Genomic DNA, 71,282 nt, shown 5'->3' on the forward strand with positions numbered 1-71,282 from the left:
AAAGTGTGCCAAAGAAATAATCCCCTATACTGCAGGCCATATATTTCGATCCCTGTATCTTTAACCTCCTTGTTAAGTTTGTCTCTTCCAGAATCAAAGCTGTAAAACTACAAATTGTTCTTCAAATGGAGCCCCAGATGCAGCCCATGACTAAGATCTACTGCGGACCCCTGGACCAGCCTGCTAGCCCACGCTCCAATGTTGATGACATCAAAGGCACCCCTCCCAAGTAAATCTCATCTGCACGACCCCTACTCACCCCAATTCAGCAGGAAGCAGGTAGAGCAGTCATCGGCCAACCTCCCCAACAGCACTTGGGTTTTCCTGTTGAGGGGGGTACTGAGAGACAGAACTAGCTGGATTTCCTAGGCCAACTAAGAATCCCTAAGCCTAGCTGGGAAGGTGATCACATCCACCTTTAAACACGGGGTTTGCAACTTAGCTCACACCCAACCAATCAGGTAGTAAAGAGAGCTCACTAAAATGCTAATTAGGCAAAAACAGGAGGTAAAGAAATAGCAAATAATCTATCACCTGAGAGCACAGCGGGAGGGACAATGATTGGGATATAAACCCAGGCATTCGAGTCAGCAATGTCTACCCTCTTTGGGTCCCCTCCCTTTGTATGGGAGCTCTGTTTTCACTCTATTAAATCTTGCAACTGAAAAAAAAAAATGTGGGGGGGGCGCGGGTAGAATTTATGTAAAAAGAATGTTATATGGTAAATTCGTGTCCTAAAATAAATTAACTGGCTGTTTAAATAAAGGGATGTTGTCTCCCTCTCCCTCTCCCTCTCCCTCTCCCTCTCCCTCTCCCTCTCCCTCTCCCTCTCCCTCTCCCTCTCCGTCTCCCTCTCCCCTCTTTCCACGGTCTCCCTCTGATGCCGAGCCGAAGCTGGACGGTACTGCTGCCATCTCAGCTCACTGCAACCTCCCTGCCTGATTCTCCTGCCTCAGCCTGCCGAGTGCCTGCGATTGCAGGCGCGCACCGCCCCGCCTGACTGGTTTTCATATTTTTTTGGTGGAGACGGGGTTTCGCTGTGTTGGCTGGGCTGGTCTCCAGCTCCTAACCGCGAGTGATCAGCCAGCCTCGGCCTCCCGAGGTGCCGGGATTGCAGACAGAGTCTGGTTAACTCAGTGCTCAATGGTGCCCAGGCTGGAGTGCAGTGGCGTGATCTTGGCCCGCTACAACCACCTCCCAGCCGCCTGCCTTGGCCTCCCAAAGTGCCGAGATTGCAGCCTCTGCCCGGCCGCCACCCCGTCTGGGAAGTGAGGAGCGTCTCCGCCTGGCCGCCCATCGTCCGGGATGTGAGGAGCCCCTCTGCCTGGCTGCCCAGTCTGGAAAGTGAGGAGCGTCTCTGCCCGGCCGCCATCCCATCTAGGAAACAAGGAGCGCCTCTTCCCAGCCGCCATCACATCTGGGAAGTGAGGAGCCTCTCTGCCCGGCCGCCCATGGTCTGAGATGTGAGGAGCACCTCTGCCCTGCCGCCCAGTCCGGGATGTGAGGAGCGTCTCTGCCCGGCCGCCCCGTCTGAGAAGTGAGGAGACCCTCTGCCTGGCAACCGCCCCGTCTGAGAAGTGAGGAGCCCCTCCGCCCAGCAGCCACCCCGTCTGGGAAGTGAGGAGCGTCTCCGCCCGGCAGCCACCTCGTCCGGGAGGGAGGTGGGGGGGTCAGCCCCCCACCCGGCCAGCCACCCCGTCCGGGAGGGAGGTGGAGGGATCAGCCCCCTGCCCGGTCAGCCACCCTGTCCGGGAGGTGAGGGGCGCCTCTGCCCGGCCACCCCTAATGGGAAGTGAGGAGCCCCTCTGCCCGGCCAGCCGCTCCGTCGGGGAGGGAGGTGGGGGGGTCAGCCCCCCGCCCGGCCAGCCAACCCGTCCAGGAGGGAGGTGGGGGGGCCAGCCCCCCGCCCGGCGAGCCGCCCCGTCCGGAAGGGAGGTGGGGGGGTTAGCCCACCGCCCAGCCTGCCGCCCTGTCCAGGAGGGAGGTGGGGGTTCGGCCCCCCGCCTGGCCGGCCACCCGGTCCGAGAGGTGAGGGGCGCCTCTGCCCGGCCGCCCCTACTGGGAAGTGAGGAGCCCCTCTGCCCGGCCAGCCGCTCTGTCCGGGAGGGAGGTGGGGGGGTCAGCCCCCCGCCCGGCCAGCCACCCCGTCCGGAAGGGAGGTGGGGGGGTCAACCCCCCGCCTGGCCAGCCGCCCCGTCCGGGAGGTGAGGGGCACCTCTGCCCGGCCGCCCCTACTGGGAAGTGAGGAGCCCCCCCCCCGCCCGGCCAGCCGCCCCGTCCGGGAGGGAGGTGGGGGGGTCAGCCCCCCGCCAAGCAAGCCGCCCCGTCCGGGAGGTGAGGGGCGCCTCTGCCCGGCCGCCCCTACTGGGAAGTGAGGAGCCCCTCAGCCCGGCCAGCCGCCCCGTCCGGGAGGGAGGTGGGGGGGTCAGCCCACCGCCCAGCCTGCCACCCTGTCCGGGAGGGAGGTGGGGGGGTCAGCCCCCCGCCCGGCCAGCCAACCCATCCAGGAGGGAGGTGGGGGGGGGGTCAGTCCCCCGCCCGGCCAGCCGCCCCGTCCGCGGGGGAGGTGGGGGGGCCAGCCCCCCGCCCGGCGAGCCGCCCCGTCCGGAAGGGAGGTGGGGGGGTTAGCCCACCGCCCAGCCTGCCGCCCTGTCCGGGAGGGAGGTGGGGGTTCGGCCCCCCGCCTGGCCGGCCACCCGGTCCGAGAGGTGAGGGGCGCCTCTGCCCGGCCGCCCCTACTGGGAAGTGAGGAGCCCCTCTGCCCGGCCAGCCGCTCTGTCCGGGAGGGAGGTGGGGGGGTCAGCCCCCCGCCTGGCCAGCCACCCCGTCCGGAAGGGAGGTGGGGGTGTCAACCCCCCGCCTGGCCAGCCGCCCCGTCTGGGGGGTGACGGGCACCTCTGCCCGGCCGCCCCTACTGGGAAGTGAGGAGCCCCTCAGCCCGGCCAGCCGCCCCGTCCGGGAGGGAGGTGGGGGGGGTCAGCCCACCGCCCAGCCTGCCACCCTGTCCGGGAGGGAGGTGGGGGGTCAGCCCCCCGCCTGGCCAGCCGCCCCGTCCGGGAGGGAGGTGGGGGGGTCAGCCCACTGCCCAGCCTGCCGCCCTGTCCGGGAGGGAGGTGGGGGTTCGGCCCCCCGCCTGACCAGCCGCCCCATCCGGGAGGTGAGGGGCGCCTCTGCCCGGCCGCCCCTACTGGGAAGTGAGGAGCCCCTCTGCCCGGCCAGCCGCCCCGACCAGGAGGGAGGTGGGGGGGGGTCAGCCCCCTGCCTGGCCAGCCACCCCGTCCGGGAGGTGAGGGGCACCTCTGCCCGGCCGCCCCTACTGGGAAGTGAGGAGCCCCTCTGCCCGGCCACCACCCCGGCTTGGAGGTGTACCCAACAGCTCATTGAGAACGGGTCATGATGACAATGGCGGTTTTGTGGAATGGAAAGGGGGGAAAGGTGGGGAAAAGATTGAGAAATCGGATGGTTGCCGTGTCTGTGTAGAAAGAGGTAGACATGGGAGACTTTTCATTTTGTTCTGTACTAAGAAAAAATTCTTCTGCCTTGGGATCCTGTTGATCTGTGACCCTACCCCCAACCCTGTGCTCTCTGAAACATGTGCTGTATCCACTCAGGGTTGAATGGATTAAGGGCGGTGCAAGATGTGCTTTGTTAAACAGATGCTTGAAGGCAGCATGCTCGTTAAGAGCCATCACCACTCCCTAATCTCAAGTACCCAGGGACACAAACACTGTGGAAGGCCGCAGGGTCCTCTGCCTAGGGAAACCAGAGAACTTTGTTCACTTGCTTATCTGCTGACCTTCCCTCCACTATTGTCCTGTAACCCTACCAAATCCCCCTCTGCGAGAAACACCCAAGAATGATCAATAAAAAAAAAAAAAAAAAAGAAAAAAAAAAAAAATAAAGGGATGTTTGCAACAAGTCAGAAAGTTGAGGCATGTCAAAGAATTGTCTGTAAAAGTCATGGAAAAAAAGTTATAAAAGGGAATTTATGCAAGAAATGTTGTATAATTTAAAAGTAATTAGGCCTCCTGAATGTAAAACTATTGAAGAAACAGTTTATGTGCAAAGTGTGTAAGGAAAGTAAATTACACCTTGGTAAAAGGTTATAAGGAGGCATAAGAATGTGGATTTTTATCTACATTAAAAGGTTAAAAAATTGTTTTAAAGGTTTAAGCAAGTTTTGAAAACAATTATAAAGGAAATTCTGTGTGTAAACATTGGCTAAAGTTAAATGGGTATCATCCAGTTTTTCTGTGAACTTGACATTGAAATAAAACACAACAGGTTTTTCTTAAAGCACTAACCTGCTCTTTAACAAAAATTATAAAAGATTGAAAACAATCTATAAAAATCTTACCTTATGGTCAGGCATTAAAATTGGATAAATATGTCTACAAGATTTTATTAAAATTCAATTTAACATTAATAACACACTAATATAAAGGTGAAATTTAGTTTATCTGGTATAAAAATGATATAGGAAGCATTGTTAAATATAAAATGGATTTGGCTTTCTTTGGTCTAAAAACTAATAAAAATAGGTGCTAAAGAAAATTTCTCAGCAAGAAGGCACCGAGGACTATGAAGTCCACTGCTGATGTCCCCACATTTTAACCAAAAGATCAATTTCTTAGGAATTATACACTTGGTTTATCCTCCACCTTCTCTTCCCTTAAAACAAGAGGTCTTTTAGCACAGGGGCCACCTTTGGAGTTGCCAGGACATCAGCATCGGCCTGGGGATCATGTTCTCGTCAAAGGGTGAAAAGAAGGGAAACTCAAGCCAGCCTGGGAAGGACTCTACTTTGTGCTGCTAACCACCGAGACTGCTTTTGATACAGCGGAAAGGGATGGACACATCACACCTGAGTCAAGCAAGTGCCATTATCATCAGAATCATGGGCCATTGTTCCTGGATCAAGCCCTACCAAATTAAAGCTAAGAAAAGTTTAGTCTATCTATCTGTAACAAAGACATTGCAAGGTCTGACTGCTCTGTCCAGTAGTTAGCCAACAACTCAGGGGTAAATGATCCCTTTACAGCATGGCTAAAAAGTGGTTCGGTAAATGGAAAGGAATAATAGCCTCGATTCTAACTTCCCTCACAGCCGTAATGGGTGTACTTATTCTTATCGGGTGCTGTGTCATACATCCATCCGTGGGTTGGTGCAGAGGATCATAAAAACAGCACTTACTAAAACCTCCCTTAACTATCCTCCACCTTATCCAGAGACGCTTCTTCTTTTGGAAAATCAAGCAGAACAACTAAGCCAAGACATGTTAAAGAAGTTTGAAGAGAAAGAGCTGCAAGGAAATTCAAGAGGAGGGATTACTAGATGTGAGTTCTAAATTTCTCTTCAAAGAATCACTATGTCAGTATGTTCAATTCTTTGCCTTCTACTTTTAAACTTAACTTCCTTGTAAAGCAACCTTTTTTGATTACCTACTCCACCCCGACTCATTCCAATTACCTGCTCTTCCCTGACTCATTCTCCACCCTGACCCATTCCGATCTCCTGCTCTGCCATAACCATTTTTCCCGCCAAGCCACTCACCCCATCACTCTCTTTAAATTAGCCAATCGGAATTAGTTTAGCCTGTGCAGTCTAACCCTAGCCAATAGGGGAACGACACAGCAGCAGAGGCCACATGCATCAGGAATAAGAACCCCTTCCCCTCCCTTGTCCAGCCGTGCACTCACCATTGCTCCATCTGTGAGGGCACACCCTTCTATAGCGGTAAATTGCCTTGCTGAGAAGAAAAAAAAAGAAAATTTTATATTTGAGTGCTATTTCTTTTGTGGCACCAAAACTTTATTTATAACACCAGCCTGGCCGGGCGCGGTGGCTCACGCCTGTAATCCCAGCACTTTGGGAGGCACAGGCGGGCGGATCATGAGGTCAGGAGATCGAGACCATCCTGGCTAACACAGTGAAACCCCGCCTCTACTAAAAATACAAAAAATTAGCCAGGCGTGGTGGCAGGCACCTGTAGTCCCAGCTACTCGGGAGGCTGAGGCAGGAGAATGGTGTGAACCCGGGAGGTGGAGCTTGCAGTGAGCCGAGATTGCACCACTGCACTCCAGCCTGAGAGACAGAGCGAGACTCCGTCTCAAAAAAAAAAAAAAAAAAAAAACACCAGCCAACAAAATCAAGAGCAGTGACAGATTGGGTTCACAGACCTCTTTAACCTCCACAAACCCTGTAGCAGTATCTTTCCTGGAGAACCAGGAGGCTGGTCATGCACCACAGGGTACCCACCTCTCCCCAGCATGGGGCTTCCGGTGCGCCAGCCCAGGACAAACACTGGAAGAGTCTCTGGGGCGTCCACCCCCTGCCCCTCCTCTTTCCCAAACCCAGGACACCGGGTCTCTCACCCTGGGCTCTTCTTCATGGCCCAATCCACCCATTATTTGTCCTTTGGCTCAGCCACTTCCTGCAGACTGGCCTCCCCAGGGTCACCCTGTCCCAGTCCTGGGTACTTCTGGATTTTACATCCAAGAAGCAGAAGGAATGCCAGACCAGGGGGAGTCTGGGGACCTGGTCCGCTTCAGAGGGGGATGAATTACACGGATACAGACACACACACACAGGTTCCCTACTGCTGTCCTAGCCTCTCTCACAGAACTTTATGTGCTTTATCTCAGTTGTTCTCCCAACAACTTTAAGAGAAAAGCATTTTTGGCCCAGTGCAGTGCCTCACACCTTTAATTCCATTACTTTTGGAGGCCGAGGTGGGTGGATCACCTGAGGTTAGGAGTTCGAGACCAGCCTGACCAACATGGTGAAACCCTGTCTCTACAAAAAATGCAAAAATTAGCTGGGCGTTTTGGCTTGTGCCTGTAATCCCAGCTACTTGGGAGGCTGAGGCAGCAGAATTACTTAAACCTGGGAGGTGGAGGTTGCAGTGAGCCGAGATCATGCCACTGCACTCCAGCCTGGGCAACAGAGTGAGACTGTCTCAAAAAAAAAAAAGAAGCATTTTTATGCTCATATTACTGATGAAGTAACTGAAGACAAATGGCATTAAATAACTTGTGTCCCATAGAACTGATGTTTATAAATTAAGTATTTAAAAAATAAAAGTAACTTTTGTGGGTCACACAGGTGGCTGAGTGGATGGGGATTCCACTGGGAAGCCGGAAGCCAGAGCTCTTCCCTATCCGTCAGCACCACCATTACTGCCCCGGGAATGGGTCGTAAAAGTTTAGAATGTGTGTATCTTTGGGTTGACGTGTAGCTTTTTTCATTGCATAGTGGCCCTATTTGTCCCAACGACTTTTTTACTTAAAGTATGATGGGGCACAGGTAAGTGCTTTGTGCCGGGAAACCCTGTCTCCTGAAACATGGGGAGGGGCTCCCGGGTGGAGGTGCAGTCCTGGATCCTGGTTGTTTTTACGTCTCTGAATCTGTGCCTTTACTTTTCTAAGGGGGCTGGTTATGATGCCTACTTTGCAAGATTGTTAGCAACACTGCCTGGCACTTAGTAGGCCCTCCATAAATGATTATGAATGGAGTGAAAGGCCCACGTATGGAAAGACTTGGTTGGTAATGGAAGAATCCCAGCCTGAGGGCCTTGAGTCAGGCTCTTGAGTATGTTAAGCAAGGTCCCAAATCCTCGCGTTTCTGTCTTCAGTGAGGATTGAGTGCCTCTGTTCCTACTCAGCACTGATAACCCTTTACAAGTTTCAAGTCCTAGACCTCAGTTTCCCTAGAAAAAGGGAGCTGACAGGTGCTGATGACAGAAACAGCAATCCGAAGTGGTTCTTATGAGGTCACCTCACCCCATTTCCTGAGTAAAAGAATAGGATTCTAGCCCTCAACTCACCATTCATTTGTTGGATGACCTTGGGTAACTCAATTCTTCCTTTTGCAAAATGAGAAGCATTTTTCCAGACTCTCTCTCCTTCTCAAAGGGAAAATAATATATAGTTCTAGGGAAACACTGGTCATTCCTGAGGCTTAATCACCAAGTTTGTAACCTGTTGTGAGTAGGGCCAAGATTTGCTACTTTAGGGACTCCAGTTGCAAAGCATTCACTTGTGTTTGCTGAAATGATGGCTTCTCTAAACAGAAAGCTCCCTGGGTGCATATTAAATATAATTTAATTTACAAAAAGGGTCTAGGGGTTAGGAGTGGGTTTGGAGGCCAGTGCAGCAAGTCCTGGACTAACTCTAATGTTCAAGTCACAATGAGTGGCCACTTTGTTCCTGTGAGAGAGGATCCAGAAACCCTTCTGATATCCAGTGATTCAATTCAACAGACATCCACTGACACCTGCTACTATATGCTGTGCTCTAGGGAAACTTAAACGAATAGTAGACCAAAAATCTGGCCTGAATGGGAAGAAAAAAGATTGCATAGACCAAGACAGGCTTTGGTGGAAATGCAGAGATCGTGCTGCATAACCCAGAGGGCCTTGGATTCTGGGCCCTTGGACTGTGTTGGGGAGAGTCTTTGGGGGAAGCAAGATGGCACATGATTCAGAGCAAGTGTTTTAGAGCTTGGCTCTAGAGTAGAACTAGCTAGTAACCCATCCTTGTTGTGTGACTCTCTGTGTCCCCATTTCCTTACCTGTCAAATAATGGTAATAATAGTACCCCCCCACAGCAAATACTCTGGTACTATTATATGAATCAAATGAGTTAATGCATGTAACACAACCAGAACAGGGCCTAGCATATGTATAGTAAAAAATCCATGCATGTTAATCATTATTATTATTGCTGTTGTTATTACTTATTATTAGAAAAATAGAGGCCTACAGAGAGGGGTTTTATGGGCTGAGAATCCCAAGCTCAGGAACCAGACTGCCTGAGTTCAAATCCTAACTCTGCCACTTACTGTGTAACCTGGAGTAAGCCTCTTTAACCTCTTGTGCCTCAGTTTCCTTATCTGTAAAATGGGGATAACACTGGTGACTATCTCACAGAATTGATGTGAACATTAAGCAAGTTAATCCAAGCAAAGAGCTTGGAACAGCACCTCATCCACTGTAAGTGTTCAATAAATATTAGCTCACTTTATTTTAAGCAGAGATGTATGCAATCCAACCAGTATTTTGAGAAGGCAGTATGGAGGAGGGTTGGGAGAGGCAAGCTTGAAGCTAAGGTCATGGACTAGAAGAGCAGGTGGATGCAAAGATCCAATGGGGGTGGGTTTCCAGGGCTCCACCTGTGTTATCCAGAAGGTAACACCACACCATTCTGTGAGCCATAATCTGCTGTCAGGTCATTCATGCAAGAGTTACTCCTGCCCACAGCCCCTCTAGCAGACCCTGGTAAGTTTCCCTGTCAGCATCCGCAGTCAGCTGGTGATGGCAAGTTATTCTTATGTGTCTTCAGCTGTTGAGTGGGAAGACAGGTAATACCTTCCCTGGCACCCTCTGAGGTGGGGGCAGGGCTGTCCAAGGGAGAGAAGAAGGGAAGGGAGCTTCTCAGATTCCAGAGGGTGTGAAGTCTGTCTTTGTTCCAGGGATGGGAGCAGTAAATGCTCTGCTTCTTCATTTCCTTTCTCTTCTGTGAACCTTTCCCAGGGGCCTACTAAAGGGGAGGATGCAGTCCAGCTCTAAGGAACTGCTATGATTTGAGTGTATGTGTCCCTCAAAATTCATGCTGAAACCTGATCACCAAGGTAATGGTATTAGAAGGTGGAGCTTTTGGGGGAGGTGATTAAGTCAAAAGGGCCCTGGTCTCATAAATAGGATTAAAGACCTTATAAAAGAGGTATGGGGTAGCTGTTCACAGCCCCTTTTCCCTTCTGTTCTTCTGCCGTGGGAGGACTCAGTTATAAGACACCATCTATAAAGCAATGAGCAAGCCTTCCCCAGACACCAAATCTGCCAGTGCCTTGACCTTAGACCTCCCAGCCTCTAGAACTGTAAGAAATAAATGTTCCACTCTTTTATAAATTACCCATTCTCAAGTTGTTTTTGTTTGTTGTTTGGTTGGCTGGTTGGTTGGTTTTGAGACAGAGTCTCACTTGGTTGCCCAGGCTGGAGTGCAGTGGTGCGATCTCAGCTCACTGCAACTTCTGCCTCCCGAGTTCAAGCGATTCTCCTGCCTCAGCCACCCAAGTAGCTGGCACTATGGGCGCGCACCACCACGCCCAGCTAATTTTCATATTTTTAGTAGAGATGGGGTTTCACCATGTTGGCCAGGATGGTCTAGATCTCTTGACCTTGTGATCTGCCCACCTCGGCCTCCAAAAGTGCTGGGATTACAGGTGTGAGCCGCCCCACCTGGCCCTTCTCAAGTATTTTGGTATAGCCGCATGACTGGACTAAGACAGGAACTCACAGCCCCACATAGGAGGGAGGAATCCACACTCAGAAGCACTGCCTAGGGTGCTGACAATTTACAAAGCACTGTCAGGACTTTGAATGCAGATATCTGGGCCCCCTACCAACCTCTACACCCTCCTCTGAGTTTGGGGAGAGTTTGTCTCCTCTGCTAAGTTGATTACATAAATGACCCCAATAATCCAGGACCCCTTGTATCCGTGCTCTCTGCAAAGTGATTTTGCAACTCCTCTCCCCAGGAGTAGAGTCTATTTCCCTACCCATGTAAATCTTTGTGACTTGCTTTAACTAATGGAAAGTAGTGGAAGGAATTTTGTGCTACTTCTTAGCCCAGGCTGTAAGAGAACTGTTTTGTCTCTCTCTCCTGGAACCCTGCCACTGCCATAAGAACAAGCCCAAGCTAGCCTGCTGGAGGACTAGAAACCATGTGGAGAAAAGCCTGCTCAGCCCATTTGCCCTTGGTCAGGCCCTTACCCAGGCGAGACAGCCAAGATGAGCAGAGCCACCTGACTGCAGATACATGAGTGAGTCTTGCCAAGCCAACTAAGGTCAGCAGAACCACCCGCCAAACCATAGACTCAGAGAATAATAGATGGTTGTTTAAACCACCACTTTGAAGGTTGGTTCATTACAAAGCAATAGCTAACTGATACATCTCCTGATCTTCGTTGCCCAGATAAGTAACTGAGGCCTTACAGACAACCAGTCACTTGCTCAGTGCTACACAGTCAGTGGAGGGCCCAACTGTGAATCACACCTGGATCTTCAAGACTCAAAATCCCTTGGCCAGGCACAGTGGCTCATGCCTGTAATCCAAACATTTTGGGAGGCCAAGGCGGGAGGATCACTTGAGGTCTGGAGTTCAAGACCAGCCTGTTCAGCATGATGAAACCTCGTCTGTACTAAAAATGCAAAAATTAAGGGGTGTGGTGACACACACCTGTAGTCCCAGCTACTCAGGAGGCTGAGGCAGGAGGATCCCTTGAACCAGGGAGGCAGAGGTTGTGGTGAGCCAAGATTGCACCACTGAACTCCAGCCTGAACAGAGAGAAACTCCATCTCAAAAAAAAAAAAAAAAAAAAAAAAAAATCTCTGCTATGGCCAGGCATGGTAGCTCACACCTGTAATCCTAGCACTTTGGGAGGCCGAGGATCTACTGAGCCCAGGAGTTCGAGACCAGCCTGGGCAACACAGGGAGACCCTGTCTCTATTTAAAAAAATAAAAAATTTTAAAAAAGCCCTGATACCTCTGTAACATGGACACCTACAACTACACTGTAGAATTGTTATTAAAGGTTCCCAATCATTAACTTGGAAACCCATCAGCCATACATACCTCACCTTAAATTTGTTTTCCTCAACCTGTTTTCACCCATGCCTTCTTTGGATACATATGAAATACATGCTGTCTCCCACCTATAATTTGTTTGAAACTGTGGGGTTAGTTTCTTTACTCGGTACCTGAATTTCCTCATGTATAAAATGGGGATGTTGTACTACCCCATTGGCTGCCATGGGAATTAAATGACTTAATGTTCGGGAAATGCTTAGAACAGTGCCTGACATATAGCAAGGACTATATCATTAGATAAAATAAAAGTGTGACTAAAACTGATCCACAGCAATGGCAATTTTATTACGAAAACATTTTTATTTGGATCATGAGAGCTACATATTTTTCACTTTGATCTGGTGACATCAGTCTGAGTGTTGAGTCAGCTTGTCTGCCATAAGCTCTTCTATCCAAGTTGGTGTGGGAGAAAACATCTCATGGGTGGCAAACCAGTTTTTGAAAATCAGACATGCAGAAAAGCACATCTCTCATCTTGAGAAGCACTCTTGGGTCATTATCCCACATTTATGTCCTATTTCACAGAGAATATATTCTTGGTAGGTTGTAGGCAAATCAAATCCTAAGGTAAGTCTATTACTATTTAAAGAGCTCTGGTTGGGCATGGTGGCTCACGCCTGTAATCTCAACACTTCAGGAGGCCAAGGCGGGTGGATCACTTAAAGTCAGCAGTTTGAGACCAGCCTGGCCAACATGGTGAAACCCCGTCTCTACTAAAAATACAAAAATTAGTCGGGTGTGGTGGCACACACCTGTAATCCCAGCTACTCTGGAGGCTGAGGCATGAGAATTGCTTGAACCTGGGAGGCAGAAGTTGCAGTGAGCTGAGATCAGGCCACTACACTCCAGCCTGGGCAACAGAGCAAAACTTTGTCTTGAAAAAAAAAAAAAGGCCGGTGCAGTGGCTCGCACCTGTAACCCGAACGCTTTGGGAGGCTGAGGTGGGTGGATCACCTGAGATCAGGAGTTTGAGATCAGCATAGCCAACATGGTGAAACCCCTTCTCTACTAAAAATACAAAAATTAGCCAGGCATGGTGGTGCGCACCTGTAATCCCAGCTACTCGGGAGGCTGAGGCAGGAGAATTGCTGGAATCTGTGAGGTGGAGGTTGCAGCAAGCCAAGATCGTGCCACTGCACTCCAGCCTGGGCGACAGAGTAAGACTCCATCTCAAAAAAAAAAAAAAAAAAAAACCGGGCCGGGCGCGGTGGCTCACGCCTGTAATCCCAGCACTTTGGGAGGCAGAGGTGGGCGGATCACGAGGTCAGGAGATCGAGACCATCCTGGCTAACACAGTGAAACCCCGTCTCTACTAAAAACACAAAAAATTAGCCGGGCGTGGTGGCGGGCGCCTGTAGTCCCAGCTACTCAGGAGGCTGAGGCAGGAGAATGGCCTGAACCCAGGAGGCGGAGCTTGCAGTGAGCCGAGATTGTGCCACTGCACTCCAGCCTGAGCGACAGAGTGAGACTCCGTCTCAAAAAAAAAAAAAACCTAGTAAGTGTGTTTCTATACACACACACACACATGCTCTCTAAAGCAAATGCTTCATAATATAATGCTTACCTTTACTATGTGTGATGCACGTGTTTTCTATTCTATCCTTTCATTTAAAGGTGGCCATCTAATTTATTAACTTGCTTGTTGTGGTTCCTTTAATTTTTTTTTAGAGAGACAGACTAATCTATTATCTAAGGAGGTGCTATTAAATTTTATCTTACATCTTGAGTCAGTGAAAATTTTCAAGTAATTTGTCCATTTCATCTAAATTATAAATTCACTGGCAAAAACTTATTCATAATACATCTTTACTACTATTCTTTTTTTTTTTTTTTTTGATGCAGGGTCCTTCTCTGTCACCCAGACTAGAGTGCAGTGGTGTGATCTTGTCTTATGAAACCTCCAACTCCCAGGTTCAAGCAATTCCCCTGCCTCAGCCTCCCGAGTAGCTGGAATTACAGGTGCCCCACCACTACACCCGTTTATTTTTTTGTATTCTTAGTAGAGATGGAGTTTCGCCATGTTCACCAGGCTGATCTCAAACTCCTGACCTCAGGTGGTCCACCCGCCTCGGCCTCCCAAAGTGCTAGGATTACAGGCATGAGCCACCGCACCTGGCCTCTTTTTTTTTTTTTTTTTTTTTTAAGTTTCGCTCTTGTTGCCCAGGCTGGAGTGCAATGGCGCGATCTCGGCTCACTGCAACCTCCACCTCCTGGGTTCAAGCAATTCTGCCTCAGCCTCCCGAGTAGCTGGGATTACAGGCATGTGCCACCACCCCCGGCTAATTTTGTATTTTTAGTAGAGACAGGGTTTCTCCATGTTGGTTAGGTTGGTCTTGAACTCCCGACCTCAGGTGATCCACCTGCTTTGGCCTCTCAAAGTGCTGGGATTACAGGCGTGAGCCACCGCGCCCGGCCACGTACTGGCCTATTGCCTATTTACTACTATTCTTTTAATATAAATCAGACCTATTGTGAATATCATTCTTCCTTTTTTTTTTTTTTGAGACAGAGTCTCACTCTGTTGCCCAAGCTGGAGTGCAGTGGCATGATTTCAGCTCACTAGAACTTCTGCCTGCCGAGCTCAAGCCATCCTCCCACCTCAGCCTTCAGAGTAGCTGGGACTACAGGTGCATACCATCACGCCTGGCTAATTTTGTTTTTATTTTTTGTAAAGACAAGGACTCACTATGTTGCCCAGGCTGGTCTTGAACTCCTAGGCTCAAAAAAGACTCTCGCCTCCACCTCCCCAAATGCTGGGATTACAGACGTGAGCCATTGCACTCGGCTCTTTTTTTTTTTTTTTTTTTTTTTGAGAACGAGTTTTGCTCTTATTGCCCAGGCTGGAGTGCAATGGCGTGATCTTGGTTCATTGCAACCTCCGCCTCCTGAGTTCAAGCAATTCTCCTGCCTCAGCTTCCCGAGTAGCTGGTATTACAGGCATGTGCCACCATGCCTGGCTAGTTTTGTATTTTTAGCAGAGAATGAGTTCCTCCATGTTGGTCAGGCTGGTCTCAAACTCCCAGCCTCAGGTGATCCACCCACCTCTGCTACCCAAAGTGTTGGGATTACAGGCATGAGCCACCACGCCTGGCCTCATTCTTGATATTGGTAATTTGTTTTCTCTTTTCTTGATCAGTTTAGTCAGGGGTTTATCAATTATGTTGATTGTTCAAATAAACTATTACCCTTTTTAAAAATTTAATTTTAACTGACAAATAAAAATTGTATATCTTTATGGTGTGCAAATATTGTTTTGAAATACGAATAAATTGAGCTAATAACATATGCATTACTCATATACTTATTTTTTGTGTATGGTGGAAACACTTCAAATCTATTCTTTTTTTTTTCCCCAGAGACGGGGTCTCATGCTGTCACCCAGGCTGGAGTATAGTGGCATGATCATGGCTCACTATAGCTTAGACCTCCTGGGCTCAAGCAATCCTTCCACCTCATCCTCCCAAGTAGATGGGACTAAGTGCCCCAAGCCCACCGGCTCTTAAAATCTATTCTGTTAGTAATTTTCAAGAATACAATATTGTCATTAACTAGCCACCATGTTATACAATAGATCCCCTTTTATTTTATTTTATTATTTTTAATTTTTTTTGAGACGGAGTCTCCCTCTGTTGCCCAGGCTGGAGTGCAGTGGCGCCCTCTCAGCTCACTACAACCTCTGCCTCCTGGATTCAAGCAATTCTCCTGCCTCAGCCTCCTAAGTAGCTGGGATTACAAGAGCTCACCACCATGCCCAGCTAATTTTTTATGTTTTTGGTAGAGATGGGGTTTCATCATGTTGGCCAGGCTGGTCTCGAACTCCTGACCTCATGACCTGCCTGCCTCAGCCTCCCAAAATGCTGGGATTACAGGCATGAGCCACCATGCCTGGCCACAATAGATCTCTATTTTTTTTTTTTTTTTTTTTGGTGAGATGGAGATTTACTCTTGTTGCCCAGGTTGGAGTGCAATGGCGCGATCTCGGCTCACCACATCCTCCGCCTCCCAGGTTCAAGTGATTCTCCTGCCTCAGCCTCCCGAGTAGCTGGGATTATAGGCATGTGTTACCACGCCCGGCTATTTTTGTATTTTTAGTAGAGAAGGGGTTTCACCGTGTTGCGCAAGCTGATCTCAAACTCCTGATCTCAGGTAATCCACCCGCCTCGGCCTCCCAAAGTGCTGGGATTACAGACGTGAGCCACTGCCCCCGGCTAGATCTCTTAAAATTATTTCTAACGGTAATTTTGTATCCTTTGACCAACATCTCCCCACCCCCATCCGTCCCCATCCCCCAACGCCTTACCCCACACCTCTGGTAACCACCATTCTATTCTCTACTTCCACTTCCACTTTTTCAGATTCCTCATTGCTGTGTCCTGCGTGTTTGTTCCCTCTGAAACTCATGTTGAAACTTTATCCCCAATGTAACAGTATTAAGGGGTGGGGCCTTGAAGAGGAGATTAGGTCATAAGGAGTCTGCCCTCATGAGTGGATTAATTCATTCATGGATTAATTGGTTAATGGATTCATGGGTTATCATGGTAATGGATTATTGGTGATGGCCTCCTGGGCCTGATCTGAGGGCAGCCTCCAGCTTTTATCAAGTTATCCCAAGAGTGGGTGTTATAAAAGCCAGATTGGCTCATGCTCTAGCCCCCTTGCCATTTGATGTCCTGTACCACCTTGGGACTCTGCAGACAATCCCCACCAGCAAGAAGGCCCTCACTAGGTGGGACCCCTTAACCTTGCACTTCCCAGCCACCAGAACTGAAAGAAATAAATTTCTTTTCCTTATAAATTATCCAGCTTCAGGTAGTCACTCATAGCAACAGAAAACAGACTAAGACACAAGACTGGTGTTGAGGAGTGGGGTTGTTGCTAAAAATGAACACCTGAAAATGTGGAAGCAGCTTTGAAACTGGATAATGGGCAGAAGCTGGAAGAATTTGGAGGAGCAGGTTGGCTAGGAGCATGGTCTGTATTGACATGACTGGAGCATTAAGGGCAGTCCTGGTGAAGGATCAGAAGACAAAAAGAAGATTAGGGAAAGTCTGGAATTTCTCAGAGATTATTTAAGTGGTTGTGACCAGAATGCTGATAGAAATATGGACAGTAAAGGCCATTCTAATGAGGTCTCAGATGGACCTGAAGAACAAGGTAATGGAAGCTAAAGGCCATCCTTGTTAGAAATGGGCAAAGAGGCTGAATGCAGTGGCTCACACCTGTAATCCCAGCACTTTGGGAGGCCGAGGCAGGCGGATCACTTGAGGTCAGGAGTTCGAGACCAACCTGGCCAACATGGCGAAACCCTGTCTCTACTAAAAATACAAAAATTAACTGGGTGTGGTGGCACGCGCCTGAAGTCCCAGCTACTTGGGAGGCTGAGGTGGGAGAATTGCTTGAACCTGGGAGGCAGAGGTTGCATTGAACTGAGATCACGTCATTGCACTCCAGCCTGGCAACAGATTGAGATTCTGTCTCAAAACAACAACAACAAAACAAAACAAAACAAAAAACTGTCAAAGAACTTGATAGATTGTGTCCATGCCTCAGGGCTCTATGGAATGCAGAATTGAAGAGCAGTGAGTTAGGCTATGTGGTGGGAGAAATTAGGAATATCTAAGCAGCAAAGCATTCAGGTTGCTGCATGACTACTTTTAACTACCTATATTAAGCTGTGAGAAGGGGAAAATGACTTAAAGATGGAATTTATAATCAAAAGGGAAGTAAAGTGGAAAGATTTGGAAGACTCAGCCTGGCCATGTAAATAGTAAAAAGGCGGCCAGGTGCAGTGGCTCACGCCTGTAATCCCAGCATTTTGGGAGGCCGAGACGTGTGGATCACGAGGTCAGGAGATCAAGACCATCCTGGCTAACACAGTGAAACCCCGTCTCTACTAAAAATACAAAAAAAAACCAGCCGGGCATGGTGGTGGGCACCTGTAGTCCCAGCAACTTGGGAGGCTGAGGCAGGAGAATGGCGTGAACCCGGGAGGTGGAACTTACAGTGAGCCGAGATCGCGCCACTGCACTCCAGCCTGGGTGACAGAGCAAGACTCCGTCTCAAAAAAAAAAAAAAAAAAAAAAAACAGTAAAAAGGCATGTTTGGGAGAGGAAACCAAGGGTATGGCCCAGCAACCAGTTTGCTAAAGAGATTAGTACAGAGAGAAGGGATTATCAAGACAAGGAAAGAAGGACTCTGATAGAGTTTGGATATTTGTCCCCACCCAAATCTCATGTTGAGATGTAAACCCCACTACTGGAGGTGGGACCTGGCGGGAGGTGTTTGAATCATAGGGGCGGATCCCTCTTGGAATGGTTTGGGCCATCTCCTCAATGATAAGCATACCCTTGCTCTCTGAGTTCACATGAGATCTGGTCATTTCAAAGTGTGTGGCACCCCCCCACACCTCTACCCCCGCTTGCTTGCTCCTGCTTTTGCCATGTGACAAGCCTGTTCCCCCTTCACCTTCATCATGATTGAAAGCTCCCTGGTCAGGCGCGGTGGCTCACACCTGTAATCCCAGAGCGTTGGGAGGCCGAGGTGGGTGGATCATGAAGTCAGGAGTTTGAGACAAGCCTGACCAACATGGTGAAACCCCGTCTCTACTAAAAATACAAAAATTAGGCTGAGCACGGTGGCTCACACCCATAATCACAGAACTTTGGGAGGCCGAGGTGGGCGGATCACGAGGTCAGGAGATCAAGACCATCCTGGCTAACATGGTAAAACCCCATCTCTACTAAAAATACAAAAAAATTAGCCAGGCGTGGAGGCGGGCACCTGTAGTCCCAGCTACTCGGGAGGCTGAGGCAGGAGAATGGCGTGAACCCAGGAGGCGGAGCTTGCAGTGAGCCAAGATCGCACCACTGCACTCCAGCTTGGGTGACAGAGCAAGACTCCATCTCAAAAAAAAAAAAAAGTAAAAAAGAAAAATTAGCCAGGCGTGGTGACAGTCACCTGTAATCCCAGCTACTCGAAAGGCTGAGGCAGGATAATTGCTTGAACCTGGGAGTCAGTGAGCCAAGATCAGACCACTGCACTCCAGCCTGGGCAACAAAGCAAGACTCTGTCTCAAAAAAAAAAAAAAAATCAAGGTGGCAATGTTATGCTGGTGGTTAAGGACAGAGCCTCTCCTACCATAGTGCCACTGACTTGCTATGTGACCCTGGGCAAGTCACTTAACTGTAATATGCCTCAGTTTTCTTCTGTTAAAATGGGGATAATAATACTGAGCTACCTCAAAGGGCAGTTTTGAGGCATGACTAATGCTTTTTATAAAGCATTTTGGGACCCTTCAGCAAAGGAATTCTCAAGACCTGAGTATTTTTTATAATAACAATGTCCACCATGAACTTGATCTGTCTGTGTGTCCCGGAAGCTATCATTAGTCTATATGGTTCTCTAAGAGACTGAATGAATCCATTGGAGAAGTGGTGGATAACTAGCCGGAGAAAATTTGAGAATGCTTAAACTCATTCCCATGGAAACATACACAGGACACCTTTTCTTTGATGAGGTGGGATTTTTCCCTTTTTATGTGACATACTAGTAATTTGTGACCTAAGAATAATTTTGGAATAATTTCTATTAATATCAACTCTGAAGTTAGTTATACTGATCTGAGATTGTGTTTGTTCATAACAAAAGTGAAATGAATCTGAAAAAAAAAAAATGACAGCACCTCTGTGCACATTTCATTGGCTAAAGCAAGTCACGTGGCTATGCCTACCTGTAGAGGGAGTGGGGAAGGCAAGCCTACTACATGTCCAAGAGAAGGAGTAACTAAGTACTCCTTTGTGAGAAGTCCTAAGGCTTATCATACCCACAAATTGACTTCATGACCACTAATGATTCATGGTTGTGAGCGATAATTCAGAAAACACTCATTGAAAGGTTTCGTATGCTAACCTACAGTCTGGCTCACTACAACTTCCTTCTACTGGTCCCAGCTCTGCCCCTGGGGATACTCAAAACACATCTGCTTCCCCTGCCTCAGAACAGTCCTAGTTGGAGACAACATCTCTCTTCCCTAAGTCTGTCTTTCTCCTGGCGAAATACTCCCAATTCCCCCAGTTCTCCCCAGAATGAGACTTTCAGTTTCCTCTCCATCCTGGTCACCCTCTTCAGCCAGTACACCTCCTAAAGTGTCACCTCAAAATATGGTCTGAACAGCTTGAAGCTCAAGAGTTCCCATTTACCCAGAGAGATAAGGCTGAGTAAACTTAAGGACAGGACTGACTTTCAGAAGCAATTTCTGTAGAGCCAGCTATTTAACTTCCTCATTCAGTAAATTCTGATAATCATATTCCCACTGGGGGGCCCATGAAATCTGATCAGATCATTTTCCAGCTTAAAACCCCAACAATGGCTTCCAGTTACTCAGGATGGAATACCTATTCCTTCAAGTGGCCCAGAAGTCACTGTTGTAGGTTGGCTTCTGCCTGCTTCTCCAGCCTTGTGTTTCACAACCATTCCTTTCTCCTTACACTGCAGGATACTGGACCTCTTTCAGAATCTAGAATATCCTCTTTCCTGACTTCACATTCACACAAACTGTTCCCTCTGCTAGAGCACTCCCAACATCCTCCTCTGCCTCACTAATTTAACTCCTCTTTATCTTCAGCTCTGTTTAAACATCTCTTCCTCCAGGCGAGGTTAGGTCCCTCAGGTATATGCACTTTACATTTCTCTCAGTACTTGGCTCACTCATAATTTACTTATAACTAATTGTAATTGCTTGTAATTTACTTGTAATTACTTGTCTATCTTGCCCACTAGATTGTACATCCCATGAGAACAAGGACTTTTTTCTGCTCTGTTCACCACCGTAGCATCTACAGTTAAGCCTAGCACATAGGAGGTACTCAAATATATATTAACTACCACATAGGTACTAAGCATGTTGGTACTTGGGGGTTAGGGATGCAAAAATAAATACCAGCTTACTGTCCCTAACAATTCCTAGTTTGGGGATGGGTAAAGAAGAAAAAGTGGCCATGGAAAGTGCTATATTCATTGTATTATAGAGAAGGTTGGGGAGCACAGAAGAGGATCAACCCAGCTTTAGAAGGATTAGAGAAAGCTTCCAGAGGGGTGGACATTTGAGCTAGCAAGAAAGCACAAGGGAAAAGGCATTTAGACAGAGGAGACAATTTGTCCTGACCCAGAAGCATTGGGGTATGCTATGCATGGATAGACAAAGAATTTGTGCAAAAGGGGAGCAGCAAGGCATGACAGACACAGATAAAACAGCATCAACAACCAGGGATCAGGGCAAGAGTCTGGACTTGATCCTGCTGGCAATGTAGAGAGAACAAAGGATCTTTCTGTAAAAATGGGTTCTCGCTATGTTGCTCAGGCTGGTCTCAAACTTCTGGCCTCAAGCGACCCTCCTGCCTTGGCCTCCAAAAGTGCCGGGATTACAGGCATGAGCCACCATGCCCAGCCTAAAGAACAAAGAATTATAAGCAGATGAATGACACTCAGATTTGTGTTACTTACTAACACAAATGACATATGTTAAAATTTTATTTAAATTTACTTAACCATTTCCAAAACTTACTGGCTTAAAACAACCACTGCTTTATTTGTTCACGACTCTGGAGGTCAGCGATTTAGGTTGGTCTTGGCTGGGGTCACTCATGCTGTTTGGGTCACCTAACTGTTTAACTGAGCTTGGGAGGTCTAAGACAGCTTCCAGCACATGTCTCCAGCAGGTTGGTCCAGGCTTCTTCACAGAGCCGCAGAAGAGCTCCAAAATGAGCGTGGAAGTTGCGAGGCTTCTTGAGGCCTACATGCAGAAGTTGCACAGCATCCCTTCCACCAGACTTTACTGGTCAAAACAAATCATAAGATCAGCCCAGATTCAAGAGGTGGGGAAACAGACTCCATCTCTTAATGACAGAAGCAGCAAAGTCACATTGTACTGGGACAGGATGGGAGGAATTATTGTGATCGGCGATCACACAACAGATAAGGGGTGGCATGAGAGGATGGGGGAGAATGGAAGAATTTAGGGCTGATTAGAGTAATAGAAATGAGTTTTGAGGCTACTGCCTTTGATCAGTGAGAAATGATAAGGCCCTACCTAAGGTAGGAATGCTAGGAAGGAGAGAAACATAAGCGACATTTCAAGAAAGGAATTTCAGATTGTGGCTGGGCGCAGTGGCTCATGCCTGTAATCCTAGCACTTTGGGAGGCCAAGGCAGGCTGATCACTTGAGCTCAAGAGTTCAAGACCAGCCTGGGCAACATGGCGAAACCCCATCTCTACTAAAAATACAGAAATTAGCCAGGCGCGGTGGCATGTGACTGTAGTCCCAGCTACTCAGGAGGCTGAGGCAGGAGGATCACTTGAGCCTGGGAGGCGGAGGTTGCAGTGAGCCGAGATCACACCACGGCACTCCACCCTGGTGAGAGCCAGACCCCGTCTTAAAAAAAAAAAAAAAAAATTCAGATTGTAACTTTTTGAGTTACTTAAGCAATCTAAGCTTGTTTCCTTCTCTATAAAATGGGACTAAAAAGAGTATATCAGCTGACTCTGGATTTGCTGCCTATGATTTAGCCTTACTCTGCAAGGAGCAGTACTGTTCAATAAAAGATTGCTGTCTAACACCATCAGCTTGCCCTTGAATTCTTTCCTGGCTTTCTCCCAGGCTAAGCCCCAGTTTTGAGGCTTGCCTGCCCTGCAGTAAAAACACACCATAAAAATAGTGCAAAGAAAAGCCACAAAATGGATGAAAATGTTCAAATTAACAAATAACTCTTTCAAAGTTTTATAATAAATAGGCAACAACAAAAAAGAGCATATCCCAGGGTTTCCGTGAAAGTAAGAAACGATGTAAGTAAAACAATGCTTTTTTCACATGGGCCTGGCTCAGGTACGTTCGATATACAGTAGTGATTACTGTCACTGCATCAAGGATAGCTGCAGTTTCTGGCATGGGCAGCAGGGTAAAGGGTGGTGTTAAGTTTGGAGATGAAGAATGCAGATGGGAAGAAGGGCAGATTGGCAGGGGTGAGAGTGATGATTTGAGTTGTTACTGGGGTCTCTGCTTGACCCCCTTGCCTTCCACTAAAGACCCTCAAATCTGAGATCTTCTAATCCAAAGGTTCTTAACTTGGGGGAGATAGGCCTTAGGAAGTACCCAAGCCCCTGAAATTATATGTAAAATGCTATGGTGTTTTTTGTCTTTATTTTTCTGAGAACGGCCAAAGCTTTTACCAGTCTCTCAAACAGATTTGTGACTCCTTAAAGGTGAAAACCATAGATCCAAGCTATCAATCTATATTGACCCATAACTGCCCCAATACCTGACCCTCTGCTGTGGTTGAACTGTTGCAAGTCACAAGGAAAGAGGAGCTCATGAACAAGACTGAGGCAATACTGCTAAGCTTCCAGGTCTCTCAATATGATCCCTCCTACATTAAGCCATATTTTGCATTATTATTCTCTGTGGGCTTGGTTCTCTACCTGCTTCTCTTTTTTTTTTTTTTTTGTATTTTTAGTAGAGATGGGGTTTCACCATGTTGGCCAGCCTGGTCTCGAACTCCTGACCTCAGGTGATCCACCTGCCTTGGCCTCCCAAAGTACTGGGATTACAGGCATGAGCCACCATGCCACCATGCCCAGCCAACCCCCTTCTCTTTTTTTAGGGAGACCTCAGGTGTACAAAATTGAATTAATCATAATCTTTGTTTATAACATACTTTTATCACTTTTGTCATGAATAACAAATTTTTATGTATAACTTTTTATTAACTTAGCTGCTTTTAATAATTCAATAAGCACCAAACATAAAAGCTAGAGCCTTAACAATAATCTAACTTTATGTTCCCTCCAGCCCCATCCTATCCCCCTATCTGTAAGAACCATTATACTGAATTCCATAGTGAGAACCATTCTTTCCTTCTTACATGGTTTTACTGCATACATGTTCTTTTTACATGTTTTTAAATTCTTAGTTGTATTTAATTTTATAGCATCACTACTCATTAGAGAAATGCAAATTAGGACCACAACGAGGTATCAAGATACATCCACTAGAATGAAGTTTTTATTTATTATTTATTTTTGAGACAGAGTCTCCCTCTGTTGCCCAGGCTGGAGTACAGTGGTGCAATCCCAGCTCACTGCAACCTCTACCTCCTGGGTGCAAGCGATTCTCATGCCTTAGTCTCCCAAGTAGCTGGAATCACAGGTATGTGCCACCACACTCGGCTAATTTTTGCATTTTTAGAGACGGGGTTTTCCCACGTTAACCAGGCTGGTCTTGAACTCCTGACCTTAAGTGATCCGCCTGCCTCGGCCTCCCAAAGTACTGGGATTACAGACATCAGCCACCCTGCCCGGCCCACTACAATAAAGTTTAAGGTTGATAATCCTAAGTGTTAGTAAAGATGTGGAGCAAATGGACCTCTCATACATTGCTGATGGCCGTGCAAAATGGTAGATCCACTTTGGAAAACAGTATGGTGGTACCTTATAAAGTTAAACATACATTTACCATATGACCTAGCAATTCTATCCCTAAGTATTTACTCAGAAGAAAACATGGGCTGGGCACAGTGGTTCACACCTGTAATCCTAGCACTTTGGGAGGCCGAGGTAGGTGGATCATCTGAGGTCAGGAGTTCGAGACCAGCCTGGCCAACATGGCGAAACCCCGTTTCTACTAAAAATACAAAGAAATTAGCCAGGCATGGTGGTGGGTGCCTGTAATCCCAGCTACTCAGGAAGCTGCGGCAGAAGAATCGCTTGAACCTGGGAGGCGGGGGTTGCAGTGAGCTGAGATTGCACCATTGCACTCCAGCCTGGGCAAAAGAGTGAGACTCCATCTCAAAAAATAAAAAAAGAAAAGAAAACACGTACTCACAAAATTATATACCCAAAAGGTATTGGCAGCATTACTAATAATAGCCCCAAACTGGAAGCAACTCAAATGTCCATCAACTGGTGAACAGATAAACAACATGGTGGTATGTCTGCACCATGGAATACAATTCAGCAATAAAAAGGAACAAAACATTAATACTCACAACAAACTGAATCTCAAAAACATTACACTAAGTCAAAGAAGTCAAACGCCAAAGACTACATATTGTATGATTCCATGTATATATGCAAAAATTTTCCAAGACCAAATATTTGAAAGGATTATCCAGGCTTCACAGAGCATAATCACTTAAGATTTTTATTTAAAGGCAAAGGATACAGGGCAGCAAGAGAAAGACTAGGTAGGTAAACATCAGGAATCTCAGAATTCCCAAATACAAGCTCCCCATGGTCCTTATGCACATGTGGACTGCACTGCAACGTGCCTTTGGATTGAATCATCATGATCTATATGAGGCATCCATCCTGGTTTTGGAAGAGCTCAAATCAGAAGTTCCCAGCAGGGCTTTTATGTTGCTCTGGCCATGTAATCAAGCCAGACATATGTAACTGGTTAGACCAGCTGCAAATAATCAATAAAAGGAGTGACCAGTGGAGCTTCAGACTTTTATTTATTTATTTATTTACTTACTTATTTATCGAAATGAAGTCTCTCGCTGTCGCCCACGCTGGAGTGCAATGGCGCTATCTTGGCTCACTGAAACCTCCACCTCCCAGGTTCAAGCGATTCTCCCGCCCCAGCCTACTGAGTAGCTGAGATTACAGGCACCTGCCATCATGCCCTTTTGTATTTTTATAGAGATGGGGTTTCACCACATTGGCCAGGCTGGTCTTGAACTCCTCCTGACCTCAGGTGATCCACCTGCCTCAGCCTTCCAAAGTTTTGGGATTACAGGCGTGAGCCACCGCACCTGGCCAAGCTTCAGACTTTAAACAGCACATTATAAATCCCAATGCCTTTTTTTTTTTTTTTTTTTTGAGACAGAATCTCACTCTGTCACCCTGGCTGGAGTGCAGTGGCACAAAACGGAGTCTCACTCTCTTGCCCAGGCTGCTCACTGCAGCCTCAAACTCCTGTGCTCAAGTGATCCTCCTGCCTCAGCCTCCTGAGTAGCTGGGACCACAGGCACATGCCAGCGCACCCAGCTAAATTTTTTTTTTTTTTTTTGGTAAAGACCAGGTCTCACTATATTGTCCAAGCTGATCTAGAATTCCTGGGATCAAGTGATCTTCCCACCTCGGCCTCCCAAAGTGTTGAGATTATAGGCGTGAGCCACTGTGCCTAGCCTATTTTCTATTTTCTACATCTTGATGGTGATGGTGACTATACTATTATATACAATTATCAAAATTTATTAAACAATATATTTAAAATTTATGAACTATATTGTATGTAAAGAATAACTCCATAGAAAAGAAAAAACCTTTCATTTAGAAAGGGCATCATGCTACATTTACTCTTCTGGGATTAAACTTTTTTCACTTAATTATTTTATTGCTCAGATTCATCCATATGGTTAGGTATCACTATAGTTCATTTGACAATTGTATAATGTTCTATTATGTGAATATTCCAGTTTACTTGTCCACTCTCTTGCTCATGGGCATCTGGGTTATTTCTAGGCTTTTGCTTTTGTGAATAGCGTTGCTGTGAATATTCTTGTACACATCTCCTGGTGTACATGTATGAGTTTCTCTAGGATTTATCCCCAGTATTGGATTAACTGGGTTATAGGGTAGCTGAATGTTCAATTACAGCAGATAAACTGTTTTCCAAAGTAGTTCTCTGCTTTTCTTATCTAGGTCTGCCTGTCCCCAATTAGATGATGACTCTAGAGGCAGGGGACCCTCTCATTTTGAATTACCACTGCTTAGCATTCAATTAGCACCAGGCTGGATATCCAGGAGTCCAAGGGCAGAAGCCCAGGCACCTGAGGCCTCTTAGCCTCAGCAAATACTAAGTACTATACAGAGCGAACAGCATGCAGGGACCATATGCCACGCACGGAGGCTGGTTAGGGTCCTACTCAGAGCACTAGCCATGCTCCTTAAAGCTCCATCTTCCTAGCTTCACCTGATTTTGAGTCTCAGAGATCTTCCAGGGCCCTCAATTACAATGCAAATCCCAAAAGAAGGCTTAACCTCAGCTAAAGTCCCTCCTCAACTGACACCTCTAATACCCAAATAAGGATGAGCAGGAAAGACAGAAGGGACAAAAAGAGTGGCAGGAAGAGGAGGAATAAGGAAAGTGGAAGAGCCAAGAAGCCTTCAGGTATTCTAAAGTTATATACCCTTTTCTGCACAGGATGTTTTCCAGGAAAAAAAAAAAAATGTTTAAAAAGAAAATATCTACAAGTGACCCTGAGCAATTTTTTATATCCCTGCCACTAAAGGTTACTTTCTTTTGGCTAAAGTTACAAAAACAACATATCGAGTATGCAGTTAGTAAATGATGAAATCTTGCCCTGAACACAGTGTGTGCAGTGAAGCCTTGTGATGCTGAGGGAAGAGTTAGGGATTAGGGGGTGGGCCAAAGAACAGGCACCAGAGCTCAGCTGCAGACTAGAAACAACAAAAAGTCTGGAATCCAACAAAACAAAACATCAGGAAATTCCTAGGTGTTCAGAAAGCAAAAGGAGAGTTACCATTCTAAAGGATGAGGAAGCCCAGTAATCTCCCACAATCCCAACTGCTACATCTCCAAGAGCTCCCTAGCTACCTGTCATACACGAGGTCTGGGAATACCTGCTAGATGAATGAACAAAGAACAAGGCATGCACAAGAGTATGACGGTTTTGTGGCAGAAGCAGCCTCCTAAGCCACATTTGGGCAGCAGTATTGTTGACAGCAGGAATGGCCAGAATTATTCAGCTCAGAGGGCTTTTCCAATGTGAGTAGGTAAGCAGATTATTTTGCACTGGCTTAACATTTTTAGTTACTTGTTCCTTAAATTAGATCATGGGCCATATGGAAAAACCAGGTGGGCTTAATTGAGCCTGTTGGCTGCTCAAGACTGGTCAGGTGGAACTCACTTCAAGGGTGACAGGGGCTCAGTAACTGGCTGGTACAAATGGAACTAATGGCATTTGCACTGACATGAAGTCCCCAACTGCAGCCCCAGGTCTATAGAGTTTCAACAACTTTATTGGCCAAATGCTTCTCCTATGTTTACAACTTAGCGTGAGCCTGCTCACTGGCTTCTCCTTCTAAGCCCCTTAAGCGGGCAGCAAACTTTAGTACAGGCCTGGAGATGGGGTAGGGGGTAATGAGTGAGTTAGAAACCTGCTGATGCTCCACAATTGGACAGCAGGACAGAAATTCTTCTACTTCTTATTGCCGAAAACTGCAGAAAGACACAAACAGGATGGAGACAGGACCCAGAGTGCATCTCTGCCACTGGTCCCAGTTTCCAGTTTCTGGTGCATCCAACAGAGTATACCCTTTGTATTCTTGCTTCAGGGATTGGGTGATACTATGTCAGCCTACGCATTTTGCAGAAGTACATAGGGCCAAAATTGGCCATGAGGTTTGGTATTACCAGCTCCCCGACCTGACAGGATGAGAAGAAACAAAATGTGTCCATGAAAAGCCTTCGGAAGTGAGTCAGATCTTCCACCTGTACCTGGATGCTGTATTGATTGGCCAGGAGCTCAATGGCACCTTGCACCACATACTCATTCTGTAAGTGTGAGAGTGAGCAGGTGGAATAGACAACGTGGCCTCCTGGTTTGGTGGCAAGGAGTCCAGCCCTGAAACCAGAAAGAGACAGAAGCAGTGACTAGTGAGCTTCCCAGCAGTAGAAGAACAACATAAGGAGCTGGAAACATGGATAAGGGAAGGCTACTACAGGATGGGTAGCTGGTTAGACTGCCTCTCAAGTCCCTTCCACAATGACACTGTCTGAAAAGTCATTCTCAAGGCAGACAGCAACCCAACGTTACTCCATGAGCTCTTCACTAGGAAGTCTCCTTACAATGACCCCCTGAGCTCTTGTTTATGGACCAAATTGCTATGCTGGCTATAGAATGAGTCCTTACTCTAGCAGCTATTTTTCAAACATGTGCTACTCACTGGTACTGAGGATGAAATAGCATGAGTCAATCTGTGCAGCCCACTCTAGTATATATGTCCTACTAGATAGGGTTGCTTTTTTGTTTTTGTTTTTTGAGACAGAGTCTTGCTCTGTTACCCAGGCTGGAGTGCAGTGGCACGATCTCAGCTCACTGCAGCCTCCACCTCCTAGGTTCAAGTGATTCTCCTCCCTCAGCCCCCTGAGTAGCTGGGACTACAGGTGTGCATCTCCACACCCAGCTAATTCAAATAGGGTTTTTATGTTCCAGAGATGATCCCATTTCTGTCTCCTCTAGGCAGATCTCCAGCCATAAGATTCTTGTGTGGGTTATGGTCTTGGTAAGAGCTTCCAGTCTCCCAGTCTCCCAGAGCACTCTGGCACAAAGTCCTGAGTTTAAAAATCTGTCACTCACGCAAGAAGCTGCACTTGCAGCACAGGCAATATCTGTCGCTCCTTCTTCCTTGACCGCTTAAAGATGTTGTTCTCCTCCTCATGAAGGGAGTGGCGGTCTGTGGTACAGGGCACATCCACCAGCACCTACCCAGAGTGTTAAAGGGTAAAGTATTAAAGATCCTTATAGGCTTCTCTTCCTTAGGCCAGAGATGTTTTAGGCCCCTGGCCTAAGTTTGTGAAATATTCCCTCTGCCCATCCCTCCTTTGCAGAGTACCTGACAAAGTTCTTCATTTTAACTTGGTAGACAATTGTGAAATAATGAGTGGAAAATAGTATATTTGGGAATATTCATGGCTGGTCAAAAACCCAAAACTAACACACAAATAACTATAATTTTTTTTTTTTTTAAATTTTTAGAGACAAATCTTGCTCTGTTGCCCAGACTGGAGTACAGTGATGTGATCATAGGTCATTGCAGCCTCAAACTCCCTGGGATCAAGCAATCCTCCCACCTCAGCCTCCTGAGTAGCTGGGGCCATAGATGCAAACCACCACTCCAGACTAATTTTTATATATATATATATATATATATATATATATATATATATATATATATTTTTTTTTTTTTTTTTTTTTTTTTGAGATGGAGTCTTGCTTTGTCACCCAGGCTGGAGTGCAGTGGTGCAATCTCGGCTCACTGCAAGCTCCACCTCCCGGGTTTACGCCATTCTCCTGCCTCAGCCTCCCGAGTAGCTGGGACTACAGGCGCCTGCCACCATGCCCGGCTAATTTTTTGTATTTTTAGTAGAGCCGGGGTTTCATCGTGCTAGCCAGGATGGTCTCGATCTCCTGACCTCATGATCCGCCCACCTTGGCCTCCTGAAATGCTAGGATTACAGGCATGAGCCACCATGCCCGGCCTAATTTTTGTATTTTTGTAGGGACAGCATTTTGCTATGTTGCCCAGGCTAACTATAAGATAATTCTTTAAACAGTACACTTATGATTTGGTCACTTCTGTATTATACTCCAATAGGAAAGTTATTACAGTCTGGACAACATAGTGAGACCCCACCTGCACAAAAAAAATTTTTTAATTAGCTGGGCATGGTGGCATGCACCTGTAGTCCCAGCTACAAAAAATTTAAAAACTAGCCAGGCATGGTGGCACACACCTGTAATCCCAGCTACTCGGGAGGCTAAGGCAGGATAATCACTTGAACTTGGGAGGCACAGGTTGCAGTGAGCCAAGATCGCGCCATTGCACTCCAGCCTGGGCGCCAGAGCAAGACGCCATCTCAAAAAAAAAAAAAAATTAGCCGGGCGTGGTGGCAGCGTTCTTGTAGTCCCAGCTACTACTCAGGAGGCTGAGGTGGGAGAATTGCTTGAACCTGGGAGGCGGAGGTAGCAGTAAGCCAAGACCGCGCCACTGCACTCCAGTCTTGGCAACAAAGTGAGACTTCGCCTCGAAAAAAAAAAAAAACTTACTACAGGACACAAAAATAACCACAAAACTTAAAAGGAAACACGACTCCTTGAGCAAGTCAGCAGAAACAGCAACCAGTAAAACTAAATTCCCAGTTTATTTGTTTGTTTGTTTTTGGGATGGAGTCTCGCTGTCACCCAGGCTGGAGCACAATGGCACGATCTCGGCTCACTGCAACCTCCTCCTCCCAGGTTCAAGCGATTCTCCCACCTCAGCCTCCTAAGTAGCTGGGACTACAGGCGCACAATACCATGCTCAGCTAATTTTTGTATTTTTTTAGTAGAGACGGGGTTTCGCCCTATTGGCCAGGTTGGTCTCGAAATCTTAACCTCAGGTGATTTACCCGCCTCAGCCTCCTAAAGTGCTGGGATTACAGGCATGAGCCATCATGCCTGGCCGGCCCCAATTTGTTTTTTCAATGAGACTAGTCAACTGCTGGAGTGAGAAAGGGAGAAAGAGCAGGAGTGAGAAGGGGAGAAAGAGTAGACGAAGATCCATCTGTAACTGATTGTTAACAATAGTTTTGATATAGGAATTATCCAATGTAGAATTAAAATATTAATATAAACCTTCCTAAATAACAAAAGAAGTTAAAAGAAAAACAAAACAGCAAGGACAGAGACCCCACAGTGAAAGAAACATGGTAAATAAACACAGTAAAATAATTTGACAGGGGTCAGGCGCAGCGGCTCACACCTGTAATTCCAGCACTTTGGGAGGCCAAGGCAGGCAGATCACAAGGTCAAGAGATCGAGACCATCCTGACCAACATGGTGAAACCCCATCTCTACTAAAAAGACAAAAATTAGTTGGCTGTGGTGGCATGCACCTGTAGTCCCAGCTACCCGGGAGGCTGAGGCAGGACAATCGCTTAAATCCAGGAGGCACAGGTTGCAGTGAGCAGAGATCGTACCACTGCACTCCAGCCTGGCAACAGAGTGAGACTCCATCTCAAAAAAAAAAAAAAAAAAAAAATTAGGCCAGGAGCAGTAGCTCACGCCTATAATCCCAGCACTTTGGGAGGCCGAGGCGGGCGGATCACCTGAGGTAAGGAGTTAGAGACCAGCCTGGCCAACATGGCGAAACCCTGTCTCTACTAAAAATACAAAAATTAGCCGGGCACGGTGGCGGGCACCTGTAATCCCAGCTACTCAGGAGGCTGAGGCAGAAGAATCGCTTGAACCCAGGAGGCGGAGGTTGCAGTGAGCCAAGATTGCGCCACTGCACTCCAGCCTGGGTGACAGAGCGAGACTCCGTCTCAAAATAAATAAATAAATAAATAAATACAAAAATTAGCCAGGCATGGTGGCGGGCGCCTGTAATCCCAGCTATTTGGGAGGCTGAGGCACAAGAATTGCTTGAACCCGGAAGGTGGAGGTTGCAGTGAGCCAAGATGGCACCACTGTACTCCAACTTGGGCAACAGAGCGAGACTGTCTCAAAAAATAAATAAATAAAATGATAATAATTTGACAGAGCTGAGACCAAAATCATCAATGGCATCAATTGCTTAAGTCAGCAATGAAAAGAATAAAATTTATAGATTGGCTCACAAAGCAAAACCTGTCTATGCAGCATATAAGAGATACACCTAAAAGGAAATGGCCTAAATATAAAGGGATGAGCAAAGGTATAACTGCAATGCTTTAAAAAAAAAGCTGTAGGAGTTTCCCCAACCCAAAATGGAGGAAATGTCTATAGACTCCTTCCTTACTCCTTCTCAGTGTCCTGAGTCATGGCCAGAACTCTTAGGAAGATGGCTGCAAGGTATACTTAGGACCGCTGGACTCCTGAGCCCCTAATGCAGAGAAACAGCAGAGCTATGTAATTTCAAGGGGACTATAAATCGATGGCAATATATCTGAATATCTTGGTTCTAATATATTTCTAATATTGTTTCAGTAGTGTCAACTGTGGAAAATGTTCATGTTGAGAGGCCAAGGCGGGCAGATCACTTTAGCCCAGGATTTCGAGACCACCCTGGGCAATATGACAAAACCCCGTCTCTACAAAAAATACCAAAAAAATTAGCTGGACATGCTGGCACGTGCCTGTACTCCCAGCTACTTGGGAGGATGAGGCAGGAGAATTGCTTGAGCCCAGGAAGCAGAGGTTGCAGTGAGCCGAGATTGTGCCATTGCACTCCAGGCTGGGCGATGGGAGTGAAACCCTGTCTCAAAAATAAAAAAATATGTTGATCTCACTCAGTCACAGAAGAAAGAAAAGGAAGTTGTACTGTTGCACTACACTTAGGAAACATTTAGGGAGGGTAGTCAAACCACTCCACATCAGATATGGCACATGCATCTTCACATCAGGCACTGGCATGGATGTCAGTCATAAATAACCAGTCGTGCCAGGATAGTGCTCCCACTGAATCTCAGCCCTGGGCAAGTGTCTAACAAATATTATTTGTATTAATATCGATTTGTATAATATTGTATTATAAGGGAAGATAGAAACATGTTCAAATAAACATTGTATTATTTGAAATAAACTTGAGCTCACAAAAAAAAGAAAGTTGTGACGTGGAGGGAAGGGTTAGTGTCTTCCATGAACATGCAGAGCTCTGAGGTCCTGTCCCTTCTCCAGCTGATGGACAAGTGGAGCAGGAGAAGGATGGAGTTACCAAGAGTATGTAGAGCTCTGAAGTAGTATTCTTCTTCTTCTTTTTTTTTTTTTGAGACAGAAGCTCGCTGTCTCCCAGGCTGGAGTGCAGTGGCGCGATCTCGGCTCACTGCAGGCTCCGCCCCCCAGGGTTTACGCCATTCTCCTGCCTCAGCCTCCCGCATAGCTGGGATTCCAGGTGCCCACCATCTCGCCCGGCTAATTTTTTGTATTTTTAGTAGAGACGGGGTTTCACCGTGTTAGCCAGGATGGTCTCGATCTCCTGACCTCGTGATCCGCCCGCCTTGGCCTCCCAAAGTGCTGGGAATACAGGCGTGAGCCACCGCGCCCGGCCTTGAAGCAGTATTCTTCTTTGCATCTAAAGTGCTTAACACGGCTGGGCACGGTGGCTCACACCTGTAATCCTAATGCTTTGGGGGGCTGAGGCAGGAGGATCACTTGAGCTCAGGAATTCGAGACCAGCTTGGACAACATAGTGAGACCTCATCTCTACAAAAAGTTAAAAAATTAGCCAGGCATGGTGCACATGCCTGTAGTCTCAACTACTTGGGAGGTTGAGGTAGGAGGATCACTTAAGCCCAGAAAGTCAAGACTGCAGTGAGCCATGATTGCGCCACTGCATTCCAGCCTGGGCAACAGAGCAAGACCTTGTCTCAAATAAATAAATAAAAGTGCTTAACACTTGCCTACCACAGAGTATATTGTACACAACTAGTTTTTTTTTTTTTTTTGAGACAAAGTCTCACTCTTGTTCCCCAGGCTGGAATGCAATGGCACGATCTCAGCTCACTGCAACCTCTGCCTCCTGGGTTCAAGCAATTCTCCTGCCTCAGCCTCTCGAGTAGCTGGGATTACAGGTGCCTGCCACCACACCCGGCTAATTTTGTATTTTTAGTAGAGACGGGGTTTCACCACGTTGGCCAGGCTGGTCTCAAACTCCTGACCTCAGGTGATCCACCCACCTTGGCCTCCCAAAGTGCTGGGATTACAGTCGTTAGCCACCGTGCCCGGCCACAACTAGTTTTTCAACAAACAAGTTAACAAAGACATCTTCAAACATTAAAGCTGTCAAGTGAAATAGCAGGTCACTCATTCTATATTGTTCTAAAATAAGTAGCTAGGATCAATGAATGGAAATAATAATAATAATGGTAAGGATTGTGATGATTATAATACTACTGAATGTTTTCTATATTCCAGACATTGTGCCAAATGCATTCTTATTTAATTTTCACCTACGGGATAGGCACTATACTATTATCCTCATTTTACAGATGAAGAAGCTGAAGCTTAACTGAAAGTTAAGTAACTCACCGAAACTTCTCTGGCCGATAAGTAATGGAACCAGGACTAATCCAAGCAGTCTGACTCCAGAATCCTTGCCCTAACCCATATACCATGCTATCTACAGATTGCAGTAAGAGGCAGAACTTTCTAACATTATAAGTGTTCAACAACAGAATCTCAGTGTGCACCCATCAACGGATGTGTTTAAGCATAGGCTGAATAATGATAATGGGTCCTGCTTGCCGAATCTTCACCGCCAGGTACTATACTAAGTGCTTTCCCTGGATACTCTCACTGAATCCTCACAATAATCCTAAGTGGTAGGATTACCCTGTTTCACAAACGAAGAGGTTGAAGTTCAGCAAGATCAACAGTTTGCCTAAGGTTAGTAAGTAGCACCCCTGTAATGTAGAAACTGGTTAGGCTGACAGGAGAGGTCATGCTCTCTCCATCATGTTCCACTGCTCTCATATCAAGAAAAATGAATAGGCCGGGCACAGTGGCTCACGCCTATAATCCCAGCACTTTGGGAGGCTGAGGCGAATGGATCACTTGAGGTCAGGTGTTCGAGACCAGTCTGACCAACATGGTGAAACCCCGTCTCTACTAAAAAAATACAAAATTAGCCAGGCGTGGTGGCACACACCTGTAATCCCAGCTGCCTGGAAGGCTGAGGCAAGAGAATCGAACTTTGAACCCAGGCTTGAACCCGGGAGGCGGAGGCTGCAGTGAGCCAAGATTGCGCCACTGCACTCCAGCCTGGGCAACAAGAGCAAAACTGTCTCAAAAAAAAAAAAAGAAAAAAATGAGTAGGGGATTCCTACACAGGCAGAGAGCAAGTCTCAAGCCTATCTAAGATTCCATAAGCCTTGGTCTTTCTTTCAGTTTCTTAGAGTGGTTGAGGCAGAATGGTGAGAACTAGACAGATTAGGTAAATCAGGTGACAACACAGAGACAACAGCTATATATTTTATATATTTTTAGAAATATGTGTTCTAAACAAATATTTTTAGAGTATGCCATTTAAAATAAAATAAATAACTTAAAAACATGAAGAGACTGGCCCAGCACAGTGGCTTACACCTATAGTCCCAGCACTTTGGGAGGACAAGGTGGGAGGACTGCTCAAGCCCAGGAGTTCGAGGCCAGCCTGGGCAACATAGTGAGACCCCATCTCTACAAAAAATCATTTGCTGGGCATGGTGGCACACTCTAGTCCCAGCTACTCGGGAAACTGAGGCAGGAGGACCCCTTGAGCCCAGGAGGTTGAGGCTGCAGTGAGCTGTGTTCACACCACTGTACTCCAGCCTGGGTGACAAAGTGAAAACCTGCCACTCAAAAAAAAAAACTTTAAAAATAAATATGGAGATTTTCAACATGATTAATAAGAGATTGTAAATTAGATACTATCCATTTGGCAAAAAAGTTAAGTTTGATAGCACCAATATTGGCAGCATGTGGGAAATCAGTACTCATTCATTACCAGTAGGAGTGAAACTGGTTTAACCTCCACAGAGAAATTTAGCAATCGCTATCAAAATCTTAAATGGATGTAAACTGTTATTCAACAACTATACTTCCACAATGTCAACAAAATTTAAAAAGGATTTAACCCCAGGACACATTATTAAATAAAAAAATACAAAGTTCAGAATAGTGAGTATAATATAATATACTACCGGCTGGGCGCAGTGGCTCACGCCTGTAATCCTAGCACTTTGGGAGGCCGAGGCGGGTGGTCAAGACCAGCCTGGCCAAGATGGTGAAGCCCCGTCTCTACTAAAAAAAATACAAAATTAGCCGGGCGTGGTGGTGGGCGCTTGTAATCCCAGCTACTCGGGAGGCTGAGGCAGAGAATTGCCTGAACCCAGGAGGCGGAGGCTGCAGTGAGCAGAGATCGCGCCATTGCACTCCAGCCTGGGCAACAAAAGCGAAACTCCGTCTCAAAAGAAAAAAGAAACAATCATTACCTATAGGGTGGGGAAGTAGGGGGCTACAGGCCAGATGAGAAAAACTCACTTTTCATTGGATACTCTTTTGTGCCTTCTGAATTTTGTACCATGTGCTGTACTAACATTCAAAAATAAATAAATGAGCTTATTCATACTTACCTTCATGAGGCTTTCTGAGCAACCAAGTGACTTGAGAAATAAAGTAAGCCTAGTACATTTTTCCCCTACTCAAATAGGTTCAAATTCTTTTTTGCTGCCAACTGTCTTTAATAGAGATAATAACCAGTCATCTAAGCTGATTTTTCTTTTGGTCAAATCACCGATGTAGAACTGGCCAGTCCAAAAACAGCTCTACATGCTCAAACATAGGGGCTGGATCCTAACCCCTCAGGCCCTAGAACCAGGATGGGGAGGCCGCATTAAGCTGGATGCATGTCTTAAATCAAGAATCACTCACCCGGTCATAGGTGTCCCCTTCCAGTTCTCCCCATTTCCTGCCATCCCATGAGGTAACTCGAACTTGATTTCCATCCCTGATCTCTTCAGGCACATAGCTGTGAAGGATCTTCTGTAGTCTGGCTATTCGTGATGGGGAGAGATCATTGGCAGCAAGATTGCCTATGGAAATAAAGATACTTCAGAGGCCATGGCCCAGTGAAACATTCCACCAACAATGGCACTGATGGAGTCAGACCAATTATCAGGCAGTCCCAGCCAATGCAAACCCCAGCATCAGGAACGTTTATTATGTGCATGGCACAGCATCAGTCATTCTGAGTGGGGTTACAATGGCAAACACCTAAATGGGCCAGAAAGTATCAAAGTTATTTAAGTCAATGAATAAAGCAGACCAAGTAAGACTCCTTTCCTTTCTCCTTTCCTGTCCCCTCTCCCCTTTCTCCCCTTTCCCCTTTTCCTTTCCCCATTCCTTTCCCCTTTCTTCTCTCCTTTCCCTCTCCCCTTTCCTCCCTTTCCTTTCTTTCCTTTTCTTTCTCTCCCTCTCTTTCGTTTTTTTTTTTAAGACAGAGTCTCATTCTGTCGCCCAGGCTGGAGTTCAGTGGCACACTCTCAGCTCACTGCAACCTCCACCTCCTGGGTTCAAGTGATTATCATGCCTTAGCCTCCTGAGTAGCTGGGACTATGGGTGTGCACCACTACACCCGACTAATTTTTGCATTTTTAGTAGAGACAGGGTTTCACCATGTTGGCCAGGCTGGTCTTGAACTCCTGACCTCAGGTGATCCCACCTGCCTTGGCCTCCCAAAGTACTAGGATTACAGGTGTGAGCCATTGCACCCAGCCACATTCTTTTTTTTTTTTTTAAGACAGGGTCTCTGAGTCTGGGCATAGTGGCTCACGCCTCTCATCCCAGCACTTTGGGAGGAGGCCAAAGTAGGTGGATTGCTTCAGCCCAGGAGTTCAAGACCAGCCTGGGCAACATAGTGATACCTCATTTCTACAAAAATAAAAATATATTTAAATAATTTTTTAAAAAGAGACTGGAAGGCCAGGCACGGTGGCTCACACCTGTAATCCCAGCACTTTGGGAGGACAAGGCAGGCAGATCACAAGGTCAGGAGATCGAGACCATCCTGGCTAACATGGTGAAACCCCGTCTCTACTAAAAATACAAAAAATTAGCCGGGCATGGTGGTGGGTGCCTGTAGTCCCAGCTACTCGGGAGGCTGAGGCAGGGGAAAGGCATGAACCCAGGAGGCAGAGCTTGCAGTGAGCCAAGATGGCGCCACTGCATTCCAGCCTGGGCGACAGAGCAAGACTCCATCTCAAAAAAAAAAAAAAGAGACTGGGTCTCACTATGTTGCCCAGGTAGGTCTTGAATTCCTGGCCTCAAGCAATTCTCCCACCTCAGCCTCCCAAAGTGCTGGGATGATGGGTGTGGGCCACCATGCCCAGCCAAGAATATTTATTTCTAAAAAAATATGCTCTCCCACTATTCTGGAAACCTATGGTTCTCTTCATCTTTGGTAGATACTACAGTTTATTTACCCAAAATTATTCTCCTCTTCCTCCTTATGAATAGAACCCCAATTTTTTGGAAGGGGAAAATTGCCCCAAAAGACTACATTTCTCAACCTTTCTTTAGTTTCGCTCTTGTTGCCCAGGCTAGAGTGCAATGGCGCGATCTCGGCTTACCATAACCTCCGCCTCCCGGGTTCAAGCGATTCTCCTGCCTCAGCCTCCCGAGTAGCTGGGATTACAGGCATGCGCCACCACGCCGGCAAATTTTGTATTTTTAGTAGAGACGGGGTTTCTCCATGTTGGTCAGGCTGGTCTTGAACTCCCGACCTCAGGTGATCTGCCTGCCTCGGCCTCCCAAAGTGCTGGGATTACAGGTGTGAGCCACCACACCCGGCTAAGCCTTTCTTTTACAACTAAGTATGACTATATGACTAACTTTTGGTCATAGTTGTAGGCATAAGTATTGGATAGGAATTCTGGGAAGATATTCTTAAAAGGCTGACATAATTGGGAGATGAAATGAGTCTCTTCTGCCCAATCCTTTCCTCTTGACTCAAATATGGATGTGATGGCTGGACTTCCAGCAGTCATTCTGGACCATGAGGCCTTGCCTTAGAGCTTTACTAGTTACATATCTTCTCCCTCTTAAAGGGAGGGAGGCTAAGGCTGACACTAGCAACAAAATACGTTGCAAAAGGAAAAAGGGAGCTTAAGTCCCTGATGATTGTGGAGCCTCCATACCTGGAGTGCCTATATCTCAGCTTCTCTTATGTATGAGATAAATTAATGTTTCCTCTTTAAGCCAATTAGTTAGGTTTTCTATCAAATGCAACCAAACCTAATTCTGATTTACCATCTACCTTTCATTTTCTCTTTATTGGTAGACATGAGTTCAAGAAATATCTCACTTTGATCTTAGTGCTACTATGAGAAAAATACTGCAAGCTTGATGATAAATGACACTTGATACCTGGCCTCTGAGTCAAAGAACAAGAAGGTAGGGTGGGAATGGTAAAGAATGCGAGATGCAAGTGTCCACCTTATCTAATAGTGGTCACTACTATGAACCAGCTTAGTAATCCCATAAATAAATGTCTCCTTTTTTTTTAATGGAGACGAGGTCTATGTTGCCCAGGCTAGTCTCAAACTCCTGGACTCAAGTATTCCACCTGCCTCGGCCTCCTAGCTTGTGCTGGGATTACAGGCGTGAGTCACCGCCCCCCCGGCCAATGTTTCCATTTTTGAGGGCGCTCAAAGAAGTAAAAATTGTATTCTCTGCTCTAGAGGAATTTGCAGAAGGATATGAACTGAGAAAAAGAAAGACGGGTTCCAGTTCTGGCTCTACCTCCAATTCTTGTATTATTTATTTAATCTCCACAGAACTCAATTTCTCCCTCCATAAAATATGAGGGCTAGACTAAGTAAACACTAATTTCCCTTCTTATACAAATTCCGTGATCCCATTTTCCTTGGATCAAGAGTTGTCACTTGATGAGGAGCTGGGATGAAGGTGAGGTGCTGATAGTTAAGCATGCCTTAGGAGAACAACTCTCAATTACTTCTTCTTTGCCCTTCTTCCTCCTCCTAGTTCAAGTTCCTCCTCCTCCAAGTAACCCTACCCTTACTCATCTCCCTTCTAATGGATTCCCACAGCATTCAGTCAGATAAGAATTGTCCAGCACACAGGCTGGGCTCTCTTGCATTGGATTCATTAAGCCCATGACCCCATCTTTTCTTCTCTCCCTCTGGACTTCCAGAAGGCTATGACCAAATGGGGTATCTCTCTGAATCAACCAATGCCTATCATAAGGCTGGGTGCTGACTCCAACTGTGCAAGCTGGCTGACAAGACCTGGAAAAGAAGGGTCTAGGTCCAACAGAAGGGCTTGGGCACACGGCAAGAGAAGCCTGGCTGAGCTCCAGGTTAGGTGTGTAAATTATGGCCCTTTGTCAGGGGCCAAAGGAAAAAAACTATCTATTTTAAGGCAGGATATCGGCCAGTGGATGGCTGAAGTGAGTACTTAACAGTGCACAAGGGGCCAGGCGCGGTGGCTCACGCCTGTAATCCCAGCACTTTGGGAGGCCGAGGTGGGCGGATCACGAGGTCAGGAGATCAAGACCATCCTGGCTAACACGGTGAAACCCCATCTCTACTAAAAATACAAAAAAATTAGCCGGGTGTGGTGGCGGGCGCCCGTGGTCCCAGCTATTTGGGAGGCTGAGGCAGGAGAATGGCATGAACCCGGGAGGCGGAGCTTGCAGTGAGCCGAGATCACGCCACTGCACTCCAGCCTGGGTGACAGAAAAAGACTCCGTCTCAAAAAAAAAAAAAAAACAAAAAAACAAGCGAAAAAAACAGTGCACAAGACTGGGCGTGGTGGTTCACGCCTGTAATCTCAGCACTTTGGGAGGCCGAGGTGGGTGGATTGCGAGGTCAGGAATTTGAGACCAGCCTGGCCAACATGGTGAAACCCCATCTCTACTAAAAATACAAAAATTATCCGGGTGTGGTGGTGGGTGCCTGTAATCCCAGCTACTCAGGAGGCTGAGGCAAGAGAATCGCTTGGAACCAGAAGGCGAAGGTTGTATTGAGCTAAGATCGTGCCACTGCACTCCAGCTTGGGTAGAAAAGCGAAACTTCTTCTCAAAAAAAAAAAACAAAAAACAGTGCACAAGGCCTTCGCTGGGCTACTTTACTGAGACAAATAAGATGTGGGCCTATCCCCAAGGAATCCACTTTTTTTTTTTTTTTTTTTTTTTTTGAGACAGAGTTTTGCTCTTGTTGCCCAAGTGGAAGTGCAATGGCGTGATCTCGGCTCACTGCAACCTCCATCTCCCAGGTTCAAGCGATTTTCCTGCCTCAGCCTCCCGAGTAGTTGGGATTAGCCCACCACCAGGCCCGGCTAATTTTTTGTATTTTTAATAGAAACGGGGTTTTACCATGTTAGCCAGGCTTGTCTTGAACTCCTGACCTCAGGTGATCCACCCGCCTCAGCCTTCCAAAGTGCTGGAATTATAGGCGTGAGCCACCGTGCCCGGCCAGAATCCATCATCTTTAAGAGGGAGAAGATATATTAACTAGTAAAGCCCTAAGGCAAGGCTAATGTTGCAAGGGCGATACCCATGCTGTGGGAGCATAGGAGACAGGCATCATTTCTGAACCGGCCAGCAGAGGTCATAAGGACAGACGTCCAGGAGGTGGCACACTTGAGCTGAGGCTTGAAAGTCAAAAGGATGACTGGGTAGGCAGGATATCGGCCAGTGGAGGGCTGAAGTGAGTACTTAACACAAGGGGCCGGGCACGGTGGCTCACGCCTGTAATCCCAGCAATTTGGGAGGCCTAGGTGGGCAGATCACAAGGTCAGGAGATTGAGACCATCCTGGCTAACAGGGTGAAACCCTGTCTCTACTAAAAGTACAAAAACAAATTAGCTGGGCGTGGTTGTGGGCGCCTGTAGTCCTAGCTAGTAGGGAGGCTGAGGCAGGAGAATGGCGTGAACCCGGGAGGCGGAGCTTGCAGTTAGCCGAGGTCGCGCCACTGAACTCCAACCTGGGCGACAGAGTGAGACTCCATCTCGAAAAAAAGAGAAAAAAAAAGAAAGTCAAAAGGATTTGGACAGCCAAGGGTGAGGGAATTCCAGGGAGAAAATTTAACAAGAGCAAAGGCAACAGAGAGTAGCAGAGTAAGGTTAAAGCACATAAAGCCTAGATAGAAGAGTGACATATAAAGCATATAAATGGTGGCTGCAGGCAGATCTTATCATTTTAGTTGGTAGGCTAAAGAAATGGGCTTAACCTTAGAGGAAAAGTAAACAGATGAAGAGGAGTGTGTATCATGTGATCAACTGATCAGAGCCCTACTTCAATCTGACTTCAGAGAACTTGCTCAGCAATCTTTCTTGACCAATTGACAGAGAAAGAGAAGAACTAATGAAAAAATACACAAGCTTAGAAAGTAAGTACTACCCTCCACTCTGACTTTGGGACTAGAGAACCTACCATATTCTTTTTGTGTGTGTGTGTGAGACAGGGTTTCACTCTGTCGCCAAGGCTGGAGTGCAGTGGCAGGATCTCAGCTCATTGTAACCTCCACTTCCCGAGTCCAAGCAATTCTCCTGCCTCAGCCTCCTGAGTAGCTGGTATTACAGGAGTGCACCACCACACCCAGCTAATTTATGTATTTTTAGTAGAGATGGTGTTTCACCATGTTGACCAGGCTGGTCTGGAACTCCTGACATCAGGTGATCCGCCTCCCTCGGCCTCCCAAAGTGCTGGGATTACAGGCGGGAGCCACTGCGCCTGGCCGAACCTACCATATTAAATGTACCTGGGACTAGGTGAGGTGGGGAGCTCTCTCTGCCCAACACACCAGCACCCTGACTTACGGCAACAGCCAGTCTGAAGCAACGCTAGTGTCTTTCCCCCAGGAGCTGCACATAGGTCAAGCACGATGTCCCCAGGCTGCAGGCCGAGGGCCAGAACAGGCAGCAAGGAGGCAGCATCCATCAGGTAGTACTCCATGACACCCAGGCTGCCAGGTCTGGAAAAGAGGAGACCACTTTATTGTTAAATTCCAGGTCAGGACACCCACTGGGAGTCTAGGCCACCAAGTCCATGCCCTCTGGGGCTTGAGCTCCAATCACCAAAAACTCATTTTTCAGACCCACACTTACTTATTCACTTATTCACTCATCTATACGGGAGCCAGAATGATTATTTATTTACTGATTGATTGATTGACGGAGTTTCACTTTTGTTGCCCAGGCTGAAGCGCAGTGGCACGATCTTGGCTCGCTGCAACCTCCACCTCCCAAGTTCAAGTGATTCTCCCGTCTCAACCTCCTGAATATCTGGGATTACAGGTGCCCGCCACCAAATTTTTTTTTTTTTTTTTTTGAGACGCAGTCTCCCTCCGTTGCCCAGGCTGGAGTGCGGTGGCACAATCTTGGCCCACTGCAACCTCTGCCTCCCAGATTCAAGTGATTCTCCTGCCTTAGCCTCCCAAGTAGCTGGGATTACAGGCTTGTGCCACCATGCCCAGCTAATTTTTTGTATTTTTTAGTAGAGATGGGGTTTCACCATTTTGGCCAGGCTGGTCTTGAACTCCTAACCTCAGATGATCTGCCCGCCTCGGCCTCCCAAAGTGCTGGGATTACAGGTGTGAACCACTGTGCCTGGCCAATTATTGTTTTTAAATAGCTGTCTTCCTCACTAAACTGGAAGCTCTATGAGGGCTTGTTCATCAAGGCACTTAAATGCCTAGCATTTGGTAGATAATTTTTTTTTTTTTTTTTTTTTTTTTTTTGAGACAGAGTCTCGCTCTGTCGCCCAGACTGGAGTACGGTGGCACAATCTCAGCTCACTGCAACCTCCACCTCCTGGGTTCAAGCAATTCTCCTGCCTCAGCCTCCCAAGTAGCTGGGACTACAGGCGCACGCCACCACACCCAGCTAATTTTTTTGTATTTTAGTAGAGACAGGGTTTCATCGTGTTGCCCAGGCTGGTCTCAAACTCCTGAGCTCAGGCAATCCGCCCGCCTCGGCCTCACAAAGTGCTATGATTAAAGGCGTGAACCACCACGCCCGGCCAATATTTTTTAATAAATAAATCAGTCTTTCAAAAATCAATTCCCATACCCTACAACTAACATTGAGCTCTCCTTAATTGTTAAAGCATAATTCAGCATTTGATTCTGCAGTCTTTTCTCATTCAACTTCATATACATGAGGATTGAATCAAGAAACTGAAGTTCTCCTTTCTTTTTCCCAGTCTAATACCAAGTTTGTGCCCCTAGGCCAGCCCTATTTCCTAGGAAAGTCCCACTACCTCTTTGCTACCATGAAGTTACTTTTCCTATTCACTTTGATGGGTGGCTGTGAGGGCAAAATGAGAAGACTGCTGTGAATAACACACATTTCAACTTGAGAGGGCCCAGTGAGTGCTCATGTAAAACGTGGCTGTTTTCTACCAGAGGCACAGAGCAGAGTGGGTTCAAAGTGCAGGTTCTGGGTCTAAATATTAGTCACACCACTTACCATCTGAGGGACCTAAAGCAAGTAAGAATCTTAACTTCTCTGTACCTCAGTTTCCCCAAATGTAAAAGAGCAATAATATTACCTACTTCATAAGGCTGTTGACAGAACAAAAAGAGATAACATATGTACAGCACCTCAAAAAATGCCTAGTCTGTATAAACATGCCATAAATATTAGCAATATTATGGTCCTTATTGCAGAGGGTAGAAGCTGGGTCTCAACATGTCTACTTCCAGCAGGCACTCAGGACCGCTCCAGTCATGGCTCCAGATCCTACCTGGCAGGAGGGAAGCGACTGATATCCCCCCTGTCAAAAGTGAAGCATCGAAGGTTCGGACTGCAGGCCCAGGAGGCAGGGGATGGGGCTGCAGATTGGCCACCCTCAGACTGCAGTTCCCAGTGGGAGATGGCTTCATTCACAAAGTCCTTGGCACTCAGCTGCTCCAGCTTAGCACTTACATGATCCCAGGCAGCAAAGTTATTGACCAGTGCACCATACTTCTGCTCTGAGAGGAGACTGACACGGATTGATGGCCAAAGATCTCCAAACTGCACACTGTAAGTCATGTCAAAATTCTGCAAAGCCAGTCGAACAGCAGGGAATTTGGGCTCTGTGGCAGCCTAAAAGAGAGAGGACAGGCTTATTGGTTTTCCCAGTCTTGACTCTACCCCCTATTACCTGACCCCACCTCAGAGCCTAGGGGCAAACTTGGATCCAGCTAGTGCCCACTCCTGCTTTTGCATCCTGCCTGCCTGCCAGAGAAGTGTGAGAGGGAAAAGTAGTGGAGGGTGGGCCTTCCCATCCCAGGGTTGTCAGATAAAGATGTAACTCTCACGGTACTGTGCGGGGATCATCAAGAAGGGGGACCTTGGAGAAAGAGGAACTTAGGAATATGGGAGCTCAGGAGAGGACTCTTGAGGAGAGCCTGCAGAAGATTAGGAGAAACTATGGAGGCTCTGGGAAGCTTTGAACTTAAAAGCAAAAGGCCCTTTTCTTGTGAACAGTTCTATTTTCAAAGCACTTTCATGTCTACTAGCTTATGTGAGCACTACAACTGATAGCTCAGTAAGATACAAAAAAAAAATTAACAACATTTCAATTTGATGAAGAGATGTGGGTAACTTACCTAGCGTCACGCAGTGACTAGCACCACCATGCTTAGAATCAGAGGGTTGAGGGTCATGCTGGGAGAGTTCCCAGACCCCAGAAAGGTTGGATAAGGAGGGCCCACAGAATCTTGAGGTGTGAACCAAAACAGGGACTTGTAGGATGACTGCTATGGGGGTAGCAGGGGACAAGAGGACAAGAACGAGGAGGCAGAGTAAAAGAGAAATGAAGACTTCAGATGAGGAGTGCACAAGTCGGTCCTGGTTGCTGCAGCTGGGATGCTTGCTATAGCTGGCAATCTTGTTACTATCTATGCCTTGCTCTGGCCTAGATTTTTGGTCTGGTCAGAACTTTTGCTCTGGCCCTCATTTCTTGTTATGGTGAGGACTCTTGCTCTATGACTTTTGCCCCACTGGGACTCTTGCTCTGGCTCCTGCTATGTTGGGGACTCTTGCTCTGGCCTTGACCTTTGCCATGTTGGGGACTCTTGCTCCGGTTCCGACTTTTGCCATCATAGACTCTTGCTCTTGCCCTGACCTCTGCTAATTTGGGGACTCTCACCCTGGCGCTCATTTATGCTAAGCTGGGGACTCTCACTCTGGCCCTGACTTGTGTTTTGTTGAGGATTACTGCTCCGGCCCCAGCTTCTGCTAGGATAGGGACTCCTTTTCTGACTTGGACTTCTGCTCAGATGATGGCTCTTGCTCCAGCTCTGACTTCTGCCATCATGGGGACTCTTGCTTTGGCTCCAGCTTTGGCTTTGGTGGGAACTCCTGCTCTCGCTGTCACTACTCTGGCATTTGCTAATAATAGTTGAACTACAGCTGGGATTGGTGCTACAGCTGGAATCCTTGGATGAAGGCAAAGGGCAGCTGTAGGGGATCTGCAGAGGCTCTTTGCAAGGGCCTTGAGAGGCCACAGGGTAGATATGGAGGCCACAGGGGACAGTATCAGGGTAGGCCCGGACTCGGGGGACAATGGGTAAACTTTGAGGATCAAAGGGTGTTCTCAAAGGGATAAAAGAATAGATGTAGGTAGAACAAGGAGGCATCACAGGCTGACAACGAGGTTGGGGTGGGTCCCTGGGAGTGCTATAGGTGTCACACAGGGGCACAATGGGAGGGGGGCCTGTCGAATGATTGAGGGAGCCAGACAGTGGGCAGGGATGGGGGGTGGAGGGAACCACAGAGCATATATGGGTATTGCAGGGGGGCCCTATGGAGGGTCCATGGGGGCTGCTCTGAGCATAACTATTGGCCAAGACAGGATCACAAGGAAGGCAGAGGGGAAGAGAAGTGGGGATAACACTTTTGAGAATTCTAGGGACCACAGTCGGTAAGGTAGTCCCTGGGGGAAGTTCTTTGGGGCTGGAATTTGAAGGAGTTGTGATGTATGGCTGCATACAAGAAGGACCAGAGAGGCAGGAGGGAGGTGGGGGACAGGTGTGGGCCTTAGCGGGCTTGGGCTGGCCAGAAGGGGTGTGCTGGGGAGTGTTGACTAGGGAAAGACATTTGTGGGGAATACGTGACTGTCTTAACTCTGGGGACTTAGGGGACTTCGGTTGGGGGGAAACTGGAGTGGGAAGAGGGGGTTCATTATAGCTTCTGCGGGGAAGTGACTGGGGTGGAGATATAAACTGGTTGCCCAGGGGTGAAGGGAAGGAAAGGACAGAATGAGGACCATGGGGACGAGATGGTTCCTGGGAACAGGGGGGACCAGAAGTTGTGGTGCCCGGGGTCAGGATGAGGTAAGAGTTCCCAGTTGCCTCCCAGGAGAGAAGGGACTCAATGCAAGCCTTCCTGGGAGCCTGGGACTGGGGTGGGCAAGGAGAATCAGTACTCCCGGGGCGCAGGCAGATGGCATAGCAAAGACTCCCAGGGGTAGGTATGTAGGCCTCTGAGGAAAGATGGGAGTAATGATAAAAGCCCTCTTGAGGTGAGCTGGGAGAGCCAGGCATGCCTGCCTGAGAAGAGAGTGGGGAGCCACAACAATTTTTCTCAAGGGGCGGGTCAAGCTGTGGTTTGGGTTCACAAGAGTCTAGAGGCTTAAGGCTGCCATGGTAAAAGCTGCCAGTAGGTGGGGAAGATGCTGGGGAGAGAAGGGGGTCATTATAACTTCTCCCTGAGAACCAGTGAGAGGGCAGAGAGATCATCAGCCCAGTTTCCAAAACTCTGTGAGAAAGGGTTGGGGAGGCCATAGGACTAGTTTCCACCAGCCGGCGAGCAAGACGAGGTGAAATCGTGAGGCAAGTTCCCGGGGTCCTATGTGTAGGAGGAGGCGAAATCATGGGTCCAGTTTCCAAGGGTACATGAGTGAGCTGAGGGGAGGTCACTGGGCTGGTTCCCGGGGACTGATGAGCAAGGGGAAAGGAGGTTGCCGGGCTGGTTCCAAAAGCTGAAGGGCATCCGCTAGAGTAACAGAGATTAGTGTGCTGGTCAAAGTACGTGCCTTGAAGACAGGGACGCCGCATTCTGGAGGGACTAATCCAGCTGCAATAAGGGGTCCGCTGACAGAGAGGGGGTGACCCCGGAATGCTGAACTGCTCAAAATAAGGGCTGGAGAGTGGGGAACCCGAGTGGCAGGGCTCGCGGCAGTAGGTCCTTTCCAGGAGTGGGGAAGAGGACTCAAAAGACCATCTCCCTGAGTGCGAGAAAGGTTGTGGGGGTGGAAGAGATGGTGGAGGTGGCGAGGGAATCGGCTGGGGTGGGCAGGGGGGCGTGCCGGTCATAGAAGAAATTCCAGGGCTTCCAGTGAGGCAAGAAAAAGGGTCTCTGGAGAAGCAGGGAGAGTCCAGAGGATAAGAGGATTCGTTGCACCTTTTGCCAGCGTTTGGGCCGGCAGTATGGACAGGGTGGTCGCTGGAACCTTTCCCGGTCGCCAGAGGCAGCTCGAGGTTGAGGAAGGGGCTGAATCCTTTCCTGCAAGGCGGCGGAGACCCAGGAGTGCAGGCAAGGTCGCTATGGTATTTTCCGAGGGGTGGGGGCGACCGGGCTGGAAAAACAATGAGGAAAGGAGGAGAAGTCATGTGGGGGAAGAATGAGCAAGGGAAAGGGGGAGGGGAGGGAAGGAAGTAAAAGGGGGAGTGGGGGACAGAAAGGTAGGTGGACACAGCTGGGGAACAAGAGACAGTGACATCACTAAAAGAATGAAGGCGAAGGTGATGACGCAACTTAGAGGGGCGGAGTCAGGAGACTGCAGACGTAACAAGTGGAAGACACTAACGCTCGGGACATAAAGAGTGCGGACAGAGGCGGTGACGGAAAAGACGAGGGAGGGAGGTGCCTAAGGACGCTCCGTGGAGTGCTTGGGAAAGACGCTAGGCGTCCTAGAGGGCCGGGAAACGGAAAGACTGGAGAAGTTTCCACCCTCATTTTTCCCTCCTGCGCCCCCAGCCGGACCTTACCCATTTCTTCTTATATCGATGTCTCCGCAGGACCGTCGCGAAGTCCACACGCTTCAGCAGCTCCCGGACACCCCTCAGTGTCAGCGCAGCCATATCGGCGTGCTCCACTGGGTAATTCCGACCGGAACCGCGACAGGAGACTCGCGTGTTCCGGGGAGGTGGTGAGCGCCACCCGGCGGGACACGAGCGAAAGAAGGGGAAGGAAATACATCTGACGCTCTCCCAGGACTCCGCGCGTCTCTACAGACTCCGCCCAGCCAGGGGTCCCCTGAAGGCTGCTGGAAAAAGAGCAACCTGGCACCCGGAATAATGACTCTGCCTGGATGCTTAGAGCAGTGCGAGGGACTCCAAAGAAGCCCCTAGCCCACTTGGGGGATCAGGGAGGATTAGGAGCTGGTGGTTGAGTACCGAAAGAGTTAGCTAGGCGAAAAGGGGCGGGAAGGGCCTCCTAGGCCGAAATTGCATGGAGGAAGATACTTAGGTAGAGAAAAATGAGACCAGACTTGTAGGCAGAAGCAGATTTGCAGTGAAACAAATGAAGCTTAAGTTTCGGGACCTGGCCGGGCGTGGTGGCTCACGCCTGTAATCCCAGCACTTTGGGAGGCCGAGGCGAGCAGATCACGAGGTCAGGAGATCGAGACCCTCCTGGCTAACACGGTGAAACCCCGTCTCTACCAAATATACAAAAAATTAGCCGGGCGAGGTTGCTGGCGCCTGTAGTCCCAGCTACTCGGGAAGCTGAGGAATGGCGTGAACCCGGGAGGCGGAGCTTGCAGTGAGCCCAGATCGCGCCACTGCACTCCAGCCTGGGCGACAAAGCGAGACTCCGTCTCAAAAAAAAAAAACAAAAAACAAAAAAAAAAAGTGGAGGCGTGAATAACCCACCCCTTGTTTAGCGTACCATCAAGAAATAACCATAAAAATGGGCAACCAGCAGCCCTTGGGGCTGCTCTATCTATGGACTATCCATTCTTTTATTCTTGTACTTTAATAAACTTGCTCTCACTTTGCATTGCGGACTCGCCCTGAATTCTTTCTTGTGCGAGATCCATGAACCTCTCTTGGGGTCCGGATTGGGACCCCTTTCTGATAACAACGCCTGTAATCCCAGCCAATCTCCCTGCCTTTTGATCTCCCTGCCTCACTCCTACCCACCCTGATAATTGGCTGTTGAATGATCATTTAAAAACCCAGTTTCTGATCATGTCCCTCCTCTCCACTGGATCCCTACTGGTGATGTCAAATGTTGTGGGGCCTAACGCTTCCGCAATTTGAGAAGACATAGTTAAGAAAAATAATACAACACTTGGCCGGGCGCAGCGGCTCACGCTGCCCCCAGCCGAAAGCTTTTTCTTATTTGGCATTTGAATGTGGAATTTTGGAATTTTCTTATTGGCAACAAATACTGTCAGTTATTTTCCATGAAGTGACAGGCTCACTTTGTTCATTTTTCAAGAAAAAGGCTGGCCGGCACTGTGGCTCATTCCTGTAATCCTAGCACTTGGGAGGCCGAGGTGGGTGGATCACCTGAGGTCAGGAGTTGGAGACCAGCCAGGCCAACGTGGTGAAACCCAGTCTCTACTAAAAATACAAAAATTAGTTGGGCGTGGTGGCTCATGCCTGTAATCCCAGCTACTTGGGAGGCCGAGGCAGGAGAATAACTTGAACCCAGGAGGCAGAGGTTGCAGTGAGCTGAGATCATGCCACTGCACTCCAGGCTGGGCAACAGAGTGAGACTCTGTCTCAAAAGAAAAATTCTAGTATATTAAAATATAATTGATTTTTTTTGTTGATCTTGTATCCTGAGACCTTCCTAAACTCAATTATTACTTTTGGTAACTTTTTGGAAATGTATTCCGGTTTTCTATGCATATGGTCATGTCTTTTGTAAATAAAGACACTTTAACTTGTTTCTTTTCTATCTATATCCCTTTTTTTTTCTTTGCTTTATTCCACTGGCTAGGACTTCCAGTACACAGCTGAATGTAAGTGGTGATGGTAGGCATCCTTGCCTTGTTCCCATTCTTAAGAAGAAAGCATTTAGTACTTCGCCATTATATATGATGTTAGCTGTAGTTTTGTGTGTGCGTGTACCTGCATGTGTATAGATGTCCTTTCTTAGGTTTAGAAAGTTCCCTTCTGTTCCTAGTTTGCTGAGATTTTAAAAAATCATGATAGTTGTTGATTTTCCTTAAGTTTTTTTTTTTCTGTTAAGATGATCATACAGTTTTACTCCTTTTTTTTTTTTTTCTTTTTGACGGAGTTTCGCTCTGTCACCAGGCTGGAGTGCAGTGGTGCCATCTCGGCTCACTGCAACCTCCGCCTCCTAGGTTCAAGCAATTCTTCTGCCTCAGCCTCCTGAGTAGCTGTTATCACAGGCATGCACCACCATGCCCGGCTAATTTTTGTATTTTTAGTAGAGATGGGGTTTCACCGTGTTGGCCTGGCTAGTCTCGAACTCCTGATCTCAGGTGATCCGCCCACCTCCCAAAGTGCTGTGATTAGGTGCAAGCCCCTGCGCCCAGCCAGTTTTACTTCTTTATTCCATTACTATGATGAATCATGTTGACTGACTTTGCAATATGAACCAACTTTGCATTCTTGTAAAAAACACATCAATTCATGATACAAATACAGTATTTTTTTTCTTTTAGACAGAGTCTTGCTCTGTCACCCAGGCTGCAGTGCAGTGGCACAATCTTGGCTCACTGCAACCCACGCCTCCCAGGTTCAAGCGATTCTTCTGCCTCAGCCTCCTGAGTAGCTGAGACTACAGGTGCAGGCCACCACGCCCAGCTAATTTTTATATTTTTAGTAGAGTCAGGGTTTTGCCATGTTGGCCAATCTGGTCTTGAACTCCTGACCTCAGGTGATCCACCCACCTTGGCCTCCCAAAGTGCTGCGATTACAGGTACGAGCCACTGCGCCCAGCCGATGATACAGTATTCTTTTTAAATATTGTTGGGATTCTTGGGTCTCAGTTAATGAGTCGTATTTGCCTGCAGCTTTTTCTTCTTATAAAGTCTTTGTTTGATTCTGATATCAGGGTAATGCTGGCCTCATAAAATGAATTTAGGAAATGTCCCTTCACTTCTATTTTCTTTTTTTTTTTTTAATTTTTTCTTTTTTTGAGTTGGAGTTTCCTTCTTGTTGCCCAGGCTGGAGTGCAATGGCATGATCTCGGCTCACTGCAACCTCCGCCTCCCAGGTTCAAGCGATTCTCCTGCCTCAGCCTCCTGAGTAGCTAGGATTACAGGCACCCGCCACCGCACCTGGCTAATTTTTTTTTTCTTTTGTATTTTTAGTAGAGACAGGGTTTCACCATGTTGGTCAGGCTGGTGATTTTTATTGATATATAATAATTGTACATATTTTGGGAGTACATGTGATATTTTGATACATGTATATGATGTATAATGATCAATTATGAAGGGATTGGGATATCCATCACCTCAAACACAAACATTTATCTTTGTGTTGGGATCATTATAATTCTTCTAGATATTTTAAAATATACACTAAATTATTTATAATTATAATTTCCCTACTTTACTATCAAATACTAGAATTTATTCCTTCTCTCTAACCGTATTTTTGTACCCATTAACCAACTTCTCAATTTCTTTTCTTTTTTTTTGTTCTTTTTTTGAGGAGTCTCGCTCTGTCGCCCAGGCTGGAGTGCAGTGGTGCCATCTCGGCTCACTGCAAGCTCCACCTCCTGGGTTCACACCATTCTCCTGCCTCAGCCTCCCAAGTAGCTGGGACTACAGGTGCCCACCACCACGCCTGGCTAATTTTTTATATTTTTTAGTAGAGACAGGGTTTCACCATGTTAGCCAGGATGGTGTCGATCTCCTGACCTCAGGTGATCCGCCTGCCTCGGCCTCCCAAAGTGCTGGGATTACAGGCATGAGCCACTGCGCCTGGCCTTTTTTTTTTTTTTTTTTTTTGTGATGGAGTTTCCTTCTTGTTGCCCAGGCTGGAGTGCAATGGCACATCTTGGCTCATCACAACCTCCGCCTCCCAGGTTCAAGCAATTCTCCTGCCTCAGCCTCCCGAGCAGCTGGGATTACAGGCATGTGCCACCACGTCAGGCTAATTTTGTATTTTGAGTAGAGACGAGGTTTCTCCATATTGGTCAGGCTGGTCTCGAACTCCTGACCTCAGGTGATCTGCCTGCCCCAGCCTCCCAAAGTGCTGGGATTACAGGCATGAGCCACCGTGCCTGGCTCAATTGCTTTAATGATATAGGGCAGTGGCGATTTTATCCCTCCCTTAAGGGACATGTGGTAACATCTGGAGACATTTGGGGTTGTTACAACTGGGTGGTCATTCTGGCATCTAGTCAGTAGAGGCCAGGGATACTGCTCAGTACCCTGCAATACACAGGACAGCCCTTCCCCACAACAATTATCCAACCCAAATATCAACAGTGCTGAGGCTGAGAAACCCTAATATACAGCTATTTGAACTTTCTAATTCTTCTTGCATTGGTTTTGACAATTTGAATCTTTTTTTTTCTTTTTTTGAGACAGAGTCTTTGTCGCCCAGGCTGGAGTGCAGTGGTGCAATCTCAGCTCACTGCAACCTCCACCTCCCAGGTTCGAGATTCTTGTGCCTCAGCCTCCTGAGTAGCTGGGATTACAGGTACGCACCACCATACCCGGCTAATTTTTGTATTTTTAGTAGAGACGGGGTTTCACCATGTTGCCCAGGCTGGTCTCTAACTTTCAACCTCAGGTGATCCCCCTGCCTCAGCCTCCCAAAGTGCTGGAATTACAGGCATGAGCCACCAAGCCCAGCCCCAACAATTTTAGTCTTTTAAAGAATGTGTCCATTTCATCTAAGGTATTGATTGTCTTCATATAAAGTGTTTCAGAATATTCCATTATTATCCTTTTAATGTCTATAGTATGGGGCGGCAAACTACAGCCACAAGCCAAATTCATCCTGCAGCCTGTTTTTGAAATATAAATACATAATTTTTATGGCTCCTTTACCACTGCAATAGAGTTAAGTAGTTGCTCCGCAGATCATGTGTGGCCCACAAAGCCAAACATGCTCCCTGAATCTTTACAGAAAGAGCTTGCTGACCTTTGGTTTATAGGATCCTTAGTGATGTCCCCTATTACTGATATTGGCAATTTGTGTCTTCCCTCTTTTGTACCTTATCAGGCTAATGAGATGTTTATATATTTTATTGAACTTTTCAAAGGACTAGCTTTCGGTTTTGTTGTTTTCCTCCGTTTCTTTTATGTGTAATTGATTTCCACTCTTATATTTATAGTTGATTTCTTTCTACCTTAGTTCTGTTGTCAAACTAAATAAAAGAGATTACCCAAATATAATCAATTAATTCAGGAGTAAGAATTGCAATGTGGAATATGGTACCATATTAACCTATGGGCATATGACGAGGTAAAGGAAAACAAGAGTTGTTTTTTGTTTTTTAATTTTTTTTGAGACAGGGTCTCATTGTGTTGCCCAGGCTGGAGCGCAGTTGCACAATCATGGCTCACTGCAGCCTCAACCTCCCAGGCTCAATCAATCCTCCTGCCTCAGCCTCCCAAGTAGCTGGGACTACTACTGGCACATGCCACCACACCTGGCTAATTTTCATATTTTTTGTAGAGATGAGGTTTCACCATTTTGCCCAGGCTGGTCTCAAACTCCTGGGCTCAAGGGACCGCCTGCCTTGGCCACTCAAAGAGTTGGGATTACAGGCATGAACCACTATGCCTGACCTGAAAAAAAAAGCCGGGGGGTGGGGGGGTTAAAGGAAAAGTGAGAATCGTTACACATAGTGAGTTGTTTTGGAACAATCATCCCTTGCTACAAGAATTAGTAACAAGGGTTAGTCAATAACAAGCATCAGTCCAAGGTTGGACAGGCAGTTACTGGGCAGATGTTTTCACAGTAGTATTTTGTGTAAGGTTGTGATGGTTTTTGTGCAAGGCTGTGGTTTAGATGCAGACAGGCAGGCGAGCCCCAAAACTGGGGCTTAGTCTGGGAAGGATCTTGGCTTTGCCCAGGAAAGAATTTAAGGGTGAGCCGGTGGTGTTAAACAGCAATTTTTTTTGAGTCAGGGTCTCACTCTGCCACCCAGGCTAGAGTGCAGTGGTGCAATCCCAATTCACTGCAGTCTCAACCTACTGGGCTTAAACAAGCTTCCCACCTCAGCTACCCAAGTAGCTGGGACCACAGGTGCCCACCACCATGACCAGCTAATTTTTGTATTTTTTGTAGAGACAAGATCTCATTATGTTGCCCAGGCTCGTCTCAAGCTCCTGAGCTCAAGCAATCTTCCTGCCTCAGCCTCCCCAAGTGCTGTTATTGGAGGCATCAGCCACCATGAGTGGTCAAACAGCAATTTTTATTGAACTGGAGCTACTCCTTGTAGAGTAGAGACAACTCATAGGCAGTGTGCCCAGAGCCACTCTTGTCCTGTTAGCAACTGTATTTATAGCCACTTACACCCACTTTTAATTAGATGCAAATTAAGAAGCAGGCTAATGCAAATTGAGGGGCAGGTTATTCTAACTTTCTAGGAAAGGGGCAGTAATTTCCTGGTCATTGCCATAGCATCTGTAAATATGCCCCAGAGGAAGTATCTTATGCTAATGACCAGTGAGGGTAGCTAGGGATGGTTTTTGTTGCCATCTGCTGGCTCCTGCCAGTTTCTTCATTTTATCTAAGCAGGACCTTGGGAGCTGGAAATAATTCCTGCCAGTCCCCTACTTCATTCCCCCTCAGAGATTAGATACTCCTCCTTAATCTTAAAGGGGTGGCCAGGTGTGGTGGCTTAGGCCTGTAATCCCAGCACTTTGGGAGGCCAAAGCAGGTAGATCACTTGAGGCCGGGGGTTCGAGACCAGCCTGGCCATCATAATGAAACCCCATCTGTATTAAAAATACAAAAATTAGCTGGGCGTGGTGGCACAGGCCTGTGGTCCAGGCTACTTAGGAGGCTGAGGCAGGAGAATCATTTGAACTCGGGAGGAGGTTGCAGTGGGCCAAGATAGCACCACTGCGCTCCAGCCTGGGGGACAGAGTGAGACTCTCTCTTTAAAAAGATCTTAAATGGGCTGCAGAAGGGCAGAGGGCATTCTTCTGTAGCTGTTTTCTGCTAATTTTATGGTCATAGGGCCTGCCTAGCATTGGAGTAATGACAATCTCCGGATACCTAATCTGATGGGTCTAATAGCAGCTTGTTTTTATTTTCTAAGTCAGAAGATGGGATGGATTAGAAGTCTTGTGCCGGCATTGTTTTCATGTGGAATTATTGTAGTCTAGAAGACACAAATGTTACTAGGAGGTTAAACAAGCAAGGGCCAAAAATTAGTAATAATAGAATCGCTATTTAAAAGTCTTAGGAAAGGTAAAAACCAGGCGAGAATAATATGTATAGTTTAATACTGCACATACTCAGCCTTGTAATATTATTTAGTTTTGTGTTTGTGAAATAACAACTTTTTTTTTTTTTTGAGACGGAGTCTCGCTCTGTCCCCCAGGCTGGAGTGCTGTGGCGCGATCTCAGCTCACTGCAAGCTCCGCCTCCCAGGTTCCCGCCGTTCTCCAGCCTCAGCCTCCCGAGTAGCTGGGACTACAGGCGCCCGCCAACACGCCCAGCTAATGTTTTGTATTTTTAGTAGAGACGGGGTTTCACCGTGTTAGCCGGGATAGTCTCGATCTCCTGACCTCGTGATCCGCCCATCTCGGCCTCCCTAAGTGCTGGGATTATAGGCATGAGCCACCGTGCCCGGCCATAACTTTAAGTCTTATAAGAGTTTGAGGGAAGAGAGAGACCTTCTCATATGGTTTTATATTGTTTTATACTCAGTACCTGTTTTAAGAAAAAAAAAAAAAAACAAGGAAGTAAAACCAAAGACAGGCAGCCCGGCGCCAGGCCCGAAACCAGGCCCGGGCCTGCCTGACCTAAACCCAGTAGTTAAAAATCAACTCATAACTTAAAAACCGATGTTATTCATAGATTCCAGACATTGTATAGAAGAACATTGTGAAACTCCCTGCCCTGTTCTGTTTTTCTCTGACCACCGGTGCATGCAGCCCCTGTCACGTACTCCTTGCTTGCTCAAATCAATCATGACCCTTTCCTGTGAAATCCTTAGAGTTGTGAGCCCTTAAAAGGGACAGGAATTGCTCACTCGGGGAGTTTGGATTTTAAGGCAGTAGCTTGCCGATGCTCCCAGATGAATAAAGCCCTTCCTTCTACAACTCGGTGTCTGAGAGGTTTTGTCTGCAGCTTGTCCTGCTACATTTCTTGGTTCCCTGACCGGGAAGCGAGGTGACTGACGGCCGGCTTAAGCCCGCCCTGTGGAGCGTCCCTGTGGGGGACTCCGGACAGCTTGAGTGACGCGATCCAAAGAGTGCTCCCGGGTAGGCAATTGCCCCGGTGGAACGCCTCGCCAGAGCAGCATGTAGCAGGCCCCCACAGAGGATTAACACAGTGGCTGAACACCAGGAAGGAACTGGCACTTGGAGTCCGGACATCTGAAACTTGGTAAGACTAGTCTTTGGAACTTGCCCCACTCCATCTGAGTGGAAGCATGGCTTGATCACCCACGGCGGGTCTGCATTGGCACTTTTGTTCTGGTTTTAACTTGACTTGAATTGCTGGATACTTTGGTTTTGGTTTTGACTTGGCTTGAATTTTTTGGTACTCGGATTTTGAATTTCGTGATTTTGGTTTGGTATAAACGGTAAAAGTGTATGTGTGCCCTCTTTACCTGTTCTTTGTCTTGTGGTGAGTGTGTGTGGTGTGAGCATGGTATTTTGTATCAAAAAAAAAAAAGAAGCATGGGTCAGGCACAAATAAGCCCACCCCACTAGGAACTATGTTAAAAAGAAAAGAATTTCAAGAGAGAATTTAAGGGAGATTACGGTGTTACTGTGACACCAGGAAAACTTAAAACTTTGTGTGAAATCGACTGGCCAGCATTAGAGGTGGGTTGGCCTGGACAGGTCCGTTGTTTCAAAGGTATGACAGAAGGCAACCTGTAAGCCAAGGCACCCAGACCAGTTTCCGTACATAGACAGTTACAGCTGGTTTTAGACCCCCTTCCCCCCACATAGCAGTCAAGAGAATAACAGCATAATGGCCAGGCGAGGTGGCTCAAACCTGTAATCCCAGCACTTTGGGAGGCCGAGGCGGGCAGATCACAAGGTCAGGAGATCGAGACCATCCTGGCTAACATGGTGAAACCCCGTCTCTACTAAAAATACAAAAAAAAAAAAAATTAGCCGGGCGTGGTGGCAGGTGCCTGTAGTCCCAGCTGCTGGGGAGGCTGAGGCAGGAGATTGGCGTGAACCTAGGAGGCGGAGCTTGCAGTGAGCTGAGATCGTGCCACTGCACTCTAGCCTGGGCGACAGAGGAAGACTCCATCTCAAAAAAAAAAGAGAATAGCGGCATAAATGGCTGGCAGAGGCAAGGAAAGACCAGCAGAGAGAAAAAGAGGCCATCTATACCAATTCTAAGTTAATTTAGACTAAACAAGGTCTTATTAATAGCAAAGGATAATTGAAATCCCAAACTTACAAGGTTTTCAACAAAAGTGAAGTTTGCTAAAAGTTAACAGTGTAACATGTATTATGGTAACTTCTAATCTTGTGGCCTTGGATAGTCTCGTCCAAAGACATAAGGAATGGTTATCTTCAAAAAAAGAAAAAAAAAAGGGGGCAGGCAAAATTTATGTAAAAAGAGTGTTATATGGTAAATTCTTGTCCTGAAATAAATTAACTGTTTGTTTAAAGAAAAAAAGTTTGTAATAAGTCAGAAAGTTGAGACATGTTGAAAAATTGTCTGCAAAAGTTGTAAACAAAAAATGAAGGGGTGGGTTGCCCCTCCACACCTTTGGATGTTTCTCGTTAGGTGGAACGAGAGACTTGGAAAAGAAAAAGACACGGAGACAAAGTATAGAGAAAGAAATAAGGGGCCCCAGGGGACCAGCGTTCAGCATACGGAGGATCCCGCCGGACTCTAAGTTCCCTTAGTATTTATTGATCATTCTTGGGTGTTTCTCTCTCAGAGAGGGGGATGTGGCAGGGTCATAGGATAATAGTGGAGAGAAGGTCAGCAGGTAAACAAGTGAACAAAGCTCTCTGCATCATGAACAAGGTAAAGAATTAAGTGCTGTGCTTTAGATATGCATACACGTAAACATCTCAATGCCTTAAAGAGCAGTATTGCTGCCCGCATGTCCCACCTCCACCCCTGAGGCGGTTTTCCCCTATCTCAGTAGATGGAATATACAATTGGGTTTTACACTGAGACATTCCATTGCCCAGGGATGCGCAGGAGACAGATGCCTTCCTCTTGTCTCAACTGCAAAGAGGCATTCCTTCCTCTTTTACTAATTCTCCTCAGCACAGACCCTTTACGGGTGTCAGGCTGGGGGATGGTCAGGTCTTTCCCTTCCCACGAGGCCATATTTCAGACTATCACATGGGGAGAAACCTTGGACAATACCTGGCTTTCCTAGGCAGAGGTCCCTGAGGCCTTCCGCAGTGTTTGTGTCCCTGGGTACTTGAGATTAGGGAGTGGTGATGACTCTTAACGAGCATGCTGCCTTCAAGCATAAAAAATTGGTCAAACATAAAAAATTGGATAAATATGTCTACAAGGTTTTATTAAAATTAAGTTTAACATTAACAACACACTAATATAAAGGTAAAATTTAACTTATCTGGTATAAAAATCATACAAGAAACATTATTAAATATAAAATAATGTTTAGCTTTCTTTGGTCTAAAAACTAATAAAAATAGGTGCTAAAGGAAACATTCATTTTACTAGAGGACCATACAAGTTAAAGACTTAAAACAAACTTTGGCAATTAAGACAGCATACCAAGATGCAAATGCCTGGTTGAAATGGATCATATATTCCATCTGCACGTTAAACAAAAGCAATTGTTATGCTTGTGCACGTGGCAGGCCAGAGGCCCTGATTGTCCCCCTTCCACTAAGGTGGTCCTCCAGTTGACCAGGCGTGGGCTGCATGGTAGCTCTTTTCCAGGATTCTACAGCCTGGAGTGATAAGTCATGCCAAGCTCTCTCTGCTATATCCTGAAGTCCCTGTGGGTCAGCCCCCGAGGGCCATCCAACTTATGTCTCTCAACACTAAGTTCACTTCTTGTCTCTCATGGCAGGGAGGAGATTTAGCATTCCTTGGAGACCTGAAGGGATGCAGTGAACTTAAGAATTTTCAAGAGCTTATCAATCAGTCAGCCCTTGTTCATCCCCGAGTGGATGTATGGTGGTATTGTGGTGGACCTTTACTGGGCACTCTGCTGAATAACTAGAGTGGCACTTGTGCTTTAGTCCATTTGGCTATCCCTTTCACCCTGGCATTTCATCAACCAGAGGAAAAAAAAAATAAGACATCATAAAGCGAGAGAAGCTCCTTATAGGTCTTTCAACTCTCACATCTATTTAGATGCAATTAGAGCCCCGCAAGGAATACCAGATCAATTTAAAGCTTGAAATCAAATAGTTACAGGATTTAAGTCAATATTTTGATAGATGACAGTCAATAAAAATGTAGATTAGATAAACTACATCTATTACAATGAGCTTTTCATGAGTTAAAAAAAAAACTCATGTTGGCCCCAGCCCTGAGGCTACCTGACCTGACAAAACTCTTTACACTCTATGTGTCAGAAAGAGAAAAAATGGCAGTTAGAGTTTTAACCCAGACTGTAGGGCTCTGGCCAAGGCCAGTGGCCTATCTCTCAAAGCAACTAGATGGGGTTTCCAAAGGCTGGCCCCCATGTCCAAGGGCCCTGGCAGCAACGGCGCTGTTAGCACAAGAAGCAAATAAGCTAACTGTTAGGCAAAACCTAAACATAAAGTCTCCCCATGCTGTGGTGATTTTAATAAATACCAAAGGACACCATTAACTAATGAATGCTGGACTAACTAGATACCAAAGCTTGCTCTGTGAAAATTCCTGCATAACCATTGAAGTTTGCAACACCCTAAACCCCGCCATCTTGCTCCTGGTATCAGAGAGCCCAGTTAAACATAACTGTGTAGAAGTATTGGACTCAGTTTATTCTAGTGGGCCCAAACTCCGAGACCATCCTTAAACAGCAGTAGACTGGGATCTGTACGTGGATGGGAGCAGCTTCGCCAACCCCTGCAAAGTGACTCTGAAGAAGATGACAAGCCCTGCTCCAGTCACACCTGGAAGCTGACTGGTCCACACACAGCTGAAACATGAGGAAACTCGTAGCGGGGGGACTCATTTTCCTTAAAATTTGGACTTGTATTGTAAGGACTTCAACTGACCTTCCTAAGACTGAGGGCTGTTCCCAGTATATACATCAAGTCACTGAGGGACAAAAGATTGCTAAAGTCCTATTATTTTATGGTTATTATAAGTGTACCAGGACTCTAAAAGAAACTTGTTTGTATAATGCAATTATATCCAAGGTATGTAGCCCAGGAAATAACCAACCTGATGCGTGTTATGACCCATTTTAAGCCTCCCATTATCAGTTTTTAAAATAAAATTAATGACTGGTCCTTTTCTAGGCAACACAAGTAAAGTAATAGGACAGAAGAAAGAGGGGTCTCCAAGCATATAACCCTAAAATTTAATGCTTGTGCCACTGTCAATAGTAATTGGCATAAAATAAGATGCAGTTCTTTAAGTTGAAAAAAAAAAAGGTTACACGGCAGGAAATAAGTATATCTGCCATGAATTAAGCTCATGTGCAAATGTGTGTAATTACTGGTCTTGTGTCATCTAGACTACTTAGAAAAAGGATGAAAAAGATCCTGTTTAGCTCCAAAAAGGAGAAGGCAGCCCCTCCTGTACGAGTGGACATTGGAACCCCTTGAAATTAATAATTACAAATCCCTTAAACCCAAGGTAGAAAAAAGGAGAACACGTATCTCTGGGCATCAATAGGAAAAGACTAGGTCCTACAGCAAATATCTTAGTAAAAGAGGAGGTTTGTAAACTCTCTCTGGAACCAGTATTTCAGACTTTCTATGATGAACTAAATTTGCCAGTACCAGAGACTCCAGGAAAAACCAGAAATTTGTTTTTGCAATTAGCTGAGCGTGTAGCCCAGTCTCTAAATGTCACTTCATGTTATGTTTGTGAAAAAACTGTAATAAGAGATCAATGGCCATAAAAAGCCCAAGAATTAGTGCCTACAGACGCAGTTCCTGATGAATTCCCGGCCCACAAGAATCACCCTGATCATCTCTAGGTTCTAAAAGTCTCAATTATTGGACAATATTGCATAGCTAGAAAAAAGAAAGAATTCACTCATTCTATAGGATGTCTTAGTTGTTTGGGCCAAGAACTGTATAATGGTACCGCAAAAAAACAGTTACATGGTGAAGTTCCAATTATATAGAAAGAGAACCATTCAGTAAATTTCCAAGGTTGCAGACTGTCTGGGCCCACCCAGAATTCCACCAGGACTAGACTGCCCCCATCAAGTTATACCGAATATGTAGACATAGAGCTTAAGCTAAGCTGCCTGACCAGTGGACAGGTAGTTGTGTTATTGGCACTATTAAACCATCTTTCTTTCTACTGCCCATAAAAACAGGCAAACTCCTGGGCTTCCCTGTCTATGCTTCCCGCAGAAAATGAAGCATAGCCATAGGAAATTGGAAAGATGATAAATGACCTCCAAAAAAAAATTATATAATACTATAGGTCTGCCACTTAGACACAAGATGGCTCATGGGGATACTGGACCCCCACTTACATGCTCAACTGAATCATACGGTTGCAAGCTGTTTTAGAAATCATCACTAGTAAAACCAGTCAAGCCTTGACTATTCTGGCCCAGCAAGAAACTCAGATAAGAAATGCTATCTATCAAAATAGATTGGCTCTCAACTACTTGCTAGCAGCTGAAAGAGAGGTCTATAAGAAATTTAACCTTACTAATTACTGTCTACACATAGATAATCAAAGGCAAGTAGTTAAAGACATAGTTAAAAATGTGACAAAACTGACACATGTGCCCATTGCAAGTGTAGCATGAATTCGACCCTGAAGCCATGTTTAAGAATTAGTTCCCAGTACTAGAAGGATTTAAAACTCTTATAATAGAATTTATAATAGTAATAAGAACCTGTTTACTGCTTCCTTGTTTGCTACCTGTACTTCTTCAAATGATAAAAAGCTTCATCGCTATCTTAGTTCACCAAAATGCTTTAGCACAAGTGTACTATATAAATCACTATCAATCTATTGCACAAAAAGGCATAACAAAGGCATAGCAAAAATAAAAGTCAGAACTCCCACTAATAGAAAGTGAGAGTCTCAAAGGGGGGAAATGAGGGGAGAGAGAGACCTTCTCATATTGTTTTATATTGTTTTTATACTCAGTACCTAGTTTAAGAAAAAAAAAATAAAACAAGGAAGTAAAACCAAAGACAGGCAGCCCAGCGCCAGGCCCGAAACCAAGCCTGGGCCAGCCTGGCATAAACCCAGTAGTTAAAAATCAACTCATAACTTAAAAACCAATGTTATTCATAGATTCCAGACATTGTGCAGAAGAACATTGTGAAACTCCCTGCCCTGTTCTGTTTCTCTCTGACCACTGGTGCATGCAGCCCCTGTCACGTACCCCTTGCTTGCTCCAAATCAATCACGACCCTTTCATGTGAAATCCTTAGAGTTGTGAGCCCTTAAAAGGGACAGGAATTGCTCTCTTGGGGAGTTCGGATTTTAAGGCAGTAGCTTGCCAATGCTCCCAGCTGAATAAAGCCCTTCCTTCTACAACTCGGTGTCTGAGAGGTTTTGTCTGCGGCTCATCCTGCTACAAGTTCACAAGTGTAGGTCGTGATGTCCTCCTTTTACACCTACAGGGACTCATAAGAAACAGGTTTAATATTGGACAGGTGTACCCAGCTAGTGATTTCCTAAAGGTTAACAGTAGTTGGGGGTACTTAACAATACCTATTAAAGGCTCTTTTATTTTGGTTGTAATTGATTCTCAGGGTGGGGGGACAGAGTGAGACTCTGTCTCAAAAAAAAAAATTACAAGAAATTTTGCTTCTCAATACTATAACCTGTTTCTTTTAAGAACTTATCAGCCGGGCACGGTGGCTCATGCCTGTAATCCCAGCACTTTGGAAGACCGAGAAGGGAGGATCACGAGGTCAGGAGATCGAGACCATCCTGGCTAACACGGTGAAACCCTGTATCTACTAAAAAAAATACAAAAATATTAGTCAGCGTGGTGGTGGGCGCCTGTAGTCCCAATACTTTGGGATGCCGAGGCAGGTGAATCACCTGAGGTCGGGAGTTCAAGACCAGCCTGACCAACATGGAGAAACCCCGTCTTTATTAAAAGTACAAAATTGTTCGGGTGTGGTGGTGCATGCCTGTAATCCCAGCTAGTGGGGAGGCTGAGGCAGGAGAATCACTTGAACCCGGGAAGCGGAGGTTTTGGTGAGCCGAGATCGTGCCGTTGCACTACAGCCTGGGCAACAAGAGGAAAACTCCATCTCAAAAATAAAATAAAATAGGCCAGGTGCGGTGGCTCACTCCTGTAATCTGAGCACTTTGGGAGGCTGAGGTGAGTGGATCACGAAGTCAAGAGATCGAGACCTCCCTGGCTAACATGGTGAAACCCCATCTCTACTAAAAATACAAAAAATTAGCCGGGCGCAGTGGCGGGCGCCTGTAGTCCCAGCTACTCGGGAGGCTGAGGAAGTAGAATGGCGTGAACCCGGGAGACGGAGCTTGCAGTGAGCCGAGGTCGTGCCACTGCACTCCAGCCTGGGTGACAGAGCGAGACTCTATCTCAAAAAAAAAAAAAACTAAATAAATAAATAAAATAAAATAAATAACCAGTCATTTCACTCTAGGACAAGAATTTACCACATAAGATTTTACCTCATGTAAAATTACTCGTGTGTGTGTGTGTGTGTGTGTGTATTTTTTATTTTTTATTTTTTTGAGACAGAGTCTTGCTCTGTTGCCAGGCTGGAGTGTAGTGGCATGGATCTCGGCTCACTGCAACCTCCACCTCCCGGGTTCAAGCGATTCTCCTGCCTCAGCCTCCGGAGTAGCCGGGACTACAGGCGCGCACCACCATGCTCAGCTAATATTTTTGTGTTTTTAGTAGAGACAGGGTTTCACAATGTTGGTCAGGATGGTCTCGATTTCTTAACCGCATGATCCGCCTGCCTCAGCCTCTCAAAGTGCTGGGATTACAGGCTTGAGCCACCACATCCGGCATACATATATATATATATATATATATATATATATTTTTTTTTTTTTTTTTTTTTTTTTTGAGATGGAGTCTTGCTCTGTCTCCCAGGCTGGAGTGCAGTGGCACGATCTCGGCTCACTGCAAGCTCCACCTCCCAGGTTCACGCCATTCTCCTGCCTCAGCCTCCAAAGTAGCTAGGACTACAGGCACCCACCACCATGCCTGGCTAATTTTTTCTATTTTTTGGTAGAGACAGGGTTTCACTGTGTTAGCCAGGATGGTCTCCATCTCCTGACCTCGTGATCCACCCGCCTCGGCCTCCCAAAGTGCTGGGATTACAGGCGTGAGCCACCACGCCCGGCCTCGGCCTATATTTTTAAAATTAAAAATACATCTTTATTTCTGTATCTTTCTTTCTTTCTTCTCTCTCTCTTTCTTTCCTTCTTTCTTTTTTTAAGATGGAGTTTCACTCTTGTTGCCCAGGCTGGAGTGCAATGGTGCAACCTCAGCTCACCACAGCCTCCGCCTCCCGAGTTCAAGCGATTCTCCTGTCTCAGCCTCCCGAATAGCTGGGATTACAGGCGCATATACCACCACGCCCAGCTAATTTTTGTGTTTTTAGTACAGGCAGGGTTTTATCATATTGGTCGGGCTGGTCCCGAACTTCTGACCTCAGGTGATCCACCCGCCTCGGCCTCCCAAAGTGCTGGGATTACAGGCGTGAGCCACCGCACCCGGCCTATATCTTTCTTTATATCTCTTTCTCCTACTTACTGGTTTCTTTTTTATTTTTTAATTTTTTGAGACAAGGTTTCAGTCTGTTGCCCAAACTGGAGCAATCATAGCTCACTGCAGCCTCAACCTCCCAGGCTCAAGCAATCTTCTCACCTAAGTCTCACGAATAGCTGGGTCCACAGGCATGTGCCACCACGCCCTGCTCATTTTTTTGTATGTTTAGGGATAGGGTCTCCCTATGTTGCCCAGGCTGGTCTCAAACTCCTGTGCTCAATTGATCCTCTGCCTTGGCCTCCCAAAGTACTGGAATTACACGTGTGAACCATTGCATCTGGCCCAGTTTCTTATTTTAAACTTCTCTTTAAATAATACCCAAATTGGTCAAAAGAAAAAATTTAATAAGAGCACCATCTTTTGGCATATTTTATATACAGAATTACATGTTACCTTAAATTCTTAACAAACATAAATTTTAGTGAAAATCTAGGAATCAAGAAATCATGCCCCAGTTTATTTGTTTTGTTTTGTTTGAGATGGAGTCTTGCTCTGTCACCCAGGCAATGGCGCAATCTCGACTCACTGCAATCTCTGCCTCCTGAGTTCAAGGGATTCTCCTGCCTCAGCCTCCTGAGTAGCTGGGATTACAGGTGCATGGTACCACACCCAGCTAATTTTTTGTATTTTTAGTAAAGACGGGGTTTCACCCTGTTAGCCAGGATAGTCTCGATCTCCTGACCTCATGATCCACCCGCCTCGGCCTCCCAAAGTGCCGGGATTACAGGCATGACCCACTGTGCCCGTCCAATCCTGCTCCAGTTTAAGATTTTAAGCCACACAAAAAGCACACCCACAAATATTTATTTATATGTATTTAACATTTTTACTTTTGACAGTTTTATGTAGACCACTTCTGGGAACTAAAATGCCATAAAAGAGGGCAGGGAGGGGAAAGAGAAATTAATTAATTAATTAAATTTAATGCCATATAAAGACAATTAAAATTTTAAGCCATTTTTCTGTTAACCATTTTAAAACCTTACGTGGTTTGGATCTGCATCCCTGCCCAAATCTCATATCAAGTTGTTTAAAAGTGTACAGCACCAGCTGGTCATGGTGGCTTACGCCTGTAATCCCAGCACTTTGGGAGGCCAAGGCAGGTGGATCATGAGGTCAGGAGTTCGAGACCAGCCTGGCCAATAAGGTGAAACCCCATCTCTACTAAAAATACAAAAAAAAAAAAAAAAAAAAATTTAGCCGGGCATGGTGGCATGTGCCTATAGTCCCAGTTACTCGGAAGGCTGAGGCTTGAACCCAGGAGGTGGAGGCTGCAGTGAGCCGTGATCTCACCATTGCACTCCTGCCTGGGCGACAGAGCGAGACTCCATCTGAAAACAAAACAAAACAAAAAGTGTATAGCACCTCCCCCTTCTCTCTATCCCTCCTGCTCCAGCCATGTAAGATGAGCCTGCTTCCCGTTCACCTTCCGCCATGATTGTAAGTTTCCTGAGGCCTCCCCACCCATGCTTGCCTGCAGAACTGTGAGCCAATTAAACCTCTTTTCTTTATAAATTACCCAGTCTCAGGCATTTCTTTTTTTTTTTTTTTAGCTGGAGTCTCGCTCTATTGCCCAGGCTGGAGTGCAGTGGCACGATCTCGGCTCACTGCAAGCTCTGTCTCCCGGGTTCACGCCATTCTCCTGCCTCAGCCTCCCGAGTAGCTGGGACTACAGGCGCCTGCCACCACACCCGGCTAATTTTTTGTATTTTTAGTAGAGATGGGTTTTCACCGTGTTAGCCAGGACGGTCTTGATCTCTTGACCTCGTGATCCACCCTCCTCGTCCTCCCAAAGTGCTGGGATTACAGGCATGAGCCACCGCGCCCGGCCATCTCAGGCATTTCTTTCTTTTTTCTTTTCTTTTTTTTTTTTCCTGGACAGAGTCTTACTCTTACTTACTGTAGTACAGTGCAAGTCACATCTTACGTGGATGGCAGCATGCAAAAAGGGCTTGTGCAGGGAAACTCCTGTTTTTAAAACCATCAGATCTCGTGAGATCCACTCGCTATCACAAGAACAACACAGGAAGGACCTGCCCCACTGATTCAATCATCTCCCACCAGGTCCCTCCCACAACACATGGGAATTATGGCAGCTACAAGATTAGATTTGGGGGGGGACACAGAGCGAAACCAATCACTAAACATTTACTAAACTCTGGGTGATGGGTTTAGGGATGTTCACTGCAAAATTTCACCCTTGGTGTACATTTGAATTTTTTTTTTTTTTCAAGACAATGTTTCACTCTGTTGCCCAGGCTGGATTACGAGTGTGAACCACCACGCCTGGTCGCAAAAAACCTACTTGAGACTGAGTAATTTATAAACACAAGAGGCTTAATTAACTCAGTTCCACATGGCTGGGAAGGCCTCAGGAACTTTCAATCATGTGGGAAGGCAAAGGGGAAACAAGATACATCTTACATAGCTGAAGGGGTGGGTTGCCCCTCCACACCTGTGTGTGTTTCTCGTTAGGTGGAACAACAGACTTGGAAAAGAAAAAGACACGGAGACAAAGTATAGAGAAAGAAATTGTTATGCCTAGACCGTTAGTTCCTCAAAGAAGACCACCAGAGTCCAGAGTCAAAGCCAAGCGGCAAGGATCTTTACTACAAGTTCGAACCTGGTCCTTCCATTCCACAGCATACAAGAGGGCCTTGAACAATGCGAGTGTTTGCTTTTTATAGCCTGAAAGTTACAGGGGAACAAACGAATTCTTTTGGTTCCTGCTCTTTCAGTAAAACTTTGAACGGCTGTCTCCTTATCGGAGACTTTCCTGGTGGTGTTTGTACTGGGCTCAGGAAGTTTGAGAGATATATGGCAATATGTTGGTGGGATGGGAGGATGGGATGTGTTTGTACTGGGCTTGTTTGTTTTGAGCCTGGGGCTGAGGAATGTGCCCGGCTCCTTTCATTCCCCCCCTTTCTTTTCAGGTATTTTTAGAGCCAATCTTGGGTCTTATAAGTCTGATTCTGTTTCAGCATTTACAGGCTGGTATTGGGCTCTGAGGACTATGAGTTGTACAGTGTCAAACCTTTCTTTAACGAACCGCAAAATTCTGTTAACAACACAAGGTCTTACGGTAAGCAGAAATAGTAGACTCAGCAGGGGTCCAAGGAAGGGGGCTAACAGAGAAAACATAGATGAGTTCCACCATTGGTCTGCAGCTGAAGCAAACTGCCATGTTCTTACTTCTGTGCTTAACTTGCGTAACTGTTGGACTTGGTCTTCTACAAGCCTTGATTTATTAATGTAGAAACAACAGTCTTCCTTTAGAAACATACACGTACCCTTTTTTTCAGCAGTGAGTAGGTCTAAGGCCCTCCGGTTCTGCAAGGTTACCTGTGCTAGGGACGTGAGCTGCCGCTGGAGGGAGGCAACGGACTTAGCTGACTCCTCCATAGCAACGGCAAATTGTTGGTACAGCTTGTTACTTTCTATGAGGGTGTGACCTAGGGCTCCTCTAGCCAGTCCGGCCGCCATGAAGGATGCGGTGAGGGAGATTCTTGCAATGAGGGGGAGAAATATGGCTCATGCAGGTCTCGGTCTAGGGTCTGGGTGAATAACATCACTAGTCCAGTTACCGGTATACTCTAGGAATTCGCCGGCAGTAAGTAGAGTTAACCGGGGAACTAAGGTGACAGGAAGACACAGTAGGTTGGTAACAGAGGGGCTTGATAGGTTTTTAGATAGTGTTCCATTACACCAGAAGAATATGCCTGACGGAGCCTTTAAGGTGATGTTAGGGGGCATTGCAGTGATGTTGCAGAGGCTGGAATTAGTTCCTGAGAAACAGTAGGGAAACTTTTCTTGACTGGGGTTTAGGTATAGTGGCACATTAGGGATAGGGGCATATGAGAGGTTTCGGTGGTTGTTAGCTTGGGCAGAGGTGGAGGATCTTCATGGCAGGGGGACAGCGGTTAGTGGTGGATGCCTTAGAGTGGCACACAGAAAGCAGCCAGACAGGCTGTGAAGTCCTGTAAGGTTGGCAAGTTCTAATCTTTCTTGCAATAATTTTAACTAGGAAAAAGGACGTAAATCTTGTGTCAGGAGGTTTTCTTGTCGCTGGATATTTCTATGGACCAGGGGCCGTACTTGCACTAGACCTTGCCACAGATAGAGGTGACTGCTAGGCCATGTGGAGGCGGAGTAGTATACAGCCTTGTGTTGAGGCGTGGTCCAGCGGGAGTTCCAGGGGTCTTTAACTATCCATGTATATGAAAGGTCTCTATCTTGTCTGCGATGGAAGGGCCATCTGGGATCTATCTGTTCTTTTCCACCCCACCATTGGTATTTATGGATGTTACAATAGTTATAAGGGCAGCCGGCACTTTGGTGCCACCAATAGTGCTTACAATTGTATTCAGTCTGATCATACTCGAAGCATATTATTGGTGCCACTGGTTTCGCTATTGGGAAATCGGTAAAATTTAGTAAAATTGGGCTATTGCACCCTGAGGAGGGGCAATCTGCACTGGCCACTAATTTCCTGGGCTTATGAGGTTGCCTAGGGTGGGTTTGGTTTTCATAAAGCCAGAATCTCCAGACAAAGGGATTAGGAGCTGGCTTTATGTTTTCCTCAGCGGCCACTAGGGCGACTAATGTTAGAGTTAGACTACTTAACTGCATGTTTGCAGTGAGCTATGCTGCCGGCGCAGGGTGAGTTTTAAGGGGTTGTTCTTAGCTCTGTCCACAGTCCACGTGTCCGGTGCTTCAGCCGCCGCCGTGATTGGCCTTAGAAGGTCGGAGGTTGGGTCCACTGGCTTGACGTGGGTGTAGTGGATCCACGACGCAATGCCTTCTACTTTCAGGGCGGTGGGTGTGGTCAGGAGTACTTGGAGTGGTCCTTTCTACCTGGGCTCTAGGGTCTCTTGTTGGTGTCGCTTAACCAGGACCTAGTCTCCTGGCTGGTACGGATGGGGTGTCGGTGGGGGACTGGTCTCATATAGCTCTTTCAGCTTGGGCCAGATTTCTTGGTGAATTTTCTGTAAGGCTTGTAGGGAAAATAAGAATTCAGAGACATTTTCTGTTTCAGACTTAAGCAGATCATCTTTTAAGCTAGGAACCAGGGGTGGAGGTCTGCCATACATGATTTCGTAAGGGGTAAGGCCTAGTTTGTAAGGGGTATTACGGGCCCGGAACAGAGCATAGGGGAGGACTACTTAATTAGCGCCAGTCTTTATAGTCAATTTAGTTAAGGTCTCTTTTAAGGTCTGATTCATCTTTTCTACCTGTCCTGAACTCTGGGGCCTGTAAGCGCAATGTAGTTTCTAATTTGCCCTAAGGATGGAAGCCAAGTCCTGACTTACTTTAGCGACGAAAGCGGGACTATTATCTGATTTTATCTGGATGGGGAAGCCATACCTGGGAAGGATATCTTCTAGAATTTTCT

The 71,282-nt window shown here is 46.6% G+C and overlaps 1 protein-coding gene across 6 annotated transcripts; it reads right to left on the reverse strand.

The window, feature by feature from the left end:
* Window positions 1-27,668: 27,668 nt before the first annotated feature.
* Window positions 27,669-49,638, reverse strand: NSUN4 (NOP2/Sun RNA methyltransferase 4). 6 transcript variants are annotated; one of them, XM_063699117.1, is made up of 7 exons: window positions 48,299-48,445; window positions 45,502-45,651; window positions 44,652-44,995; window positions 42,725-42,879; window positions 36,818-36,978; window positions 29,027-29,151; window positions 27,669-28,291 (listed from the first exon to the last, which is right to left on the reverse strand). In XM_063699117.1, exons 3-7 carry the CDS (start codon window positions 44,939-44,941, stop codon window positions 28,015-28,017), a joined length of 1,008 nt encoding a protein of 335 aa, XP_063555187.1. In that variant the 5' UTR covers window positions 44,942-44,995; window positions 45,502-45,651; window positions 48,299-48,445; the 3' UTR covers window positions 27,669-28,014. The 6 variants fall into 6 exon arrangements, 5 of the variants coding, with proteins under 5 accessions (XP_063555187.1, XP_063555188.1, XP_030863016.1 ...); XM_063699118.1 differs by having other exon boundaries at window positions 45,502-45,648; window positions 48,299-48,443; XM_031007156.3 differs by lacking the exons at window positions 45,502-45,651; window positions 48,299-48,445 and adding an exon at window positions 48,886-49,638.
* Between the last annotated feature and the right edge of the window lie 21,644 nt (window positions 49,639-71,282).

Source organism: Gorilla gorilla, chromosome 1, assembly GCF_029281585.2.
Source record: "Gorilla gorilla gorilla isolate KB3781 chromosome 1, NHGRI_mGorGor1-v2.1_pri, whole genome shotgun sequence".
NCBI lineage: Eukaryota > Metazoa > Chordata > Mammalia > Primates > Hominidae > Gorilla > Gorilla gorilla.

Bases quoted from the DNA above. Each gene is read 5' to 3' on its own strand.
- NSUN4 (XM_031007156.3), bottom strand. From the start codon at position 48,978: ATGGCTGCGCTGACACTGAGGGGTGTCCGGGAGCTGCTGAAGCGTGTG. The intron at 44,996-48,885 runs GTAAGGTCCGGC...TCTCTCTTTTAG, and splicing joins ATCGATATAAGAAGAAATGG to GCTGCCACAGAGCCCAAATT. The intron at 29,152-36,817 runs GTGAGTGATTCT...CACTCTGGGTAG, and splicing joins AAGGGGACACCTATGACCGG to GTGCTGGTGGATGTGCCCTG.